General features: G+C 49.1%; 1 pseudogene; it reads right to left on the bottom strand.

The window, feature by feature from the left end:
• Positions 1–25,222: 25,222 nt before the first annotated feature.
• On the bottom strand, positions 25,223–50,919 carry LOC142069202 (E3 ubiquitin-protein ligase TRIM39-like; annotated as a pseudogene).
• Between the last annotated feature and the right edge of the window lie 21,170 nt (positions 50,920–72,089).

Raw genomic sequence — 72,089 nt, 5'->3', positions numbered from 1 at the left:
GGTGAATCCATGCTGACTGTTTCTGATCACTTTCCTCTCCTCTAAGTGCTTCAGAATTGATTCCTTGAGGACCTGCTCCATGATTTTTCAGGGACTGAGGTGAGGCATGATTTTTCCAGGGACTGAGGTGAATTCCCACCCTCTCCCTTCCCTTCCCAGATGTGATGCCCCTTCCATGGAGACTAGGAGAGGGATACTTGGGCCAGGCCCCACAGTCACTCTGGACACCTGACCCCATCTTCCAGCAGCCATTGGGCTGGGATCCCTCGCTTAACTGGAATTGGTAACTGCAGGTTAAGTATCCCTGGGGCTGACAAGTCTTTCCTTCCCTAAATCCCCTGAGCTGTTTGTGACTTTCTGTACCTCAGGGGTACACCCGAAACCCTCATGTTCTTCCTTATAATATGATTGTGTGGTATCCAATGGAAAGTTTGTCATGTTGGGTGTCTTTGGAAGGCTCATGATGCACTGAGCATTGTTGTTATAGTAATGTTATAGGTTGTAATTCATGTATATAGTTATGAGGCTGAAAATGTGTCCTTGTGGCTTAAAAAAAGCCCAGGCAAAACTCTCCAGGAACAGAAGCAGTTCACACCTCACTGGGGCATGTATGGGACAAACTCAGCCCAGCCTCACAGGAACAAAGGACACTGGCCTAGACAGCAACAAAGGATCTGTTGGACTCTTGTATGAGTCACCCCCATTCCCTTGATCAGTCAGGGACTACGATGCGGTAATGCTCACCTGACCCTGAATGATGGGGAATCGGCAAAACCAAGAGGGAAGAAATAACATGATAAAAGAGAGAGACGTTTGCCATGCTCTTCCCCTCTCTTCCACCTCCATCTACAGACATCACCACCAAGCTACTGAAACACTGATTGAAGGGGAGAGCCTGGCTGAAGGGCAACCAGCCAGCCTGTGGTGAGAAGCATCTAAGTTTGTAAGGGCACTGAAAACATTAAGATCAGCTTAGAATGTGTTTTGCTTTTATTTCATTTGACCAAATCTGACTTATGCTTTGATTTATAATCACTTAAAATCTCTCTTGTTAGTTAATAAAACTGTTTGTTTGTTCTACTTTTTTTAGCTAATGCCTTTGAATCGACTCAGGCAACTATTGAGGGCAGGCCAGAGAAAGGGGGTGTTAAAATTGGTAGGAAGGGAGGATCACATTTTGCCCCTGGGAAGAGAGAAAGGGGCTGGGAGCCTAAATGTTCTTTTACCCTAAAACATCCCTCTACTGGTAACTCCTATCCCAAACCTCCCAGCAAAACAGAGGAACCTAGAAGGTGCTACAACTGTAATTCCACAGAGCACGTGAAGGACAGATATCCAAAACTGAGGGAAAGTAAGCCCCTACCAGCCCATGTTAGTGTGGTTGTCCTCGATACAGACGCCCCAGAGGGAAACCAGGCAGGAACTCCCACAACTTACCTAGCAAGTTTTGTGGGGACAGGCCCCAGTGAACCAGATATGGAGCACATTAAAGCTCTCAAAATTAATGGCAAGGAATACTTGGGATGGAAGGGTAGAGGGGCCCAGATCTCTCTGATTAAGCGGAGTGTGGTCCCAAAGGCTAGTATATTACCTGGCCAAATGGCAGAAATGGTGGGGGTGGGTGAAACCGTACCACTAGCTAAAATACATGTGTTATGGGGAGGTTTGGAAAGTGATCTGGTTGTGGGGGTAATGGAAGGCATCCTGGCTGACATGTTAGTGGGTAATGATTTCTTCCACAAGGCTAAGACCATTAGTGTGGTGACCCATAGCAAGAAGGAATATTGTCATGGGTCCCCGGAGGGAGGGGTTGAAGCCCCAGAAATGGCTGAGGGGAATGGGGAAAGTCTCCTTGATTCCCCTGCAGCAGAAAGCAGCATTCTGCTTTCAGATGGGGAGGGGCTGGGACATGTTCCCCCATGCCTAAGGAGGACAGCATGCCCACAGGGCCAAGGGCGGGGGAAATGTTGTCTGTTACTGAGGATGCTGTCATCCTAGGATGTTGCTAGCTGCCAGGATTTTACAGCTGAGCAAAATATTGATCCCACTCTAGAAAGCATAAGGAAGTATGTTCTAGAGGTTTCAGAGTAGCAGCTGTGTTAGTCTGTGTTCGCAAAAATGCATCCGATGAAGTGAGCTGTAGCTCACGAAAGCTTATGCTCAAATAAATGTGTTAGTCTCTAAGGTGCCGCAAGTACTCCTTTTCTTTTTATGTTCTAGAGGGAATCCGAGGGAGGGAGAATGGGGAGAAGTTTTTAAAGAGGGTGGGAAGTTATAGAGAGAGGCTCCTGTGGGGAAAAAACAAAAGCCCTGGGCAGCCCTTTAAACAGTTGTCATGGGGACTTAATGCAGCTAGCTCATGATGGTCCTTTTGCTCTTCACTTGGGGGTACAAAGAACCTATGGCAGGCTGAAGAAGAATTTCTACTGGCCAGGAATACAAAACGATATAAAAGATTATTGCAGGTCTTGTGTATTGTGCCAGGCAAGGCCTGTAGGACCCCAGAAAGTTCCTCTATGTCCCTGGCCTGTGATACAGGAGGCATTTCTAAGGGTAGCAATGGACATCCTGGGCCCTATGCAGCATCCCAGCCAGAGAGGGAACAAGTATATCTTAGTGGTAATGAATTTTGCTACCAGGTATCCTGAGGTAGTTGCTGTATCTAATATTGAAGCCAAGGCTGTGGCGAGGGCCCTTCTCACTATATTCAGCAGAGTGGGTTTCCCTAAATTTTTTAAAATCTGATCGAGGGTCAAATTTCATGTCACAAATTTTCAACAAACTGGAAGTTGTGTGTGACAAAACAACTTAAAACTGCCCTATATCACCCACAGGCCAATGGTTTAGTGGAAAGTTTCAATGGGTCTCTAAAATCCATGCTAGGGATGTACACTAAGAAGAAGGGCCAAAATTGCGATGAGTTATTACTATTTCTTATATGCTTACAGGGAGTTGCCCCAAGAATCCACAGGTTTTTCCCTATTTGATCTTTTGTATGGAGGAAAAGTGAGGGGACTCCTCAATTTCGTTAAAGATTCGTGGGAGGGAAACACTGAGGTAAAAGAAGAACCGGTAACTGAATAGGTTCAGAGGTTTAGAAAAAAGTTAAAAGACATGATGGAAATTCTTCAAACCAATCTCCCAGACAGCCAATCCAGGTAAAAGGTGTGGTATGATAAAAATAGTCCTAAGTGCATTTTTGACATAGGGGATTTAGTAATGGTATTAAGCCCTGCAAAAAAGTATAAAGTGCAAAACTCTTGGGAGGGACCCTTTGAGGTAACAGTAGTAGCAAATGAGGCCACATATCAAGTTAAAAAGCCCCTTGATGATGCTGTCCCCCAGCTTGTGCATGTGAACAGGCTGAAAGCCTATCACAATCGAGAGGCTATAGTAAATATGATCTGTTGTATGGAAGGGGAAACTGAGGCACATCCACTCATTGATTTGATGGCTGAATGCCAAGATGAATGCCAACTATGGAAAGTGTTGAGATCTGCAACAAATTGACACCAGCTGAAAGTGGGGAGGTGTTATCAGTGCTGCAAGGATATAGTGAGGTGTTTTCCAAAAAGCCAGCAAAAACACACATGCTAACCCACAAAATCCTTACAGTAGGAACACAACCATCCCCTTCCAGGCCTTACAGGGCCATTGGCAAGGTAAAAGAACAAATTCGTACAGAGATACACAATATGTTGGACCTGGGAGTGATTAAGAAGTCTGATAGCTCTTGGGCATCCCCTGTGGTTTTGGTCCCTAAAAAGGACAACACTGTAAGATTTTGTGTTGACTATAGAAAGCTTAATGCTGTTACAGTACCAGATGCGTACCTGTCATAAATATAAAGGGAAGGGTAAACCCCTTTGAAATCCCTCCTGGCCAGGGGAAAGCTCCTCTCACCTGTAAAGGGTTAAGAAGCTAAAGGTAACCTCGCTGGCACCTGACCAAAATGACCAATGAGGAGACAAGATACTTTCAAAAGCTGGGAGGAGGGAGAGAAACAAAGGGTCTGTGTGTCTGTCTTATACTGGTTTCTGCTGGGGATAGACCAGGAATGGAGTCTTAGAACTTTTAGTAAGTAATCTAGCTAGGTATGTGTTAGATTAGGATTTCTTTAAATGGCTGAGAAAAGAATTGTGCTGAATAGAATAACTATTTCTGTCTGTGTATCTTTTTTGTAACTTAAGGTTTTGCCTAGAGGAGTTCTCTATGTTTTTGAATCTAATTACCCTGTAAGATATCTACCATCCTGATTTTACAGGGGGGATTTCTTTATTTCTATTTACTTCTATTTTTTTATTAAAAGTCTTCTTGTAAGAAAACTGAATGCTTTTTCATTGTTCTCAGATCCAAGGGTTTGGGTCTGTGGTCACCTATGCAAATTGGTGAGGCTTTTTATCCAACATTTCCCAGGAAAGGGGGGGTGCAAGTGTTGGGAGGATTGTTCATTGTTCTTAAGATCCAAGGGTCTGGGTCTGTAGTCACCTAGGCAAATTGGTGAGGCTTTTTACCAAACCTTGTCCAGGAAGTGGGGTGCAAGGTTTTGGGATGTATTTTGGGGGGAAAGACGCATCCAAACAGCTCTTCCCCAGTAACCAGTATTAGTTTGGTGGTGGTAGCGGCCAATCCAAGGACGACGGGTGGAATATTTTGTACCTTGGGGAAGTTTTGACCTAAGCTGGTAAAGATAAGCTTAGGAGGATTTTCATGCAGGTCCCCACATCTGTACCCTAGAGTTCAGAGTGGGGGAGGAACCTTGACAGTACCCTATGCCTCGGATTGATGACATGCTAGATATACTGAGCAAAGCCAAATACCTCAGCACCTTTGATCTAACTCAGGGTTACTGGCAAATCCCTCTGCATTAGGATGCACAGAAAAAAATCCACTTTTATCACTGATAGACCTCTATGAATTCACAATATTACCTTTTGTTTTGGTCAATGCTGGTGTGACCTTCCAGAGGCTGGTCAACAAAGTGTTAAATGGTTTACTAAATTTTGCAAGGGCATATATAGATGACATAGCGGTGTTCAGTGACTTATGGGATGATCATAAAAAACACCTGGGAATTGTGCTGTACACACTCAAGGAGGCTGGTCTAACCGCAAAACCCTCTAAGTTCAAAATAGGAACAGCCAGAGTCCCTTACTTGGGAAATTGGGTTGGAGGGGGACAGATATCCCCTGATCCCCTTAAAGTGGAAGCCATTGTAAATTGGCCTGTGCCCCAAAGTAAAAGACAGGTCCAATCATTCAGCTGTCTGGCAAACTACCACAGAAGGTTTGTGAGTGGGTTCAGCAACATTGTATCCCCGATCACAAACTTGTGTAAAAAGCACCAACCCAATAAGGTGGTTTTGTCAGAAACATGCCAAAAAGGTTTTGATAAATAAAGATAATCTTGTCCGGAAAACCTGTACTAGCTAGTCCTGACTTTGAAAAAAATGTATGAGCGATTTACAGATGCCTCTGACATCGGTGTGGGTGCTGTACTGATGCAGACAGGGGAAGGTAACAAAAAACACCCAATTGCCTCCTTGAGTACAAAGCTGTCACCGATGGAACAAAATTACTCTGTCATTGAAAAAGAATGTTATGCTGTGGTGTGGGCAGTTCAACAGTTAAGGCCCTATCTCTTTAATAGGAAGTTTAGGATCCTGACAGACCATTCGCTGTTGATATGGTTAAACAGAACAAAAGGCACAAAATCCAAATTTCTGTGCTGGAGCCTGATCCTGCAGGAGTTTGACATGGAAATTATACACCTAAAGGGAAGGGAAAACCTGGTAGCAGATGCCCTGTCCAAGGGGGAGGAGTGACATTCTGTACCTTGGGGGGACACCCTGCACCCCCACGTCCATCCTTTTAATATGATTGTGTGGTATCCAATGCAAAGTTTGTCATGTTGGGTGTCTTCGTAAGGCTCACAATGCACTGAGCATTGTTGTTATAGTACACCTCTACCCCGATATAACGCGACCCGATATAACACGAATTCGGATATAACGTGGCAAAGCAGTGCTCCGGGGGGGGGGGGGGGGGGCTGTGTGCGCCGGTGGATGAAAGCAAGTTCGATATAACGTGGTTTCACCTATAATGCGGTAAGATTTTTTTGGCTCCCGAGGACAGCGTTATAGCGGGGTAGAGGTGTAATTGTTGTAATAGTAATATTATAGGTTGTAATTCTATGTATATAGATATGAGGCTGAAAACATGTCCTCATGGCTTAAAACAAGCCCAGGCAAAACTCTCCAGGAACAGAGGGGCAGTTCACACCTCATCAGGGCATATATGGGACAAACCCAGCCCAGCCTCACAGGAACAAAGGACACTGGCCTAGGCAACAACAAAGGATCTGTTGGACTCTTGAGTGAGTCACCCCACTTCCCTTGGTCAGTTTGGGACTATGATGAGGTAATGCTCACCTGACCCCGAAGCAGGGGTGGGGCAACGCCAAGAGGGAAGAAAGAACATGATAAAAGGGAGAGATGTTTGCCATGCTCTTCCTCTCTCTTCCACCTCCAACTACAGACATCACCACCAAGCTACCAATGCACTGATCGAAGGGGAGAGCCTGGCTGAAGGGCAACCAGCCAGCCTGTGGTGAGAAGCATCTTAGTTTGTAAGGGCACTGAAAGCATTAAGATCAGCTTAGAATGCATTTTCCTTTTATTTAATTTGACCAAATCTGACTTATGGCTTGATTTATAATCATTTAAAATTTATCTTTGTAGTTAATAAATTTGTTTGTTTATTCTATCTGAAGCAGTGTGTTTGGTTTGAAGTGTGTCAGAGATACACCTTGGGATAACAAGCCTGGTACATATAAATTTCTTTGTTAAATTGATGAACTCATATAAGTTTGCAGCATCCAGTGGGCATAACTGGACACTGCAAGACATAGGCTCCTAGGGTTGTGTCTGGGACTCGAGATATTGGCTAGTGTCATTCAGTTGCATAATCCAAACATTTTACATGCTAGAGGCTGTGCGTGAACAGCCCAGAAGTGGGGGTTTTCATAGCAGAGCAAGGTAAGGCTGGCTCCCAGAGTCAAGGATTGGAGTGACCTAGCAGATCACCAGTCCCGATATCACCAGAGGGGAACGTCACAGTGGTGTGTTCCAGGGGATCAAGTGTGAAGGGACTAGGAGGGATGGGTTATGGGGAGGAAACTGAGGGATTCAATGCTTGGGTCTGGTGGACGTTGGAAGTAAAGCGTGCTGTGTGCTGGCGAAATCAAATGTTAGGGATCGTGAGAGAAGAGAGGAAAGTACAGGGAAAAGAGGTGCTGCCCATTATCCCACTCACGCCCTCCGCCCCTTTTCCCTGCCAACTCTGCATTCAGAAAGCACCACTGAGAGGGACTGATTTCCACAGGGTCTTTTTTCATGGGCCTAAAGGCCTCAGATTACACCTCTGCCTCCACAGCATTAGCCTCTGTGGGCCTGCCTGTGGTGGGAAAAGTGGTTGGGATTAGCTAGCAAATCTCCTCTGACCCTCCCCCACTTTTCCTAGTTTAGACTGACCCCCACCATCTTATATAGTCTGATCCCTGCTGTTAGCAGAGTTATTGTCAGAGTCACTGAGTTGCCCCTTTGGGGAGAGATTGTCTCATTCCGACATAGTCTCACATTGCTCCAAGTTATTCCAAAAACATTTTTTTTTTGTACACTGACTCCCTTAGAGACCAGAATTAAATTGATTCTAAAAAGTGCTGGAGCCAGGATAGGAAAATGTGGAGTTTGGGTTCTGTGTTATTTGGGGATGACGGGGTGAATTGGAGGGATTCCCTCCTCCCCACTTCACTGTCACATTCTACCCTGACACAGCAGCCTCTCTCTGAGCCTTGCAGAGTTTACCCTCTCCCCCATTCTATCCTCCATCTCCCAGCACGCCACTTCCAACAATGTTCTTTACTTTCCATGCTTTGGAATCACACTTTGATTTCTTTGATCCTGACTCAGACTCCTGATGGCTAGAGATGAAAGTGTCCCAGACCTGGAGGGGGAATTCAAACAAACCCCAAAGCTCTAGCTGACCTTTCTGAGCTAAAATCCTTGCATTTATCTACTGGTAAAGTTGCTTCTGGGCTTTGTAGCTGTTCAGATTTGGGCTGTCACTTTTTGAGGGGGTGGGGCCCTGCCTCTTGGGAAGCCCTTACTCAGATAACTTTAAATTTGAACCATGAACACCACCCCAGACCTGCAGAAGGCACAGCAGTTTTCAAGGCAACCACAGCAGCATTTGGATTACATAGCACTTAAAAGATCAGTTGTTAAACATAAGCTCATCTCAGCCTTATCTGTAGTGGCACTGTCACCCAGCAAATCATAACCTCTCCATAGACACCTTACTTGACATACTTTGCACAAGGTTTGTTGCAATTATATAACAGTGGTATCAAGAATGATCCACATGCTCATATTTTAATCAGATAATGTCACACCCCCAATGCAAAATTGATACAGGTTGGGGTGTCCCAGACATTGCTGAATGCATCCTAGGAACCTCCCATTCTTGGTTCTGTATTACTACAGTTTCTAATTCAATATTAGAAGTATCAGTGAATAACAGAAATGGTTTATCAAAATCATGTTTGACTAAAACAGGCTTTTTCTTTGTAAGGTTCATTGTGGAAGTAACAAAACTATTGAAACCCTTCACAAACCCAGGGTAAAACTTGGTTAGACCAATAGTGGATTGGATCTGCTCTTGCAGCATGATTCCTACATGTCTCATGTGATCTTTCCAAGAGATAATGAAAAAAGCTAATTTATTCATACAAGCTCTGGCAAATGTTTGGAGTCCAATTAACATCAAATCTATGTAGATATTAATGTTCTCAATAGTGTAGGTATTTTTGGCATTTAGCCATGAAAGCAATATGGTGGTGTGCCTCAGTTTCCCTTTTCGTACAACACATTAGGTATGTAATGTATATTCTCCAGTTTACAGTTTCAAGATTGGTTACAGACACTAGCTGTGAAATATCAGGATCACAAGGCCTTTTAGCATACAGTGTGTTGTCATGTAATGGAACAGCATAACCATAAAAGCTTTTAGCACACACTGAGTTCTTATGCATCACTCCCAACATGTTCAGCGTTTTTTCCAAAAGGTCATGCACATGGTATATTTTTACAGTTTTTGGTATTAGCAACATATTAGTCACAAGAGTTAACATTAGCATTACTATCAACATCAAATCTATCACAAGTGTACATGTACAAGCATTTTTGTCATACCCTGCCTTTGGCTTAATACCGTTGAGGTTTTGGCATTTTAGAGTTAACCTGTGGCTTCCATTTGCAGGATAAAGTTTTTCCCTTCCTCCCTGTCCTAGAGGATCAAAATCTGAGCTCTCTTGTGTAACAGAATCCATTGGCTGGCTAGGTGTATCCTCTCTGCTAATAGCTATGGACAAGTCTTTCTCCCCCCTGTCAGTCAGATAATTTGCATCAACACAGACACTAGCCTGTTTACCAGTTTTCAGATTCTTAACCATTACCAATTTGAAGGCTGGACACTGTTTTAAAGAGATACCATTCATTTTCACTAACATGTTAGACTCAAGGTTCTTTTGTCCTTCCATTACCAACCTCTGCTTCCACATGGAATCAGAAGTTAAGTCACTAAGAGACTACAAAATATATCCAAAGTGTCAAGGGGTGAGAGTTTGCCTGCCATCCCATGTATTCTTGAGAAATTAACTGCACGCTGTCGTGCTCTGCAGACTCAGCTACCCAGTCTTCCTTCTGAATCTGAGACACAGACTGTTCACTTAAAGAGTCAACATGGAGACATTCCTGTCCCAACAACATGGTCTCCCGAACAAGCTGGTCAAGCACAGCCACTTGGTTGTGATAGGGCTGCTCAAATTCCCTGGCAATTTTCATTCCATCTGACACCTTCTCTAAGTTATTCATATTGATTCTTTCTAAAGTGAAGTCAGTGGATCCACTTTCAACAGAAAAATTCGGGCAGTTAGGAACTGAAACAAATCTCTCAATAGATAAACTGTTGCCTTCTGCAGAAAGAAATTCATCCTGATTTACCTCAATTAATTCACTTCCACACCTCTCAGCTACAGCAAACTGCTTGCAAAAACAACCATGAGGATTCTGCTCCTTAGGAGCTTCTTTAAGCAACAATTCACCTTTATCCTGCTCCACAGAAGCATTACTCTGCTGAGCCACCACCAACTCCTTCTGAGTTTCAATTACACCCAGAATCATCTCTGGCCCATTAGGAAGATTTTTACACAACCCCCTTTCAGGCAAGCTGCTAAACTCATAGGTGCCAAGTTTCTAATCTGCCAAGAGGTGCCCTCCCCCAGCTCTGCCGAGGCCCCACCCCCACGCCACCCCTTCCCCCAAGGTCCCACCTCACCCTGCTTCTTCCCCGCTTCTTTCCGCCCCCACTCTGCCCCTGTCCCACCCTGTTCGACCCCCTTCCCCAAGCACGCTGCACCCTCGCTCTTCCCCTTTCCCCCCAGCAACTCCAGACGCTGCAAAACAGCTGATCCATGGCAGTCGGTAGGCACTGGGAGGGAGGGGAGGTGATGAACAGTGGGACCCGCTGGTGGGCAAGAGGCGCTGGGGGGAGGGAGAGGCATTGATAAGGGGGCTGCTCAGTGCCCACAGTTTTTTCCTGTGAGTGCTCCAGCCCCGGAGTATCCACGGAGTTGGTACGTATGGCTAGACTCCGTACTTAAAAGGTTAGAGGCATTCTCCTCCCCTTTGCCACCCTTCTTGTTGGCAATATACAGGTTACCAGGCTCAAAACACACAAGCTTAGGTATCATTCCCTCCTTGTTACAAGTTTCCACACTGACAGAGGGTAACACAGTCAAACCATCTTCTTGCTGTCCTTGTGCCTTGGCCATGATATCAACCTGGTTGAGTTGTCATACCTTTACCCGGTAACACACCAGCAACAGGCAAAATAGAAATACTAGAATTGCCTGGTCCCTGGGACTTTGTTATGACAATAACTGGAGGCAACCTAGTTACAATGTCATTCTCCCTAGCATACACAAAACATTTCCTTCCTGGGCTTTAGTTAACTCCAGAACTAACTCTGAGGCAACTTATAAATTTTCAACCATCATAGTCTGACACGCTTCTGTCTGCTTCAAAGACAAAGAGCTAGAGACACCCTCTTTTGCAGTAGACACATTGCTATTCTTAACAGACAAACAATTGGAGATATTCTTTCCTTTGTCCCAGCACCAATGGCTGATTTCAGACATATACTTGGAAAGTGGGATAGCTTCCTTAACAGGCAAATTGCCACTCCCAACAGATAACTGCTATTCTCCACAGATAGTGGCTCATTATACTGAGCTACTTTAAACAAATCCTTTCTATCTTGTTCAGGCTTACTTTCACTAGCTTTACTTGCCAACAATCCATCAACCACAAAAAAATCTACCGTTTTCTTCCTCAATTAGGGCTTTATCCCGACCATCAAATTTAATCTGCTCTAGAGAAACATTTTCCTGATCAATGAGTTCTCTCTGTGCTTCATCTAATTCCAGATTCACTTCTGAGATACTAGACAGAGATTCAGAAACTTCATTCACACAGACTGCTTTTCTGCTCAGATACAGCTATTTTCCACCTTCCCAAGGTTTGAGACAACCTCTCCCTGGTCATAGCATGATTGGTTAAACACAGACAACTTTTTAGAGTCATACAGCCCCGCTTCACAAATCTCCCTGTTAGTTACACATAACACAGAAGAGTCACATTCATTCTCACTTTGGGTCTGGGTTATGACATCAACCTGATTAAACATATCTGTCATGTCATAATCAAATATATCAACATTGTTATGAACTGGACATCCAAGATGATACAGTTTCTGCTGTTCTTCCATTGCTTTTTTGATTTGGAGCTTAAGTCTGGCAACTTCTGTCTTAGCTTGCAGCAGTTCCATTTGTCTTTGGTGAGCTTGTTTGTCTCTCTCCTCAGCTTGCTTGGCTGTCTTTTCAGCTTCTTTTTCCAGCTGGGCCAAGACTTAGAATCATAGAAGATTAGGGTTGGAAGAGACCTCAGGAGGTCATCCAGTCCAACCCCCTGCTCAAAGCAGGGCCAACCCCAACTAAATCATCCCAGACAGGGATTTGTCAAGCCAGCTGTGATGTTCCCCTCTGGTGTTATCTGGACCAGTGATCTGCTAGGTCACTCCAATCCTTGACTCTGGAAGTCAGCCTTACTCTGCTCCGCTGTGAGAACTCCCACTCCTGGGCTGTTCACGCACAGCCTCTAGCATGTAAAATGTTTGGATTATGCAGCCGAATGACAATAGCCAATATCTCCAGTTCCAGATACAACCCTAGGAACTTCCATCTTGCTGTGTCCATTTATGCCCTCTGGATGCTATGAGCTTATATGAGTTCATCAATTTAACAAAGAAATTTATATGTACCTGGCTTGTTATCCCAAGGAAAGTCTCTTACATGCTTCAAACCAAATGCACTGCTTCAGATAGAATAAACAAATAGATTTATTAACTATTGTAGCGATGCGCTATTCACCTGCGGTGCCTCCTGCTGGTTATCTTGGGAATTAGCTCTTCTTCCAGTTCCAGAGCTCCCTCTGCCGGCCAGTGTCTCACCTTTCGCTGGCCCCATGTCCCTCCCAGACCCCCATGCCCCTTTGCCTAGGGGTTCTGCCCCAGCAGTACCCCTACAGCTGTCTGGGTCTCCCCTCCCCGGGGAACCCCCAACCCTCTATCCCCACCTCACCTCAGTCTACGGCCACTGCCAGTCATCAGCTAGCCCCCATTCCCCATGGCAGACTGCAGTGTAAATGCCACTTATAATAGGCAAGAGGGGTTGGGACCTGTTGCCCTTGCCTAACCCCCAGACTGCACCTCTGCAGCCCCAGTGCCTTCTCTTGGCCCTTCTCAAGGCCTGCAGCCTGGCTGGAGCTCCCCAGCCCCTCTAGCCTTTTTCCAGCCCTGATCCACTCAGGCACCCTATTGCTCTCAGGCATCCAAGCCCTTCTCTCTCACAAGCTAAAGAGAGATGAACTTAGCTCCTGCCTAGCAGCCCCTTTATAGGGCCAGCTGAGGCCTGATTAGGGCATGGCCCCACCTGTGGCTACTTCCCCCAATCAGCCTATTTTTACTAGTTCCCTGCCACAGCCCACTCAGAGCTGTTTTAAGCCCTTCAGGGCAGAAGCGGGATTACTGCCCAGCTACAACTACAACTACAAAGATAGATTTTAAGTGAAGAGAAGGAGGCGGGAGGTGGTCGGGGACTCTCTCCTCCGGGGGACTGAGTCATCTGTCTGCCGCCCTGACCGGGAAAACCGAGAAGTCTGCTGCTCGCCAGGGCTAAGATTCACGATGCGACGGAGAGACTGCCGAGACTCATCAAGCCCTCGGATCGCTACCCCTTCCTGCTTCTCCATGTGGGCACCAATGACACTGCCAAGAATGACCTTGAGCAGATCACTGCGGACTACGTGGCTCTGGGAAGAAGGATAAAGGAGTTTGAGGCGCAAGTGGTGTTCTCGTCCATCCTTCCCGTGGAAGGAAAAGGCCTGGGTAGGGACCGTCGAATCGTGGAAGTCAACGAATGACTACGCAGGTGGTGTCGGAGAGAAGGCTTTGGATTCTTTGACCATGGGATGGTGTTCCAAGAAGGAGGAGTGCCGGGCAGAGACGGGCTCCACCTTACGAAGAGAGGGAAGAGCATCTTCGCGAGCAGGCTGGCTAACCTAGTGAGGAGGGCTTTAAACTAGGTTCACCGGGGGAAGGAGACCAAAGCCCTGAGGTAAGTGGGAAAGCGGGATACCGGGAGGAAGCATAGGCAGGAATGTCTGTGAGGGGAGGGCTCCTTCCTCATACTGAGAATGAGGGGCGATCAGCAGGTTATCTCAAGTGCTTATATACGAATGCACAAAGCCTTGGAAACAAGCAGGGAGAACTGGAGGTCCTGGTGATGTCAAAGAATTATGACGTGATTGGAATTACAGAGACTTGGTGGGATAACTCACATGACTGGAGTACTGTCATGGATGGTTATAAACTGTTCAGGAAGGACAGGCAGGGCAGAAAAGGTGGGGGAGTAGCACTGTATATAAGGGAGCAGTATGACTGCTCAGAGCTCCGGTACGAAACTGCAGAAAAACCTGAGTGTCTCTGGATTAAGTTTAGAAGTGTGAGCAACAGCAGTGATGTAGTGGTGGGAGTCTGCTATAGACCACCGGACCAGGGGGATGAGGTGGATGAGGCTTTCTTCCGGCAGCTCGCAGAAGCTACTAGATCGCACGCCCTGGTTCTCATGGGTGACTTTAATTTTCCTGATATCTGCTGGGAGAGCAATACAGCGGTGCATAGACAATCCAGGAAGTTTTTGGAAAGCGTAGGGGACAATTTCCTGGTGCAAGTGCTAGAGGAGCCAACTAGGGGGGGAGCTTTTCTTGACCTGCTGCTCACAAACCGGGAAGAATTAGTGGGGGAAGCAAAAGTGGATGGGAATCTGGGAGGCAGTGACCATGAGAATCCCACAGTATTCTTGTCAGCAAGTTAAGGAAGTATGGGCTGGATGAATGCACTACAAGGTGGGTAGAAAGCTGGCTAGATTGTCGGGCTCAACGGGTAGTGATCAATGGCTCCATGTCTAGTTGGCAGCCGGTATCAAGTGGTGTGCCCCAAGGGTCGGTCCTGGGGCCGGTTTTGTTCAATATCTTCATAAATGATCTGGAGGATGGTGTGGATTGCACTCTCAGCAAATTTGCGGATGATACTAAACTGGGAGGAGTGGTAGATACGCTGGAGGGGAGGGATAGGATACAGAGGGACCTAGACAAATTGGAGGATTGGGCCAAAAGAAATCTGATGAGGTTCAATAAGGATAAGTGCAGGGTCCTGCACTTAGGACGGAAGAACCCAATGCACAGCTACAGACTAGGGACCGAATGGCTAGGCAGCAGTTCTGCGGAAAAGGACCTAGGGGTGACAGTGGACGAGAAGCTGGATATGAGTCAGCAGTGTGCCCTTGTTGCCAAGAAGGCCAATGGCATTTTGGGATGTATAAGTAGGGGCATAGCGAGCAGATCGAGGGACGTGATCGTTCCCCTCTATTCGACATTGGTGAGGCCTCATCTGGAGTACTGTGTCCAGTTTTGGGCCCCACACTTCAAGAAGGATGTGGATAAATTGGAGAGAGTCCAGCGAAGGGCAACAAAAATGATTAGGGGTCTGGAACATATGAGTTATGAGGAGAGGCTGAGGGAGCTGGGATTGTTTAGCCTGCAGAAGAGAAGAATGAGGGGGGATTTGATAGCTGTTTTCAACTACCTGAAAGGGGGTTCCAAAGAGGATGGCTCTAGACTGTTCTCAATGGTATCAGATGACAGAACGAGGAGTAATGGTCTCAAGTTACAGTGGGGGAGGTTTAGATTGGATATTAGGAAAAACTTTTTCACTATGAGGGTGGTGAAACACTGGAATGCGTTACCTAGGGAGGTGGTAGAATCTCCTTCCTTAGAGGTTTTTAAGGTCAGGCTTGACAAAGCCCTGGCTGGGATGATTTAACTGGGAATTGGTCCTGCTTTGAGCAGGGGGTTGGACTAGATGACCTTCTGGGGTCCCTTCCAACCCTTATATTCTATGATTCTATGATTCTATGAGTTGGTTGAGTTCAGGATCCTGACACAGGGAAGAAAGGTAAGCAGCAGGATACGGACCCTGGACTTCAGGAAAGCAGACTTTGACTCCCTCAGGGAATGGATGGGTAGGATCCCCTGGGGGACTAACATGAAGGGGAAAGGAGTCCAGGAGAGCTGGCTGTATTTCAAGGAATCCCTGTTGAGGTTACAGGGACAAACCATCCCGATGTGTCGAAAGAAGAGTAAATATGGCAGGTGACCAGCTTGGCTTAACGGTGAAATCCTAGCGGGTCTTAAGCATAAAAAAGAAGCTTACAAGAAGTGGAAGGTTGGACATATGACCAGGGAAGAGTATAAAAATATTGCTCGGGCATGTAGGAATGAAATCAGGAGGGCCAAATTGCACCTGGAGCTGCAGCTAGCCAGAGATGTCAAGAGTAACAAGAAGGGTTTTTTCAGGTATGTTGGCAACAAGAAGAAAGCCAAGGAAAGTGTGGGCCCCTTAATGAATGAGGGAGGCAACCTAGTGACAGAGGATGTGGAAAAAGCTAATGTACTCAATGCTTTTTTTGCCTCTGTCTTCACGAACAAGGTCAGCTCCCAGACTGCTGCGCTGGGCATCACAACATGGGGAATAGATGGCCAGCCCTCTGTGGAGAAAGAGGTGGTTAGGGACTATTTAGAAAAGCTGGACGTGCACAAGTCCATGGGGCCAGACGAATTGCATCCAAGAATGCTAAAGGAATTGGCGGCTGTGATTGCAGAGCAATTGGCCATTATCTTTGAAAACTCGTGGCGAATGGGGGAAGTCCCAGATGACTGGAAAAAGGCTAATGTAGTGCCAATCTTTAAAAAAGGGAAGAAGGAGGATCCTGGTAACTACAGGCCAGTCAGCCTCACCTCAGTCCCCGGAAAAATCATGGAGCAGGTCCTCAAAGAATCAATCCTGAAGCACTTGCATGAGAGGAAAGTGATCAGGAACAGTCAGCATGGATTCATCAAGGGAAGGTCATGCCTGACTAATCTAATCGCCTTCTATGATGAGATCACTGGTTCTGTGGATGAAGGGAAAGCAGTGGATGTATTGTTTCTTGACTTTAGCAAAGCTTTTGACACGGTCTCCCACAGTATTCTTGTCAGCAAGTTAAAGAAGTATGGGCTGGATGAATGCACTATAAGGTGGGTAGAAAGTTGGCTAGATTGTCAGGCTCAACGGGTAGTGATCAATGGCTCCATGTCTAGTTGGCAGCCGGTGTCAAGTGGAGTGCCCCAGGGGTCAGTCCTGGGGCCGGTTTTGTTCAATATCTTCATAAATGATCTGGAGGATGGTGTGGATTGCACTCTCAGCAAATTTGCGGATGATACTAAACTGGGAGGAGTGGTAGATACGCTGGAGGGCAGGGATAGGATACAGAGGGACCTAGACAAATTGGAGGATTGGGCCAAAAGAAATCTAATGAGGTTCAATAAGGATAAGTGCAGGGTCCTACACTTAGGACGGAAGAACCCAATGCACAGCTACAGACTAGGGACCGAATGGCTAGGCAGCAGTTCTGCGGAAAAGGACCTAGGGGTGACAGTGGACAAGAAGCTGGATATGAGTCAGCAGTGTGCCCTTGTTGCCAAGAAGGCCAATGGCATTTTGGGATGTATAAGTAGGGGCATAGCCAGCAGATCGAGGGACGTGATCGTTCCCCTCTATTTGACATTGGTGAGGCCTCATCTGGAGTACTGTGTCCAGTTTTGGGCCCCACACTTCAAGAAGGATGTGGATAAATTGGAGAGAGTCCAGCGAAGGGCAACAAAAATGATTAGGGGTCTGGAACACATGACTTATGAGGAGAGGCTGAGGGAACTGGGATTGTTTAGTCTGCAGAAGAGAAGAATGAGGGGGGATTTGATAGCTGCTTTCAACTACCTGAGAGGTGGTTCCAGAGAGGATGGTTCTAGACTATTCTCAGTGGTAGAAGAGGACAGGACAAGGAGTAATGGTCTCAAGTTGCAGTGGGGGAGGTTTAGGTTGGATATTAGGAAAAACTTTTTCACTAGGAGGGTGGTGAAACACTGGAATGCGTTGCCTAGGGAGGTGGTAGAATCTCCTTCCTTAGAAGTTTTTTAGGTCAGGCTTGACAAAGCCCTGGCTGGGATGATTTAATTGGGGATTGGTTCTGCTTTGAGCAGGGGGTTGGACTAGATGACCTCCTCAGGTCCCTTCCAACCCTGATATTCTATGATTCTATGATTATACATCAAAGCATAACAAGTCAGATTTGGTCAGATGAAATAAAAGCAAAACACATTCTAAGATGATCTTAACACTTTCAATGCCCTTACAAACTTAGATGCTTCTCACCACAGGCTAGTTGGTTGCCCTTTAGCCAGGCTTTCCCCTTTGATCAGTGCTTCAGTAGCTTGGTGGTGATGTCTGTAGATGGAGGTGGAAGAGAGAGGAAGAGCATGGCAAATGTCTCTCCCTTTTATCATGTCCTTTCTTCCCTTTTGGCTTCCCCCTGCTCGATTCATTGCATTGCAATCCCAAACTGACCAAAGGAAGCGGGGTGACTCACTCGAAAGAGCAACAGATCCTTTGTTGTTGCCAAGGCCAGTGTCCTTTGTTCCTGTGAGTCTGGGCTGGGTTTGTCTCATACATGCCCTGATGAAGTGTCAACTGCCTCTCTGCTTCTGGAGAGTTTTTGCCTGGGCTTGCTTTAAGTCATGAGGACACATTTTCAGCCTCATAACTACATATATGATATTACAATTTATAACATTACTATAACAATGATTACTATAATATTACTATAACAACAATGCTCAGTACATCATGAGCCTTCCGAAGACACCCGACATGACAAACTTTGCATTAGATACCACACAATCATATTATAGGGATGAACATGGGGGTTCCCCCGAGGTACAGAATGTCACACCGGCCTTAAAAACGTCTAAGGATGGAGATTCCACCACCTCCCTAGGTAACCCATTCCAGTGCTTCACCACCCTCCTAGTGAAATAGTTTTTCCTAATATCGAACCTACACCTCCCCCACTGCAACTTGAGACCATTGTGCCTTGTTCTGTCATCTGCCACCACTGAGAACAGCCTAGTTCCATCCTCTTTGGAACCCCACTTCAGGTATTGAAGGCTGCTATCAAATCCCCCCTCATTCTTCTCTTCTGCAGACTAAATAAGGCCAGTTCCCTCAGCCTCTCCTCATAAGTCATGTGCACCAGCCTCCCACTGAGTGCAGCTCATCTCCTCCCTGTACTGTGCTGCCCAGTGCAGCAGTCTGAGACCTGACCTTGTCTGTGAAGACTGAGGCAAAAAAAAAGCAGTGAATACTTCAGCTTTTTCTACATCATCTGTCACTAGGTTGCCTCCCCCATTCAGTAAGGGGCCCACACTTTCCCTGACCTTCTTCTTGTTGCTAACATACCTATAGAAACCCTTATTGTTACCGTTCACATTGCTTGCTAGCTGTAACTCCAATTGTGCTTTGGCCTTCCTGATTATACCCCTGCATGCTCAAGCAATATTTCTATACTCCTGGCCCTCCCTAGTCATCTGTCCAAGTTTCCACTTCTTGTAATCTTCCTTTTTGTGGTTAAACTCACAGAAGATTTCTCTGTTAAGGCAAGCTAGTCGCCTGCCATATTTGCTATTCTTTCTGCACATCAGGATGGTTTATTCCTGTGCCCTCAATAGGAGTTCTTTAAAGTACAGCCAGCTCCCCGGATTCCTTTACCCCTCATATTAGCCTCCCAGGGGATACTGCCCATCAGTTCTCTGTGGGAGTCAAAGTCTGCTTTTTTGAAGTCCAGGGTCCGTATTCTGCTGCCCTCCTTTCTTCCTTTTGTCAAGATCCTGAACATAACAATCTCATGGTCATTTCTTCCCTGTTTGTGAGCAGCAGGTCAAGAGGGGCATGACCCCCAGTTAGTTTCTTCAGCACTTGCACCAGGAAGTTGTCCCCAGCACTCTCCAAAAATGTCGTGGATTGTCTGTGCACTGCTGTATTTCTTTCCCAGCAGATGTCAGGGTGATTGAAGTCCCCCATTAGAACTAGGGCCTGTGACCTGGAAACTTCCGTTAGTTGTCTGAAGAAAGCCTCGCCCACCTCATCCCCCTGGTCTGGTGGTCTATAGCAGATGCCCACTACGTCATCACCTTTGTTGCTCTCGCCTCTAAACTTAACCCAAAGACTCTCATCAGGCTTTTCTACAGTTTCATACTGGAGTTCTCAGCAATCATACCATTCTCTTACAGCCAGTGCAACTCCTCCACCTTTTCTCCCCGACCTGTCCTTCCTGAACAGTTTATACCCATTCATGACAATGCTTCAGGCATGTGAGTTACCCTACCAAATCTCTGTTATTCCAATCACATCATAATTTCTTGACTCTGCCAGGAATTCCAATTCTTCCTGCTTGTTTCCCAGGCATGTACAGTCACCTAAGATAACTAGCCAATTGCCCTAATTTCTCAGTATGAATCAAGAGGCCTCCCCTGTTGCACCCTCCTCCTTGTGTTTCCTCCCGGTATTCCACTTCCCCGCTTACCTCTGGGATTGGGTCACTGTCCCCTGGCAAACCTAGTTTAAAGCCCTCCTCACTAGGTTAGGAAGTCTGCCTGCGAAGATGCTCTTCCCTCTCTTCGTTAAGTGGATCCCATCTCTTTTTAGCAATCCTTTTTCCCGGAACAACATCCTATGGTCAAAGAATCCAAAGCCCTCTCTCTGACACCAGCTGCGTAACCACACATTTACCACCACAATTTGATGGTCCCTACCTGGGCATTTTCCTTCAACAGGGAGGATGGATGAGAACATGACTTGCACCTCAAATTCCTTTATCCTTCTTCCCAGAGGCATGTAGTCTGCATTGACCCACTCAGGGTCATTCTTGGCAGTATTATTGGTGCCCATGTGGAGAAGTAGGAAGGGGTTGCAGTCTGAGGGCTTGATCAGCCTCAGAAGACACTCTGTCACATCCTGAATTCTAGCTCCAGGCAAGCAGCACACTTCTTGAGTCTCCCAGCCTGGACGGCAGATGTATGATCTGTCCCACTTAGGAGGGAATCCCCGACCACCAGCACCAGTGTCCTCCTCTTGGGAGTGGTGGTTGTGGAAACCCCATTCCTAGGACAATGCATCCCATGCTTTCCAGTCGATGGGGTCTCCTTCTGATGCCTTCCCTCAGATAACTCTTCCAAACCATTCCCTGCCATAGTACTTGTGCACAGAGCCTGAAAATGGTTTCTTACCTCTATCTGCATTGTGAGTACATGGGTTCTCCTCTTTATTCTTCTGGAGGTCACATGCTGCCAATTTTCTTCCCTGTTCTGCACTGCCCTCTTTGATTCTTCAGCATGCTGTGTCTGCAGTACCAAACGCTGACTTCTATCCAGAAAGTCTTCATTTTCTTTGATGCAACTTTTTTTCCCACCCACTGCTAAAGGATCCCCCCCCAGCCTAAGAGGGGGGTCCACAGGACCTGGAAAACCAAATAATTATGGGGGACAACTAATGAACAACAGGGAAAGGAGTGCGGTCAAACGGTCAAATGAAGGGAACCGGATGGGGACACCGAGCAGAGAACCCCGGACAGCGCCCACTGCTCCTCAAAGGCGTCAAGGGAGTCAGTGGATGCCGCCCAGAGGATCACTGCCCGGAGGCGTGAACAGACAGAGGATCGGAAATAGGCCCCACAGTCACAGGAGACTCCATCGGCCAACCTTCTCACCCTGGTTTTATAAATGGCCACTTTAGCCAGGGCTTCTTTGATGCAATGCAGGGTTGATAATTGGATCTCTAGTCCTTTACTCTTCTCTTCCAATATGAAGACCAGCTTGCAGTTTGTATGGACGAAGTCGCTTCTATCCTCTGGGGGAAAGACAAACATGACACATCCTGTGCAGGTCACAACAGCTGATTATTCACTATCCATAATATCTTCCTTCTAAGAACCTCTTCAGAAGTTTTACTTATTGCTCACAGAAGCCTGAAAGGCAAAAACAGTCTGTGGGATCTCCCCCAGGTGAACTCTCAGGCAAACTCCCTCTGTTTGCCTGTCCTCTGTTCACCTCATACAAAGATCTGCCAGTCTTTGTTCATGTTCAAGACACAGCGTCTCTCTCGGGGCTGGCAGTTTGATTGCTTCTGCTGATGCCTTGCAGTGCCCATGGTCACTGATCTTTAACTTTTAAAACTCTCAATATGAAATTTCAAATGTTAATAGTGTGGGGTTCTGATCCAAAGCTTAATTGACCTGGTTATGTGGATTCTAGCAAGACTATGCCACTGTCACTGTGACTCTGTGGGTCACAACTGATCATACCAAATTCAGGACTAGCTTCTGGGGAAAAGGACAGACAGAAAATTGGTGGTTATTCTTTCACAAGATATACCAAACCAGCAACAAAAATAAATTTCTGATTCACTACACTGGCTGACAAGAAGTCAGAAAAGCAGTCTCCTTAGTTACTCCCCCGTCCTGGATTCAACACCCAGACACTAGATTTAATAAGTGGTAATTTAAAACCAATTTAATCAAACAAAAGGGTTCTTCTGATCCCAAAAGACCAGCTACATATCCAGGTCAATATAAAACTCAGATCTTACCCAATAATCATGCTGTTGCCAATCCTTTAGTAGCTAATATCTAAAGATTTATTATAAAAAGAAAGAAAGACAGGTGAAAGTTAAAAGTGGTTAAAACAATCAAATACATACAATAAATGCAAAGTTCTTGGATCAGGTTTGTAGCAGTGATGGAATAAACTGCTGGCTTGTTAAGTCTCTGGTTACCTCCAAATCATTGGAAGGTCCTTAGTCCTTTGGTTAAAATGCTACCATTAGTACAAGTCCATGGTCCAGAAGTCTGAGCAGGAAAGAGGCAAAATGGAGGTGTTTCCAGGGCCTTTTATAGCTTCTGCCAAGTGAAGGGAACCCATTGTTCTCACTGTGAAAAATTACAGGTAACAAGATGGTGTTTGGAGTCACATGGGCAAGTCACATGTCCATGCATGCTTTGCTTAGTCATAGTAGAAGCCATTACCCATACTTTAGTTAGAATATTCACAGAAAAGTCCATTAAGTGTAGATAGGCATCTTCAGTGGTCCATCGGGAGCTAGGTGTTCTGCTTTGATGGGCTATTTAACTTGAATAGTCCCTTCAAGGTGTGCAGGCTAATTAGCTTGTGGGTGTTACCACATGAGCAAACATTTAAAATACAGGTACACAGTTAATATTCATAACTTTAGATACAAAAATGATACATGTATACTAAATAGCAGGATCATATTCAGCAAATCATAACTTTTCTATTGACACCTTACTTGACATACTTTCTACAAGATTTATTGCTATTATGTAACAGTGATAACAACAATCATCAACATGGTCATATTTAAATCAGATAACATTATACCACCCAGTGCTGGGGTCAGAGGCGCTGCAGACATGCCACCCGCCCCGCACTGTGAGGTTGGGGTCGGGGGCTCTGAGACTGCACCTTCCACCCTGCTCTCCGGGGCTGGGATTGGGGGGTGGGGGATGGCTCAGGACACGGGTGGGGGGCGGGGTGTGTGTGCTCTGGGCTTCACCGGCAGGGAAGGAGGTGGAGGGGTGGGACATTGGGTGGAAAGAGAGGAGACAGGGCTAGCCTCCCCCAATAGAGGGTTCACCTGCCACCCATGTCTGCACTGTTTTGTGTCTTTCTCTCTTCCCCTCTCTGTGCTTCTGGCTCTTCTGCCCTTTACTCCCCCTTTGCCCTGCTTAGGACTCACCAGTCACTAATATTTCTGTGGCTCCCACCATGTGCAGAGCACGACACAGACCAACCAGGAGACACAGATACATCTCTAGATACTCAAGAGCTAAACAGACCCTTTGCGCACCTGCAGGGTTATTGTGTTTACTCACTAATATCCCCCTAGCCCCTCAGCACAGGGCATGTCACAGACAGACGCAGACACGGCTCCTGCTCAGGGAGCTCACAGACCGGGGGCACTAAACCATGTTTAAGTGTTCCCTGGCACAGAGGGAGGGTTCGGGGCTCCCTGGGAAGAGGGTTTTGAGGAGGGGCATGAAGGAGAAGAGGAGGGTGGAGGTTATGGGACCAGGTTCCAGGTAGATGAGAAGGGTGTGGCAGGGGAAACGTGGCTGGGGTGAAGTGAACACGTGGGGAAAGGAAGAGAAAAGGTACCTGAGCTCCTTCCCATGAGTGGGTCCCACCCACCCAGCCTGGGCCCATCGCTCACACAGGCCTGGGGCTGGGTTCTCACTCCCCTTCCCCTGGCCCAGCTACCGAATCTCTTCCCCAGCTCTTCCCACCCCAACCTCCATCACATTGGAGCCAGGTTCCAGGCAAAGACAAAGGACATGGGGGTGGGAGGAGCCTTGTGGCCATGGTGGAACAAACACACAGGCAGAGACTTCCCCAGGGCAGGAAATGCTGGGACGTTCCCCTCGCTCACTGGCCCCATCACATTCACTGGACTCCCGGGCTTGGCTTTTCTCTGGGAGTCACATAACCAATAAATGGCCCTGAGCAGTCCTGGGAATCCCCCGAGCCCCCACCCCCTGCTGCACAGACACAGCCCCCCACAGCTGGACGGGTAATGCTGGGTGGGGCCCTGTCAGGAGTAGATACAGGTGTCTGTCTCTCTGGTCACTGTGTGTAACAGGGAGTGAATTCAGTTCAACGGGCCTCAAGCACACGCTGATGGACTGTAAGTAATTGGGGGCTGAGTTGCCAAGTGCTCCCTAGAGTGATGCTGTCCAATCAGGGGCACAACTTCATCCCCTAAATCAGCCAACCCCCTCCCAATGTCCCATGTATGGACATGTCCTCCCAGCTCAGCAGTATTCTGGGCTATGGCTGAATCAGGTCAGTGCCTTTCCAAGACACGTGGAACCCCTCAGCTCATGGCTCTCTGTATTCAGACGGGGGCCGGGTGGGAGCATTTCTCTGACTGTTCTTCACACTCGTCTTATAAACAATTGTACTGGGAACATTTGCAGTGTGAAAGGCATGTTCCTCACTTCTTAAAGTCCAGCACCCTGTACCCCTCTGTCCCTGCACCCCTAAAGCCAAGCAGCCTGCACTCCCCTCTGCATCTTCACCCCCCACAGCCTGACAGCCTCCACCCACTCTGCCCCTGCACCCCCATCTGCCCTTCCAGTCTGCTCCCCCACCCCTTCTCTGCCCCTCTCTTCTTCTCCAGCTCACAGGCCTGGTGCTGGGGAATGAGAAGGGAAGCTGCTGGGGGAACGCAGGTGCGCCCTTTAGATCATCCCCAATGGGAACAGTTTGTGCAAGATTATAATTTAGCCAGGCTCCCTCGGAAGGGTTAGTATGATGAGGACAGGAATTTGGAGAGGTGCCGGGATGCAGGGTGGAGAACACAGGGTAGCTGGGCACAGCAGCTCACCACAGATGCTCACTGGTTTATATTATTAAAAGTTTTATTCCTGCCTCATTCACCAATTTGTGTTTTAAAGAACCCCAAGATCATTACATACCTCATGGGAACAGCCCTGGGGGCTGGTCAGCACCGGGAGGGGACAGTCTCTGCCCTGGGTGTCACTGTCAGGGACAGAGATTCCCTACGGCCTGAGCTGGGACCGGGCAGATTATTAGGGAAGCAGCATTTCTACCCCCAGCATTGAGACCAGGACAGAAATAAGGGTGGAGTGTCCCGGAGAAGGTGCCAGTGAAAGTGAAGAGATGGGACCTGTCAGTCACATTGTAAAATGAGACCTCACCCACCTCATAGTCGAGGAAAATCCCCTCTCGGCTGGGCCTGATGCTCACGGGGAGGGAAGTTCGGGGGGAGGTGAGGACCTTGTATTCCCCATCCCACAGCCACATGGCCCAGTATCCATTCTCAGTTGTGAGTATGACACACCCCTTCCTGCTCACAGATTCTCTACAAACCCCCAGCATCCAGTCAGTCATGTCTCCCACCTCCACCTCCCAATAACATCTCCCGCCCGTGAACCCCTCAGCACCCAGAACACAGTGACAACAATCAAATCTCTCAGGATTGTCTGGTAGATCCTGTCGTGTGTCTCTGTGTCTCACATGTTTCCGATCCTCAGACAGGAGAAGGTTGGGATGAGCTGTGTCTGGATCCAGAGTCACGTCCACTGGGGAGAGAGTCACAGAGTCAGTACTGGGGGCAGGGGTTGGTCACTGGCAACAAAGGGAAATCAACCTGTGTCCCCATTAATCGCTGTGCCTGCGGGTTGTTGCCATTAAGGGGCATCAGGACTCTGTTTGCCCATGAGAGTACTTGAGGGGAATGAGAGAAGGGACAGGGGTGGGGGTGGGAAGTTGTCAATGGAGGTGTGGGAGGGGAGGGGTCAGCGAGATGGGGAGGGGACAGGCTGGTGCTGGGAGAAGAAAGGGCCAAGGGGAGGGGCAGAGGGGACAAAGGGGGGGCAGGCACAAGGGCATTGGGGGGCAAGAGAAGGAGCGGGCACCAGGAGGACAGAGGAGGGGGGTGAAGGGAAGGGCAGGTTCCAGGGGACTGTGGGGAGTAAGGTGGGCACCAGGGAGGACAGTCCCTAGAGTCACAGGGAAGCAAGGGAAGGGGTGAGAAGAGACGTGTGAAGGAATGCAGGGGCTCTAACAGGCAGGGGAAATGAGGAGAGGGGTGGGCTCTAGGGGGACAGAGGGAAGTCAAGGAGAGAGACAAGTGCCAGTGGGTGGGGAATGAGGAGTGAAGTAGGTGCTAGGAGCATGAGGGGGAAGAGAATGAGCAAGCACCAGGGAGGCAGAGTGAGGCAGGAGCCCAGGGCATAGGGGGTGGCTAGGGCATGGTTTGTCACTGGAGGGCAAAGCAGGGTGAGGAGAGGGGCAGGTGTCAAGAGGGGCAGGTGTCAAGGGGACAGAGTGGGGTGATGGGAGGAATTGGTGCCAGGTGGCTAAGGGAGAAGAGTAGGGGCAGACACTAGGGATGGGGCTGGTGCCTAGGGGGAGAGAGGGGAGGGGTGGGCACCAGGGGCCAAAGGGGAGCAAGAGAAGTGGCAGGCAGTGGGACACAGAGGGCGGGAGAGGGAAGGGGGTTGCACCAGGAGACACAAGGGGTGAACAGAGGGGCATGTGCCAGGGGACTAGAGGGGCACAAGGGAAGGGGCATAGATGACCAGGGGACAAAGGGGGTAAGGCATGCATCAGAGGGGCATGGGGGAGAGTGGGCAGGGGTGGGCACCAAGAGGGAGATGTGGGAGGGAAGGGGGAGATCCCAGGGGGCAACAAGGGAGCGAGAGAATTGGCAGCCATTAAGAGAAGGATGGTAGTGGTGGATACCACAGGCACATAGTGGGGGCTGGCAAGGGAAGGAGTAGGCACTCCCTCCTAGAGCCCGCAACCTAACCTCTCTGCCCCAGGTCAGAATGCCCTCCCATACCCAAACTCCCTCCCAGAGCCCACATCCTGAGCCCCCACCAACACCCCAACACCCTGCCCCAGCCATAAGCACCCTCCTGCACCCAAACTCCCTCCCGGAACCTGCACCCCAAACCCCCTCCCATGATCCAAACCCCTGCCCCAGGCTCAGCTCAGAGTCCCCTCTCACACTCCCAACCCTATGGTGCCACTGTTTGCTATCACTTATAATAACTTAAAATCTTTCTTTCTGTAGTTTATAAACCTGCTTTATGTTTTCTCTTAACCAGTGCATTTTGAGTGAAGCGTTGGGAACAGGTCGGTGTCATCCCCACACACACTGGCCGGGCAGCCCTGCCCCAGAGGGCGCAGCTGGGACTCTCTGTTAGGATATAGATATTCAAGCCTGTCTGTAAAGGCCTATACTCTAAGAATTTAGGTGTATTCTTATCACTTGGTTAGTGATAGAGGTATAAAAGAAAGAATCAAAACCACTGTCTGCCAGTGTAAGGGCCTTCTCTTACTGTGACAGTTTGTGGCCCTGTGCTTAGGCTCAGGCCTTTGGCTAAGCAGCAGAGGCAGCCATAAGCTGGGAAGCGAACAGTCACATCCTTACATTCCAAACTAGTCACATTGAAATAAGGTGCTATTGGGCTGTTAGGCACTATCAGGACAGGATTGTATTCCTATCACCTCCAGAGAAAGGGAAGTGCCTAGAAAATGTAAAAGGAAACTTAGTTTGATAGCATCCTGTCTGGCAAGAACTCACTTATCAATAGCTGGGATGTGAAATCCTCACTTCTGTATTGTTTTGTCATTATAGTTCCCACTTTGCTGTTGTTTGTCTGTATAATCTCTGTCTGGTTCTGTGATTGTTCCGGTCTGCTGTATAATTAATTTTGCTGGGTGTAAACTAATTGAGGTGGTGGGATATAATTGGTTACATAATCATGTTACAATATGTTAGGATTGGTTAGTTAAATTTCAGGAAAATGATTGGTTAAGGTATAGCTAAGCAGAACTCAAGTTTTACTATATAATCTGTACTCAATGAGGAAGTGACTGGGTGTGGGTGGGGGTGGGCATGTGGGTGTGTGAGATGGGAACAGGGAATGGGGGTAAGAAAATTGGAATCATGTTTTGCTAAAGGGGGAGTTGGGAACAGGGAATGGGGGTAAGAAAATTGGAATCATGTTTTGCGAAAGGGGGAAATGGGAACAGGGAATGGGAGTAAGGAAGTTGGAATCATGTTTGGCTAAGGGCAGGAATGGGAACAGGGACACAGGTGTAAGGCTTTGTGGTGTCAGAGCTGGGAAGGAGGATACTAAGGAAGGAAACTGGAATCATGCTTGCTGGAAGTTCACCCCAATAAACATCGAATTGTTTGCACCTTTGGACTTCGGGTATTGTTGCTCTCTGTTCATGCGAGAAGGACCAGGGAAGTAAGTGGGTGAATGAATAAGCCCCCTAACACTCTCCATGCCGGCTGACTCCATAGGCACCACCTTCCAACCAGGAAAAGCCCACAGCCAGCTCCTCCCATCACCCGGCCCAGCCCCTCCCCCAGGACACAGTCGGGGTGTCTGGGCTGAGCTCACTTGGCAGGGGGCAGGGCAGTGGAGGGATGGGCAGTAGGGGATGCTTGGAGGTTTAAGTGGTTACTGGGGGGAACAGGGACTGTTGCTAATGAGGCAGTGGGGAGGGGAGGGGAGAGGGCATTTCCCAACTTGCTGTCCCCTCCATCTGGGATAAGCTGCACTGGGTGCCAGTCCCAGTTCACAGCTTCACAGAGCATCTGCACTAGGGGTTTGCATTGGGGCATCTACCTGGCTGAGACACCACTGTGCCAGGGGCTGTAACCCCTCCCATCACTGGGGTTATGGATCAGTAATTATAGGGGCATTGGAGCAGGGGAGCTGGACTCTGAGACTCCCAGGCAGGTCCCAATCCACTGGACTGGAGAACCATTTTCACTCTGACACTCTGGCCCAGTGCCTAAGGCAGTATTTACACACATGGGGACCTCTTCAGCAGGAGAGATTGAGGAAGCCACACATCAGACACCCCAGAGCCCAGTGGTTCGAGCCCTCACCTGAGGGGGGAGACCCACATTCCAATTCCTTTCCCACATCACATGGGGGGATTGAACCGGGGGCTCGCAGATGAGGGCCCAGCCACGGGGCTACAGGCTAGAAGGGAAGCATTGGCACCTTTTTCTGTTCATTTAAACTATTCAGCAAACTCCACATGGATTTGGGAATAGTTTCAAACAACTGGAAATATAATTTTTCAGCCACTAAACTCTGGAGACCATTTGGGTTTGTCTACAAAGCCCCTGGCAACGAGTCTCTGAGCCAGGTCAACATATTGAGTGGCTCCTGCTACAGCACTAAAAATAGCCATGTAGATGTTTGGGTTCAGGCTGGATCTCTGAAGCCCAGGAAGCAGGGAGGTCATTCAAATCCCAGGCTACTGCCTGAGACACAGCACCTACACAGCTGTTTTTAATGAAGAAGTGCAAACCCCACGAGCCCATGTCTGTCACCCCGGCTCTGAGACTCGCTGCCATGGGCATGTTTAAACATGATACTTTTCCCAAAGCCAAACACTCAATTTTCTCTGTGGACCCAGCCAGAATGGCCTGAAAAGTCCAGAGCTTTCTTCCCAGGATGGAGAGCACTAAAGAGACATTGCAGGAGGGAAGTAGTTTAATGTCACAGGCAGAGGGGGGATGATCAGGGTTAACATGGCAAGCGTTGTCACAGGGGGGGCCCTGAGTAAACGCTAGCCTCATATGCTGATAATGCTTTTGTAGGTAGTGGAAAGAATGTAGGGAAGAGTTAAAGGTAAAAATGCAGACTGAAAGGTTCCTTTGCAGGGTGCAAAAGCTGGGAAGGGGGAGGAAAGAGGAAAAGAACGGGTTAACTTGATGTTCCAGCAAAACCCGAAGATAAGAAGCTGAATCCAGCCCAAGGCCAGCTGTTACCTGCTAAGACAGAAGGGGGGAAGTTCAACCCCCCTGACCATCTGTGAGAAAGGAGAGTTGTTGAAAGAAATGCAGGGGCCACGAAAAGGAGCAAGATGGCGAAGACCAGCAAGGAACAAACAGAACTGTCTCACAGCCTTGAAACCGGTGTGTTTTGGGAAAGCTGAAGAAGCCACAGAAGGCCAGTTTGGACTGCTACACAGAGTATCAGGAACAAAAATCTCTGAAAGAGACGCCCCCAAGAGACCCCAGGACTTAAAACCCTCCCAGGAGCTAAGGCAAATCGGAGATCAACAGCAGACCCTGGGCGACCCGTGCACGGGATAAGAACTCCCATCCACCCCTCCCACTCTTCTGCTTACGTTACACTCAGGCTTGGGTGTGAGTATGAAAGTGGGCTAGGGTTTGGGGCACTAATGCTTTCTTCCTTCCTCTGAGTGATGTGGGGAACCCCCCCCCCCGCCCCGCCCAGCACTTTCTGCTGTTATTTTATTATTTTATCAGTGAAGCTTTAAAACTCTATGTGCTCCGTCATCTTCCTCCCAACGATCCTGTGGCCTCAGCCTGATCACCTGATGCCTCAGGCAGATTGGTAACAGAAATCTGTCACAGCACCTCCCAGCCTTAGCCCTGGAGTCACAACCAGACTCCATAATAACAACCGCCCTTGCCCTCCCCTGGAATCTAGACACACCGGCTTTGTCACCAGAGTGTGTGAGTCCCCTCCATGGAGATCTCTGGCCCATGGCACTGACACGGTGCCCAGTTACTCTTCAGGGCTCGTGTGCTCCTCAAACAGCTGCTCCAGGCTGGGGCTGCACAGACACTCCCCATGTAGTTTACAGGCTCCGCAAGCCCTGACAGAAAGAGGTTTTTCTAGGACCCTGAGCTCTGACAGCATTTCTGCTCCTGGCCCTGCCATGGTGACAGGCTGCACCTGCTGTGAGAGCCTGGTCTGCCCCTCACAGAGCATGCGGGGACATTGTCTGTGTCCATGTCTCCTTCAATCCATTCCTGGGATGGGGAACAGCAGCCGCTGGGCTCCTCCCTTCACCCCCCAGGGCAGAGAAGCGAGAGCCTTCAGCCTCCTGGGCAGTGGGGCCTCCCAGAACTGATTCCTGGGCCAACATGAAAGTGTCTCCACCCGAAGAGCTCTGCACATCTGGCAAATACCCAGATGTGCCCCTGAGATGAGGGGTCAGGGCTGGTACTCACCCCTTCCCACCCTAGGAGGAGAGGGGGCCTTGGAGCTGCCCATGCTGCTCTCAGCCTGGGTGAAGCCAGCTTGACAGGTGATAGAGCCAGTGCCCTGAGCTGTCAGAGCCGTCACTGACAGGGCAGGAGCAGTGTGGGATAGCACTGGGGACTCTGTGCACTTCTGGGGCTGTTATGCCAGCAACCCCAGTGCAGACTGGCTCGGTGCAGGGCCTTACAGCAATCAGCATTGCTCTAATCCAGTCTGAGCCACACAGTGGCTGTGACATCACTGTGCTGCTGGGAGCTTGTGTGTGTGGGCGTGAGGGGTGGGACAGGCTGGATTTCCCTGCTGCAGACAAACAGGGTGACGTGGCCAGAGTACCTGCAGAGCCTGCTCCACTTGTGAGCACCCCAGGGACTGGCCATATGAGAAATGTGCACTGAATTAATTTAATCACTTTGAAAACCAATGTAATGATCCTGGAGCAAACCCTGCTGTGACTCTCTGAACTCTATGTGGACAGGGATGATCTGGTTTAACTGTATGTGCGTCAGGAACTGTCCTGAACTGAGTGAAGCTCAGTCACTCCCAGAGCAAAATCTGAGTGTCATGGGGTCTGGCTCTTTGACAGGTGCCTGTGAGGGAGAACAAGCCAACCCAGACCCACTTGCGAGTAACTAAATCCCTGTTTGACTGGTTGGCAGCTCTCCTAGAGCTCTGCTGAAGGGGTTCCTCTTGAGAGGAAGCTGCTGGTGAAAGGGGTTCCCAGGAGAGCTCACCAGACCAAGGGGCCTGGGTGCTTCTGGACAGAGGGGCTCCCCTAAGGGAGAGGAGCTTCCAGGGATCACAACGACAGCCACAGTAGCAGCAGCAGGACAGAAGCCTTGGGAGTTGCTCCTGGCTAGAGACAGTGGCTGCAGGCAGGAGTGATGGAAGCACCCTAAAAGTGGGGTGCCACAGATGCCTGAAATGCAGGCCTGCCTCTACTGCACACCGCCCCCTGAGGCACCACCCCCACACCACCCCTTCTCCCAAGACCCCACTCTCTGCTCCCTCCTCTCTGCTCCCTCCCCTCATCTCTCAACCTTACAGGTGGTAAAAAGTGGGGGGATCACCCCTTGGCCCCCCCATTCCAGTACCCCTGGCTGCAAATGAGGCTGCAGGGTATAAAGATACAGTCTGACCTGACCCCAGTTCTGGGAAGAAGGGTTGAGGGCTCCTGATTCCATGAGGGAGTTGGAACCAAGCCCAGCTCCGAGAAGGAGGTCTGAGGACTCCTGACTTGAGGAGAGTGAGGAGTTTGAATGAGAGCCAGGGACTGGAGCAGAGAGAAGGAAAAGTTTTTATTTGGGGGTTTACTTGGACTCAGAGTGGACCCCAGCAGGAGACTTTTGTCTCAGACCTTTTAGACTACATTGAGTAATTTGAGTGCTAAAAAGAGTTATCTTAGGCAGGGACACCCTTATAGGGACACCCTGAACCAGCTGATGGGGGTGCTGAAAGGCACTATCTTATAAGAACATGGTATCAGGAGTGAAATCCAAGATCCCATCCCACCAAGGAGGGATGGCAGAGCAGCCTGGTGCAGACCCCTTCCATGATGGTGGTGGAACATTCATTCTCTGAAGCTGGTGTTTGGAGGCCCAGCAACAACCACGGAAGTTCCAACTCCTAGTTTTGGAAGTGCCCCGAAAGACAGTGATGCATCAAGGAGATCCAGTGACTTGAAAGAGTCGGCCACCACAGACAATGACAGAGAAGAAGGCATAGGACTGGTCTAATGCTGTGACCATGGGCAAGATGGGAATACAAGATGGGGCTACCCCCCAAGAACAAGGACGGTGAGACTAGCCAGGTTTCTAGAACACTCAGAGAACAGGGAAGTTCCAGGTTATTAAAGATACTATTCCGTGGGGATGTCAGGCCCAGGCTACAGTTGAAGCAGAGGACTGTGGGAATCCCATTTTGGGCCAGGAAGAGTGACCCTCCAGTATTAATTTCTTTCAAGTGTGGGGAAAGGGGGCACATAAAAAGATGCTGCTCTACGAGAATGTTAGATTTTGGACAGAGGGATGTCACTATGGGGCAGTAAGAGTTTCTAGTAGTGGGCAAAATGGACAGCTAAGAAAGCAAGCCCTGGGGTATAAGCTTCAGGGGGTGAGGCCAGCCGTAGATTTCACACATCCCTCTGCTTACTGGGGATGCCTTAATCTCGCACTCAGAGTCAAAACATCGGAATTTATGGAGCTTGAGTAGGTTCCTCCAGCAGGCTGAAAGGACTCCATTAGAAAACCGTCCAACCAGCAGCTTGAGTGCACACCAGGATCTCTGAGACACAGGAGCCGCGAGAAAAGCTACATGTGATTTAAGCATTCTGGTTGTCCTGAGAGATGTGTGCAACACGAGTTCTGACAGCGCTACGGAACAGGTCTGTAATTTGCAGGCCCAGGTGTGTTTTTTTTACTGGAGCTGGTCAAGCAACAGGAGCAAGTCCAGTGATCGGAAGACAGGCAGAAGGAGCTACTCACGGATCAGGAGAGAAGCCACCTGGCTGTGACTAAGGATAGCAAACAAGTCAAGGCATTCAGAAAGGAGTTTGGTAGAAGAAATTCTACTTTAGCTTCCAAGAAGCTCAGCAATTGAAGATAAGGCTGAGGCCTTGCAGGAGCTAGAGGAGATGCACTCCCCAAGGGACTGGATCTCAGCCCAAGCCATCCAGCAGAGCAGGAGTTGGCCTGTCTCAGCACTGGAAGGCAACCGGCAAACAGCAGTGTTTGTTGCAGAAGGAGCTGGCTAAGCCCCAGAACCAGCTTATGATCAAGTGTGGAATGAAGCCCAACTCTGAAATGAATATGAAGTAGGAGAGTGCAGAGGCTGTGGTGACAGCCTTGTGGAAAGAGCTGAAATTATGCCAGAGAGAGGAGAGGTGGCTTCTCCAGAAAATGGATCAGCTGGGCAGTGAAGTATACCAGTCAGCTGGAGACAAAAACAATGCTGTGGTGGGTGTAGAGGTACTGGACTGTTGGATGGAAGATGAGCTGTCTGAGGTGGAGATTCCTCCTGCTGAAGGGAAAAGCCACCATGTCAATGACAGAAAAACAGGAGGAAGCCGAAATAAGAAGGGAAGAGACAGGGGACCTCTCCCCTTGAGAGGCCTGAACAAGCAACACAAAGCCCCAACCACAGCTGGGCTAAAAAGAAATCCATCCTAAAGGAAATGCTGTCCCCCCTCCCCCCAGGAGAGGAGCAGAAAGGTGATTCTCCAGCTGATAAAATTGCACACAGTCATGTGGGTAGAAGAAGATCTGAAATGGGCTCCCAGAGCTCCTTTGCTGTAGGCTACAGGAAAAAAATATGTGTCCAGCAGTAATTAGAGACACTAACAAGGAGCTAGTCTGAATGGAAGATGACCTTGACTCCAAAAGGTGCATGTGTGAGTGTATCCTGTGGGCTGCTGTTGGAGAGACCGTGAGGCTGCCTGATACTGGCTACCAATTGTAATGGAATGCTGAATTGTATTATATTGTTCAGCTGCTAAGTGGCCCTGTGTGTAACTTTTATCAGCTATACCTTGTAGTGCATTAAAGGAGCTTATACTGAAGACATCTGAATCAGAAGGAAGTTCTGTAGCCAGCCCATATTTGGTACAGAAGCATGACATGGTGTCAGAAATAAATTAGTACAAGAGGACAGCAGAAACAGAAGGAACAAAGCAACAGGGGTGTTAGAGAGATCGAAAAAAGCAACAAAGGTTGAAGGATCTCATCAACATGCCACTTTTCAATGCCCCAGAGAACTTGAGCTTTGACAAATCTTCACAGTGGACAGAGTAGAAGTGTATTTTTCAAGATTTCTCATTGCAAACGAGCTCCACAAGGGAACTGGAGATATACAGGTATCTTCTTTAATTTATACTATGGGGAAGTAGGCAAAGCATATCTTTAAATACTTTAACTTTATCACGTCACAAAGAGAAATATGCTTTAAGAAAGAGCTTGTTTCAAGAACCAGGGGGAAATGTTGAATGTTTTATTAGAGTTCTGCATGCATTGGTTGAAAACTGTAATTTTGAAACTGCAAAACATGAAAATGTCACAGACAAGCTGGTTATTGGGTTAACAGATAAAAAACTTTCACAACAGCTACAATTGAAGAGAGATTTAACTCTAGCCACAGCTATATAGAAAGCAAAACTGTCTGAACAGCAGAACAAAGGAAGGAGCAACTTGAAAAACCTGAAACTAGCTGAGAAGGTGTAAACAAATACTTGAGTGCTAAAAGTCATTATTATAAAACCCCTGAGGCAAGGAGAGAGAACTTTCAGTTAAGGGGGACCTAACAGCCTAGCAGCAGGGCAGAACAGAGCAGAGAGACCTCCTGCTCCTCCTCCAGCTCAGAGAGCTCGGCTGGCCTTGGCTTCAGGGCTGCTGCCATGCCAGGCTGCCAGTCACAATGTGGTCCTCTCCATTTGTCCCCATGCACAACACTAATCAATTCTCCCCAGCCACATGTAAAGGAAACCCATCCCAGTAGCTCTCACTTACCAGTGAATCTCTCCAGCATTTCCTTCATGTCAAGGTGGACTTTATACATGTTCTTCAGAACAGGAGAAACAGCTCCTGGTTGCTGGAGTGTCACATTCTCACTCCTGTGAAGAAAACGTCTCATCATCACTGGGCTGCTCTGCACCCACATCGCTCAAGTGAATAGAAGGAGAAATGGAAATGGGAACAGACCTGATCAATGCGCTTTTCATATTCTGAGAGGAAACAGAGAAACAAGGAGCTGGGTTAACACCACGTGCAAAAATACTGAGTGACTTTCCATTCTCTATCAGATTTAATGCACAACTTTTAGCACATCAGGGCCAGCCCCTTCTGTGCAGGACATTCAATAGTGATCACTGATTTCAGGTGCCCCATCTCCCTGGCTCTGACTCTCAGAGGAGCTGAGTGTCATGTGACAATGGCACAGACTGGGAGAATGCAATGCTCTGAACAAGGAGCGTTGTTAGAATAAAGACAGCAGGGTCATCCTTAACACTCCTCTGTCCAGCTTCCTGCTACAGATCTAAGGAGACAGTGCACATAGGGTGACCAGGTGACCCGATTTTATAGGGACAGTCCCGATTTTTGGGTCTTTTTCTTACATAGGCTCCTATTACCCCCCACCCCGTCCCGATTTTTCACATTTGTTGTCTGGTCACCCTAAGTGCACAGATCCTCACTCTGAGCAGCTGCAGCTCCCATTGCTTCAGCTGGCGTGTGGGTGCTCAGCACTTCCCAATACTGTATCAGGCCCCAGATGTCTCAGGCTGGCACTCAGAGATGGAGGCTCCCAGCATCAATGGTCAGTGATGAGAGTCTCGGCCCTTTCATTTCATTAATTTGAGAGTCCACTTTGGCTCATGGTTCCCCCTCTGGGCCCTCCCTCATCACCCCATGAGTCAGAGTCCCTACTCATCACCACATGGGGCCAGGTTTCAGCAGTCAAAGCAGGAACCATGTCAGCCTCTTGCTCCTTCTGTTCCACCCATTAGACAGGCAAAGGCCCTGCTGTGTCTGCATTTCCCTGTAACAGAGACTGCATGTGTCGGTGCTGACAGGGCCTCATACCTGGGCTTCTGTTTGTGTCAGGAAACTGTCAGACCAGGCACTGGAAATAGGATTTGTCACTAATTCCTGGGATCTAGTCACTGACCAGAGTGTTTAATGCTGCAGGGAGGGATGGAGAGGTTGTTAACAGTCTCACCTTCAACAGCTCAATGGCTGGTCTCAGAAACTGGTGCAGTTTCTTAAATTCACGTGTGATTGACGGTCTCCAATTCTCCACGTCGTCCTTTAGTAAAAAATGGAGAAGGAACAAACCCCAGAAGCCAGAGATAGGCACACACTGTGCTGAATCTGCCTCATGGATCAGGGAACAGGGCTGCTAGTCATGGGCTGCAGGGATCACAAACCACATGAATTTTTTGAGTAATGCATTATGGGAAGGAACTGAAAAATGTCCTTCTGAGCCTGAGAAAACAACCCGGTTACACCGCAACCACTGCCCCGTATCACCACCCCCCATTCCTCCCGTGCTCTGTGGGGGCTCTGAGGGGCAGGATGAGAGGACTGTGTCCCTCTCCTGAAGATCATGGCGCTCTCGACAGATTGGAGGCAGGCAAGGGCAGCCTCTTGGTGACCACCTGACCACTGAACCTGGGGTGGGAGCATCTGCCCACTCCCTTAAACCAGTGACCTCCCAGCAGACCCTTATGGTAAGGGGCAGCTTGTACCTGGGAATTCAGTGGGGAGCCAGACCAGTGGAGGGGAGTAACTTGCACACAGAGGTCAGTGGTACAAGGCTGGGGTGATAGGGGCCAGCACATGGAGGCAGTGGTATGTGTGGGGGGATGGGTTCAGCAATTGGAGACAGTGGTACATGGACGGGCTAGGGACCAGTACATGGAGTGGGTGGCACATGGAGGCAGTCGTGCATGGGTAATGGGAGGCAGAAAATGGGGCAGCCCTTTACACATCTAAGGAGCAGGAGCTCTATCTGCTACACAGGCTGAGGGACCAGGCTGTCAATCAGTAAATGTTGTAGCTTTGATTGGCTGCCCTTCACTATTAGGCAGACAATCAGATGGGATTTTCCCACAAACTAAAGATGTTCCCTGCCCACCTGTTAGAAGATCTGCAAACCCACAGAGCTGGCAGCTACAGGTGCATGGCTGAGTGCATGAGGAGTGTGTGCAGGGCTGATGGGAGAGAGAAGGTGCCATAATTGTACTTTGGCCCCAGCTCAGGCCCAGCTCAGCCCCAAACTGTTGATAATTAGAATGAAATGGGGGTGAAAAAGAAGGGGTGTGGCCCCTGCAAATATGATATACCTGGACCCCAAATTTTTTTAGACAGGCCTGATTATGTGTGTGCGTGTGTGTTTACAAAACAGTTGGTGTGTGGATGCAGGATGAATTGGCTGGAGACGGGACACTAGATGGGGAGGGTTCTGAGTTACTACAGAGAATTCTTTCCCAGGTATCTTCCTGGTGGGTCTTGCCCACATGCTCTGGGTTTAACTGATCATCATATTTGGGGGCAGGAAGGAAGTTTCCCCCAGGTTAGATTGGCAGAGACTGTGGGAGTTTTTCACTTTCTTATGCAGCATGAGCATGGGTCACTTGTAGATTTAAACTAGTATAAATGGTAAATTCTCTGAACTTGAAGTCTTTAAATCATGATTTGAGGCCTTCAGTAACTCCATCAGTGGTTAGGGGTCTATTACAGGAGTGGGTGGGTTAGGTTCTGTGGCCTGCAAGATGCAGGAGGTCAGACTAGATGATCACGATTGTCCCTTCTGACTTCAGTAAGCGTATCTGAGTAACAATATAGCTCACACTTTTAAATCTCACCAGTGTCCCTTAAGTGACTTACCACAAGATGTCAGAACATGTCAGTATTAGAGCTGAGTTGGTCTAATATTTACTTTATTTTCTTTCTTGATATAGGAATCAGATACAATGGTCCTGTCAGATTATTTCTAAGTTATTATCTGCAAAATAACCCCTAGAATTTTCAGTTGCCTAAGTAGCCTCTGGAATAATGGTTAAAGTTGCCATTCCCTCCTCCCCCCGTCTGAAAGGACACCCTGTAGGCAGGCATGAAATTTGCCCCCATCCCCTCCCCATGTGGTTCCATTGGTCTGACTGGAGCAGCCCCCCCCCCCCCCCCCCCCACATAGAAGTCGAACTACACCTATGAAAAGAAGAAAGGGTGGGGACAGGTGTTTCTGTGTGGGATCTGCCTCTGGGTCCTAAGATCTATTTATTACTTCTTCTCTGCACTGTTTAAAGATAGAGATCATTATACTCAGTTGAAAATCTTTTGTTTTGTTAAGTGATACCTAGAAATGAAATCCCTGATATTAAATCAGATCTAAGTGTTAAGACTTAGACTGGCTATGGAGCAGTGTTTCAGTGAAAGATACTACCCAGCCTGCATTAGCAGTGTGGTTCCACTGACTGCTGACATCACTGAGAGCTGGGTTAAGAAGTGGGATTTCCAGATGTAGTATTTCAAAGGTTGCAGTAGAGAAGCAGGGGCCAACAGCAGTGGTACAGTGGCCAATGATGCGGAGTGAACAACAACAACTGTGAAGCAGTTGCCACAGTGGCATCAGCGACTGAGGCATTGGTTAATGGACTTCTTCCTCCCTGCAGGGTGGGAGGTGAACACATGTGACCACACCTCTGAAGTCTGGATCTTCACTGACCAAAAACAGCAGCTGTGAGTGGGGTGCAGTGGAGGGAGGGCAGTGACATGTTAAAGGAACATTTGTTTGTCAGACTTTCACACCACAAGGTGAGAAACTGAGGCAAAGGACACTGCCCAATGCACTCTGGGATGAGTGTTTTGCTCTTTGTCACATGCTTTTGCATTGTAGTTGTGGTGTTTTTCCAAATTAATGTTGGATTCCTTTCCTCTTTTTATTAAAAGTTTTCTTTGCCATACCCAGACTCAGTGCTTGTGAGAGGGGAAGGGTTGCCTCCAAGGAGCACGGGGGGTGGTGTTTAATTTTCCCAGATTACTGGGAGTGGGGTGTCAATCCAGGTCTGTTTTGTATTCTTAAGAGGAACCTCTAGATATTGAACCTGATCCTTGTTGCTGCCGACTCCAATTGGCTTCACCTGGGTGCAATGGGGCAATGGGATCACATGCAAACATTGCACCCACTGCTATAAATGTGACCCATCTCCCTCCTGCCTCCAGAGAGCCCTGGGGTGAGTCTGTGCCACTGCCCACAGACCAGGAACTGCCCTTCTGCCCAGGACTGCTGCACTGGGATCCCCACCAGAAATGTTTCCTGTTCCTGGCACCATGGCACCACCCCCAGGCAAGCAGTCAGAACTGCAGCCTGCAGCTCTACAGCCCTGCATTCATAGAATCACATCATAGAACATCAGGGTGGGAAGGGACCTCAGGAGGTCATCTAGTCCAACCCCCTGCTCAAAACAGGACCAATCCCCAATTAAATCATCCCAGCCAGGGCTTTGTCAAGCCCCTTCCCTGATTCCTGGGAATGCGGCAGGGGGAAAGGCTCTGGGAAGGATAAACCCAGACACCCACCTGCCACTCATAGAATCATAGAATCATAGAATATAAGGGTTGGAAGGGACCCCAGAAGGTCATCTAGTCCAACCCCCTGCTCAAAGCAGGACCAATTCCCAGTTAAATCATCCCAGCCAGGGCTTTGTCAAGCCTGACCTTAAAAACCTCTAAGGAAGGAGATTCTACCACCTCCCTAGGTAACGCATTCCAGTGTTTCACCACCCTCATAGTGAAAAAGTTTTTCCTAATATCCAATCTAAACCTCCCCCACTGTAACTTGAGACCATTACTCCTCGTTCTGTCATCTGATACCATTGAGAACAGTCTAGAGCCATCCTCTTTGGAACCCCCTTTCAGGTAGTTGAAAACAGCTATCAAATCCCCCCTCATTCTTCTCTTCTGCAGGCTAAACAATCCCAGCTCCCTCAGCCTCTCCTCATAACTCATATGTTCCAGACCCCTAATCATTTTTGTTGCCCTTCGCTGGACTCTCTCCAAATTATCCACATCCTTCTTGAAGTGTGGGGCCCAAAACTGGACACAGTACTCCAGATGAGGCCTCACCAATGTCGAATAGAGGGGAACGATCACGTCCCTCGATCTGCTCGCTATGCCCCTACTTATACATCCCAAAATTCCATTGGCCTTCTTGGCAACAAGGGCACACTGCTGACTCATATCCAGCTTCTCGTCCACTGTCACCCCTAGGTCCTTTTCCGCAGAACTGCTGCCTAGCCATTCGGTCCCTAGTCTGTAGCTGTGCATTGGGTTCTTCCGTCCTAAGTGCAGGACCCTGCACTTATCCTTATTGAACCTCATCAGATTTCTTTTGGCCCAATCCTCCAATTTGTCTAGGTCCTTCTGTATCCTATCCCTCCCCTCCAGTGTATCTACCACTCCTCCCAGTTTAGTATCATCCGCAAATTTGCTGAGAGTGCAATCCACACCATCCTCCAGATCATTTATGAAGATAAGATCATTTATGAAGATGATATACTGTACTGTTTAAACACTCTGTGGTTTTCTTCTCCTCTTTGGACGCCAATGCCAGGCACTCCTCTAACTGCTTCCTCAGAGGACCCAGGGCTCCCTGGAGTTTCACCTGCAGGGGCACCCTGTGTGATAAACAGCCATTAATCTGCATATCCAATGAGTGGAGACTGTAGAAGGCAGGGCTGGATGAAGCAGAAGTCCTTTAGGCCCATGGCTAGGCCATAGCGACTGGAGTCATGCGATTACATCAGGTTCTTGGTTTCCATTAAAAACAGGATGTTTCAAATCCTCAACATTATAAAGAAAATATTGAAAACATGCCCCGAGTGTGACAGATACAGTGATACCTGCCTGAGTCTGCAGAGAGCCTGAACCAAGCACCCTGAGAGGGGACTGCCCCATTCATCTCTGTGCGGAATTGATGCAACGCCTCACTGATCTGGGCACCCTGCCAATCCCCACCCCGAGCAGGAGGCTCTGTGTCTGGCAAGAGAGAAGCAGCTCAGATGTCCTGCCCCCCTTCCCATCAGAGATACCCTGGCTGATGGAGTGGGGGGAACTCTGACCCTTTTCCTCTCTCTCTCTTTCAGGGGGGAAGGGATCTCTCCCGTTGGTCCTGTGGGGAGAAGGGATCCTCTGACCCTTGTCTTCCCAGTGGGAGGGAGCCTCCAGACATTCAACCTGTCTGCCCAAAGAGGTTTGCAGGCCCCAACCCCCAGCAGACAGCCCTGGGTGGGTGCCCCCTTCCACAGTCACTGCCAATGGGGCAGGGTCACAGCAGGGCCCAGTGCCAGGGTGTGGAGCCTGGGCCCTGGGTGGTCTCAGTCCTGCCCTGTGTGAAACGCACATTTCACTAACAAAGCCCTGGGTGGAGGCAGCAGGGTCAGCACTGCAGGGCCTGGGCCATCATGTGGCTGAGACGCTGATCCTGGGAGAGACTCTTCTCCACTCAGCTGCCACACTCAGAGCTGTCTCAGGAATGCAGGAGTTAAGCTGAAGTTTCTGGACACTGAGCCCAGCCCCTGCCAAGAAGCCTCTCACACTCACCAGGGCAGGAAAGGACTCGAGAGGGGGTGGATCTGTGTGTTTGTGGAGCAGCACCAAGGAGACATCTGGGGCCCAGGATCTGGCCCCTTCTCTGTGCTCCTTCCCCTGCCTCATTTCTCAGTTGTCCCTTGTTTGGGGGATGTCACTCATCTCAAGGCAGCTCCCCACGTCCCACACTGAACCCCCTCCCTTGCCTGCTCCCAAAAGCTCCACGTCCCTTCCTTTGGGCCCCTCCTCAAAGAGCCCTTTTCACAGAGCCCCACAGCACACACACTCCACCTGTGCTGGATAAAGCTGCAGTGGGTTGAGCCTGGGCATCCACAGGAAACTCCTGTGAAATGGAGAATCCAAGGTGCCTCCTTCCTGATACTGCAAAGGGGCAAATAAACCCCAACCTCACAGTCTGAGCCAACCTCTTGGGCCTCACCTGCACACTGAAGTGGGAAGGGCAGAAGCCACTCCGGTGCCCTATGGTAGCTGTGGTCACCTCGCACTGGACGCCCTGCCTGGCAGAGAGACAGAGGTGGCCGACTACACTCTTCTCTGCACAGCTGGCAGTTGGACCCTTCACTATCCAACCTGGTAGTGCCTGGATCCATGGATCCACCTCCCTTAAGCCATGTGAGTGTTTCAGTGAAGGAAGATTATATTTCCACTCAGACCCCACCAGCTGGCTCTGGGGAGAAATATAATGGGGCCTTTATGGGGTTCCTTCCACAAGAGCAGCAGTGATTTCTACCTTGTAATCCAGGGCAGCCTCCTGTATGGGGAGCACTGCATGAGCTCGGTGAGCCCAGGACTCTCTGCAAACCACACAGATGGCTTCTCAGTCCTCCTCACAGAAGAGATGGAGCTTCTCCTGGTGTCTCTCACACAGATTTTTCTTCTGCTCTTTCCATGGCTGTAACCTCAGTTTTTTGATGTTCTCTACAATATCAGCCAGCTGTGTGTTGGGCCGGAGTTTCTGTTTCTGGAAGGTTTCAGAGGAACAGCCGTGTTAGTCTGTATTCGCAAAAAGAAAAGGAGTACTTGTGGCACCTTAGAGACTAACCAATTTATTTGAGCATGAGCTTTCGTGAGCCACAGCTCACTTCATCAGATGTGTACCGTGGAAACTGCAGCAGACTTTATATACACACAGAGAATATGAAACAATACCTCCTCCCACCCCACTGTCCTGCTGGTAATAGCTTATCTAAAGTGATCAGCAGGTGGGCCATTTCCAGCACAAATCCAGGTTTTCTCACCCTCCACCCCCCCACACAAATTCACTCTCCTGCTGGTGCTAGCCCACCTGCTGATCACTTTAGATAAGCTATTACCAGCAGGACAGTGGGGTGGGAGGAGGTATTGTTTCATATTCTCTGTGTGTATATAAAGTCTGCTGCAGTTTCCACGGTACACATCTGATGAAGTGAGCTGTGGCTCACGAAAGCTCATGCTCAAATAAATTGGTTAGTCTCTAAGGTGCCACAAGTACTCCTTTTCTTTTTGTTTCTGGAAGGGAGCTCGCCACTGGGGACAGGGGAACTTTGTGTCTGATTCAGGCTCCCTGTGCTCACTGTACTGGGTGATGCAGACTCGGCAGAAGTTGTGTCCACAGTCTATGGTCACCAGCTCTGTCAGATACTCCAGGCAGATGGAGCAAGTGGCTTCTTCTAATGCGTTCCTTAGCCCTGGTCTACACTAGGACTTTAGGTTGAATTTAGCAGCGTTAAATCAATTTAAACCTGCACCCGTCCACACAATGAAGCCCTTTATTTCGACTTAAAGGGCTCTTAAAATCGATTTCCTTACTCCACCCCTGACAAGTGGATTAGCGCTTAAATCGACATTGCCGGCTCGAATTTGGGGTACTGTGGACACAATTCGATGGTATTGGCCTCCGGGAGCTATCCCAGAGTGCTCCATTATGACCGCTCTGGACAGCACTCTCAACTCAGATGCACTGGCCAGGTAGACAGGAAAAGAACCGCGAACTTTTGAATCTCATTTCCTGTTTGGCCAGTGTGGCAAGCTGCAGGTGACCATGCAGAGCTCATCAGCACAGGTGACCATGATGGAGTCCCAGAATCGCAAAAGAGCTCCAGCATGGACCGAACGGGAGGTACGGGATCTGATCGCTGTTTGGGGAGAGGAATCCATGCTATCAGAACTCCGTTCCAGTTTTCGAAATGCCAAAACCTTTGTCAAAATCTCCCAGGGCATGAAGGACAGAGGCCATAACAGGGACCCGAAGCAGTGCCGCGTGAAACTGAAGGAGCTGAGGCAAGCCTACCAGAAAACCAGAGAGGCGAACAGCCGCTCTGGGTCAGAGCCCCAAACATGCCGCTTCTATGATGAGCTGCATGCCATTTTAGGGGGTTCAGCCACCACTACCCCAGCCGTGTTGTTTGACTCCTTCAATGGAGATGGAGGCAATACGGAAGTAGGTTTTGGGGACGAAGAAGATGATGATGAGGAGGTTGTAGATAGCTCACAGCAAGCAAGCGGAGAAACCGGTTTTCCCGACAGCCAGGAACTGTTTCTCACCCTAGACCTGGAGCCAGTACCCCCCGAACCCACCCAAGGCTGCCTCCTGGACTCAGCAGGCGGAGAAGGGACCTCTGGTGAGTGTACCTTTTAAAATGCTATACATGGTTTAAAAGCAAGCATGTGAAAGGATTACTTTGCCCTGGCATTTGTGGTTCTGCCTTTGCAAAAGGTTTCTGGGGAGGGCAGCCTTATTTCATCCTTCATGGTAGGACACTTTACCACTCCAGGCCAGCAACACGTACTGGGGAATCACTGTAGAACAAAGCATTGCAGTGTATGTTTGCTGGCATTCAACCAAAATCCGTTCACGCTGTGGGAGGAGGCAAAATGCGACCTTGTAACGAAAGCACATGTGCTATGTATGTAATGTTAACAGCAAGGTTTACCCTGAAAGAGTGTAGCGACTGTTTTATAAAATGTGTCTTTTTAAATACCGCTGTCCCTTTTTTTTTCTCCACCAGCTGCATGTGTTTCAATGATCACAGGATCTTCTCCTTCCCAGAGGCTAGTGAAGCTTAGAAAGAAAAAAAAACGCACTCGCGATGAAATGTTCTCCGAGCTCATGCTGTCCTCCCACACTGACAGAGCACAGACGAATGCGTGGAGGCAAATAATGTCAGAGTGCAGGAAAGCACAAAATGACCGGGAGGAGAGGTGGAGGGCTGAAGAGAGTAAGTGGCGGGCTGAAGACAGGGCTGAAGCTCAAAGGTGGCGGCAGCGTGATGAGAGGAGGCAGGATTCAATGCTGAGGCTGCTGCAGGACCAAACCAGTACGCTCCAGTGTATGGTTGAGCTGCAGCAAAGGCAGCTGGAGCACAGACTGCCACTGCAGCCCCTCTGTAACCAACCGCCCTCCTCCCCAAGTTCCATAGCCTCCACACCCAGACGCCCAAGAACGCGGTGGGGGGGCCTCCGGCCAACCAGCCACTCCACCACAGAGGATTGCCCAAAAAAAAGAAGGCTGTCATTCAATAAATTTTAAAGTTGTAAACTTTTAAAGTGCTGTGCTTAAAGTGCTGTGTGGCATTTTCCTTCCCTCCTCCACCACCCCTCCTGGGATACCTTGGTAGTCATCCCCCTGTTTGTGTGATGAATGAATAACGAATGCATGAATGTGAAGCAACAATGACTTTATTGGCTCTGCAAGCAATGATTAAAGGGAGGAGGGGAGGGTGGTTAGCTTACAGGGAAGTAGAGTGAACCAAGGGGCGGGGGGGTTCATCAAGGAGAAACAAACAGAACTTTCACACCGTAGCCTGGACAGTCATGAAACTGTTTTTCAAAGCTTCTCTGATGCGTACCGCGCCCTCCTGTGCTCTTCTAACCGCCCTGGTGTCTGGCTGCGCGTAACCAGCAGCCAGGCGATTTGCCTCAACCTCCCACCCCGCCATAAACGTCTCCCCCTTACTCTCACAGATATTGTGGAGCACACAGCAAGCAGTAATAACAGTGGGAATATTGGTTTCGCTGAGGTCTAAGCGAGTCAGTAAACTGCGCCAGCGCGCCTTTAAACGTCCAAATGCACATTCTACCACCATTCTGCACTTGCTCAGCCTGTAGTTGAACAGCTCCTGACCACTGTCCAGGCTGCCTGTGTATGGCTTCATGAGCCATGGCATTAAGGGGTAGGCTGGGTCCCCAAGGATACATATAGGCATTTCAACATCCCCAACAGTTATTTTCTGGTCTGGGAATAAAGTCCCTTCCTGCAGCTTTTGAAACAGACCAGAGTTCCTGAAGATGCGAGCATCATGCACCTTTCCCGGCCATCCCACGTTGATGTTGGTGAAACGTCCCTTGTGATCCACCAGAGCTTGCAGCACTATCGAAAAGTACCCCTTGCGGTTTATGTACTCGGCGGCTTGGTGCTCCGGTGCCAAGATAGGGATATGGGTTCCGTCTATAGCCCCACCACAGTTAGGGAATCCCATTGCAGCAAAGCCATCCACTATGACCTGCACATTTCCCAGGGTCACTACCCTTGATATCAGCAGATCTTTGATTGCGTGGGCTACTTGCATCACAGCAGCCCCCACAGTAGATTTGCCCACTCCAAATTGATTCCCAACTGACCGGTAGCTGTCTGGCGTTGCAAGCTTCCACAGGGCTATCGCCACTCGCTTCTCAACTGTGAGGGCTGCTCTCATCTTGGTATTCATGCGCTTCAGGGCAGGGGAAAGCAAGTCACAAAGTTCCATGAAAGTGCCCTTACGCATGCGAAAGTTTCGTAGCCACTGGGAATCGTCCCAGACCTGCAACACTATGCGGTCCCACCAGTCTGTGCTTGTTTCCCGAGCCCAGAATCGGCGTTCCACAGCATGAACCTGCCCCATTAGCACCATGATGCATGCATTGGCAGGGCCCATGCTTTCAGAGAAATCTGTGTCCATGTCCTGATCACTCACGGGACCGCGCTGACGTCGCCTCCTCGCCCGGTATCGCGTTGCCATGTTCTGGTGCTGCATATACTGCTGAATAATGCGTGTGGTGGTTAATATGCTCCTAATTGCCAAAGTGAGCTGAGCGGGCTCCATGCTTGCCGTGGTATGGCGTCCGCACAGAAAAAAGGCGCGGAACGATTGTCTGCCGTTGCTCTGACGGAGGGAGGGGCGACTGACGACACGGCTTACAGGGTTGGCTTCAGGGAGCTAAAATCAACAAAGGGGGTGCCTGTACATCAAGGAGTATTTCAGGCAGGACTGCACGGAGGGTTCCAATAAGAAATGGTGCACCTAAGTTATCGTTGTTATTGGAACAAGGAGGTTAGCCTGGCCTCTGATTGATACATGGCTAGATTTACCTCGCTGCACCTTCTCTGTGAGTGACTGCAGTGTGACCTAGAGGAATGAGTCCCCTAGACAGGGGAGGAGTGTAGCCAGACAGCCAGCCCCCCCCCCCCCCCCCCAGACCAGCATTGCTGGAAACACAGGAGGAAGCAGGAACAGGGCACTTAACATATATTCCAGCACAGCCTTTGAAGCACAGGTGTGCTGCTACAATGTGCCTCTGGGAACAGATACGAAGATTAAGCTCACAGCAGGCAGAGGCCCTGTGACAGACATGGCTCTTAGCCCCTACTAAGTAGCGTGATGCACACACACCAACATCCTAGGTGGGAAAATATTTACCCTGATAAAAGAAATGTCCAGTAGTCGAAACTTATTGTTTCTCTCCCTTGCAAGTGTAAACTACTCTTGCAAAAGCTGGCGTCACCCCGACAGACCAGCCTCAATTTGGCATAAGAAAGGAGAAAGAGAATAAAGGAGTACAGAGGTATAAGTAGGGGACCTACAGCACCATGATTTTTGAGTGCTTTTCACTATCTATCTGCTGGTCAGATAAGTGACAGCCTCCCAAGGCTTCTGCAGCTAAGAGGGTCCCTACGCCTTGTCCCTTATTCGTCTTTCCGCGGAATTGAGTGACCGATCCTGGCTTGGCACCGCTGGAATCGAGAGATGCAAGGAGGGTAAGAAGCACCCACACCTGATCTCCTATCTTTAGTGTACACATATTTTGAAATAGAGCTCTATACTTTGTTTTCTTTCTTTGGGATTGTGGCTTCAGTTTTGTAACTTGTTTGTGTGTGTGTAACATCTCTACATTTAAATAAGTAGGCACTAGCAATTTTGTAACCACATGATTAGAATCTAGCTTAATAAATTTTGGTAACCATTTATGCATAAGCCTGACTTGTTTTCTCTGGTTTACTGTAAAGCAGCCATCACAATTAAAGAACCTCAGCCGTTTTGGCTCTAAAGCCTGGCCATTAGGTGAGAGTACTAAGAGCCTAGCGTTGAGTTGTGCCGCCTCCACGGGGCAAACTCTTGGGGCACCTGTCAGTCAATCCTGGCTGCCCGCTGCGAAGGAGCTCTGAGCTCTAGCAGTTAAAGTCACGGGTGTGGAGAGGCTCTTAGTGCTGCCATTGGGGCACCTGTCAGTCAGTATTGACTGCCCGCTGCGAAGGAGCTCTGAGCTCTAGCAGTTAAAGTCACGGGTGGTTAGGACCTTGGGGCATCCGTCAGCCTAGCCCGGGCTGCCCGCCGCGAAGGGACAGTGCGTCCTAGCGGTTAAAGTCACGGATGGTATAAACGGGCATAGCTGGCACCTCACCAAACATCCTTGGCCGTCGGCTAACAAGGAGGCAAATGAGTACAAAACAAATCTGGTCTATTTCTTGTTTTGACCCACTCCATCTATCTTTTACATCTTTGGCTGGCAGCAGACGGTGCAGAAGGACTGCATGCCATCCACATCTCATGGCTGCTCGGCAGAAGATGGTACAGTACGACTGCTAGCCATCCCCATCTCTTGCCTGCCTGGCAGAAGATGGTGCAATACGACTGCTAGCAATCCTCATCTCTTGCCTGCCTGGCAGAAGATGGTACAGTGCGACTGCTAGCAGTCCGTATCGCCTGCCCGCTCACCATAAGACGGTTCAATAGGACTGACTGCAGTACTAAAGAGAATGACCTGGTCAAGTCACTCCAAATTTAGTCCCTGCGCCCATGTCTGCCCAGGCACTCCCAGCCGACGCGGCCAGGAGCACCTCGGACACGATGAGGACGACTACCAATCGTATTGCACCGTCTGCTGCCAGAAGGCAAGGGGTTGCTGCTACTGTGCAGCAAAGCCGTACCGCATCTGCCAGCACCCAGGAGACATAGGGTGACGGTTACCTGAGCGGGCTCCATGCTTGCTGTGGTATGGCGTCTGCACAGGTAACTCAGGAAAAAAGGCACGAAATGATTGTCTGCCCTTGCTTTCATGGAGGGAGGGAGGGAACGGGGGCCTGACGACACGTACCCAGAACCACCCGCGACAATGTTTTAGCCCCATCAGAGTGCTCCATTGTGACTGCTCTGGACAGCACTCTCAGATGCCCGATTGTTTGCCATTGCTCTGACGCTGGGAGGGGCGCTTACAGGGTTGGCTTCAGGGAGCTAAAATCAACAAAGGGGGTGGCTTTACATCAAGGAGTATTTCAGGCAGGACTTCACGGAGGGTTCCAATAAGAAATGGTGCACCTAAGTTATTGTCCTTATTGGAGCAAGAAGGTTAGCCTGGCCTCTGATTGATACATGGCTAGATTTACCTCGCTGCACCTTCTCTGTAAGTGACTGCAGTGTGATCTAGAAGAATGAGTCCCCTAGACAGGGGAGGGGGGGAAGCAAATGAGTACAAAACAAATCTGGTCTATTTCTTGTTTTGATCCACTCCATCTATCTTTTACATCTTTGGCTGGCAGCAGACGGTGCAGAAGGACTGCATGCCATCCACATCTCATGGCTGCTCGGCAGAAGATGGTACAGTACGACTGCAAGCAGTCCTTATCGCCTGCCCGCTCACCATAAGACGGTTCAATAGGACTGACTGCAGGACTAAAGAGAATGACCTGGTCAAGTCACTCCAAATTTAGTCCCTGTGCCCATGTCTGCCCAGGCGTTCCTGATCGACCTCACAGAGGCGACCAGGAGCACCTCAGACATGACGATGACGGCTACCAGTCGTACTGTACCGTCTGCTGCCACAAGGCAAGGGGTTGCTGCTACTGTGTAGCAATGCCGTACCGCGTCTGCCAGCACCCAGGAGACATAGGGTGACGGTTACCTGAGCGGGCTCCATGCTTGCCATGGTATGGCGTCTGCACAGGTAACTCAGGAAAAAAGGCGCGAAATGATTGTCTGCCCTTGCTTTCACGGGGGGAGGGAGGGAACGGGGGGCTGACGATATGTACCCAGAACCACCCGCGACAATGTTTTAGCCCCATCAGGCATTGGGATCTCAACCCAGAATTCCAATGGGCAGCGGAGACTGCGGGAACTGTGGGATAGCTACCCACAATGCAATGCTCCGGAAGTCGATGCTTGCCTCGGTACTGTGGAAGCGCTCCGCCGAGTTAATGCACTTAATGCACTTAGAGCATTTTCTGTGGGGACACACACACTCGAATTTATAAAACCGATTTCTAAAAAACCGACTTCTATAAATTCGACCTTATTCCGTAGTGTAGACATACCCTCAGGGGAGCTACTGAGGCCATGGCTGTCTGTGTCTTGTTGACAGACTATCCCCTTGCTGTCTGGATCAGCTCTTCACATGCCCAGAATGAGATAAGAGGAGGGGGATGGGGGAAGGGAGGATGTAACAGAGAAGGGAAAAGTGAAATGGGGTGAGATGGAGGGAAGAGAACAGGTGAGAAAATATTATTGACCTTCCGTAGGTTACTGGAATAATATGGACATGGATTTCAGAGCACTTGGCTTGTTAAAATCAGCTTTTTATTGAAAGGAGGGCTATAACTGAGGAACTCTTTGACCAAATTACTCTAAGTTGCATCACTAATACCCCTGGCCCTATATGGCACAACAATATTTAAAGTAACCTGAGTCTACAGGGGGATCTTAGAGCACTTTGAAATATCGTCTCTTAAAGAAAAACTGCCACTGCAGCAAATCTTCCAACAGACACTCATTTCCTGAAGCACACAGAGTAATAACATGCACAGCAGAGGCAGTCTTAGAATTTGTCAACAAAAGGACTTAAAGTTACAGTCTCTGGGTAATAGCTCTGGTCTAATGCCTACAGCACGTTGCCTTGAGCTACCCAGTATCTTCTCCAGTGTTGCTTCCCCAAAGGGGCAGTGGGTGCCAGATGTTAGCTGAGCTCAATCTTGAGCTGAGATCAGTTTGGGGAGGATCAGAGCTATAGCCTGAACCCCAGGTTTGTGCAAAAAAATATTATAAGAACTAGAAAACGTTATTGTCACTTTTTCAGGGTGGGGAACTTGGGAACCCCTTGCTCAAGTAACCTTAAATTTGGACTATGAACATTACCCCAGACCTTGACAAGGCACAGCATTATTCAAGACAACCCAAACTGGCATTTGCATTATATAGCAGTTAAAAGACCAGCTGTTAAACAGTAAGCTGGTCTCAGCCTTATCTACGGTGGCTGGCGCTACTTCCCCAGTGAAATAATCTAGAAACAGAAGATTAGATACTGGATGGAGTCAGCCAAATAGTCAGCATGAAGGGCTGGTACAGTAACTCCTCGCTGAATGTTGTAGTCATGTTCCTGAAAAATGTGACTTTAAGCGAAACGAATCCAATTTCCCTATAAGAATTAATGTAAATGGGGGGGTTAGGTTCCAGGGAAATTTTTTTCACCAGACAAAAAACTATATTATATATACACTATATATACACACACACACACACAGTATAAGTTTTAAACAAATGATTTAATACTGTACACAGCAATGATGCTTGTGAAGCTTGGTTGAGGTGATGGAGTCAGAGGGTAGAAGAGGGTGGGATATTTCCCAGGGAATGCCTTACTGCTGAATGATGAACTAGCACTCGGCTGAGCCCTTAAGGGTTAACACGTTGTTGTTAATGTAGCCTCACACTCTACAAGGCAGCATGAATGGAGGGAGAGGAGACAGCATGGCAGACAGAGGCACACACTGTATGTGTGAGAGCGAGAGAGAGAGCGAGAGAGAGCGAGAGAGAGATGCGCATTGTCCCTTTAAGTACGCTGACACCACAGTCTAAGTACCTTTAAAAAGATCAGGAAGTTGAGACAGCAGCTGCAGCCAGCTCTCTCCATCCTGAGCCCTATTGTGTCTCCCCCCTGCTCTATATGGAGAAAGGGTAAGCAGGGGGCAGGAGTAGGGGGGAGGGGGACACTCTGACATTAGTCCCCCTCTTCCCCCTCCCCTGTACAGCAAGCAGGAGGCGGCTCCCAGGAGCAGCTCCAAGGCAGAGGGCAGGAGCAGCACATGGTAGTCGGGGAAGGGACAGCTGAACTGCCGGCAATTAGTAACCTGCTGGGCAGCTGCTGCACAGGAAACTTAGGGGAACGGGGAGCTGATGTGGGGCTGCCGGCCCACCCTCATTCCAACCCCCCCCCCCAGCTCGCTCCAATGGGCTGCTCTTCCTGCAAGCAGTGGACAAAGCAGGCAGCTGCCAAACAATGTTATAAGGGAGCATTGCACAACTTTAAAGGAGCATATTCCCTAATTGATCAGCAATGAAACAACGTTAACTGGGAGACTTTAAGTGAGGAGTTCCTGTATCTTAAAACAGTAGTTCTCAACCTTTTTTTCATTTGCAGACCCCTTTGGAAATCTATTGTCTGTATATAGTGGAATTCTGTTCAGTGAGTTTTCAGTCTAAGTCTTTCATGGACCCCTTAGACATAGTCCACAGGCATCCGTGGACCACAGGTTGAAACCAACAATCTTAAAGTGAAGCAGCATCACAAATCCCAAGAGAGAAGCCAGCTCCAGCCCTCCCTCAGGGAGTCATTGAGAGCATCCTTCCACCCTGGAATTCACCTGCCAAGGGAGCCGGGGGTCCAAGTGCAGATTCTGGAGAAGAGGCCCCCAGCATCTCCTAGAAGGGTCAGTTCATGGCCTGATTTTTCAAAGAAGCTGAGACCTGGCAGTTCAGCTTGGTTTCAATGGAATCTGGGGCCACTCAGCACATCTGAGATGCCAGGACATAAATGGGGGTTGTGAACTGCCCCACATGTGAAGACACTTCAGGCTGAAGCTTTCATGTACACCTTAGAATCATAGAATCATAGAATATAAGGGTTGGAAGGGACCCCAGAAGGTCATCTAGTCCAACCCCCTGCTCGAAGCAGGACCAAATCCCAGTTAAATCATCCCAGCCAGGGCTTTGTCAAGCCTGACCTTAAAAACCTCTAAGGAAGGAGATTCTACCACCTCCCTAGGTAACGCATTCCAGTGTTTCACCACCCTCTTAGTGAAAAAGTTTTTCCTAATATCCAATCTAAACCTCCCCCACTGCAACTTGAGACCATTACTCCTCGTTCTGTCATCTGCTACCATTGAGAACAGTCTAGAGCCATCCTCTTTGGAACCCCCTTTCAGGTAGTTGAAAGCAGCTATCAAATCCCCCCTCATTCTTCTCTTCTGCAGGCTAAACAATCCCAGCTCCCTCAGCCTCTCCTCATAAGTCATGTGTTCCAGACCCCTAATCATTTTTGTTGCCCTTCGCTGGACTCTCTCCAATTTATCCACATCCTTCTTGAAGTGTGGGGCCCAAAACTGGACACAGTACTCCAGATGAGGCCTCACCAATGTCGAATAGAGGGGAACGATCACGTCCCTCGATCTGCTGGCTATGCCCCTACTTATACATCCCAAAATGCCATTGGCCTTCTTGGCAACAAGGGCACACTGCTGACTCATATCCAGCTTCTCGTCCACTGTCACCCCTAGGTCCTTTTCCGCAGAACTGCTGCCTAGCCATTCGGTCCCTTGTACACAGTACGTGGCAGGGCTGCTACCAGCAGGTCAGGCTCCTGTACCAATATGGTTACAGAGCCTCCTTCTTAGGCCTTGTCTGCACTACAGAGTTTTGTCAGCAAAAGGAAGCTTCTGGTAGCAAATTAGTGGAGGTGTACACACTGCAGTGCCATTTTTGGTGACAAAACTCTCATAGACTCATAGACTTTAAGGTCAGAAGGGACCATCATGATCGTCTAGTCTGACCTCCTGCACAACGCAGGCCACAGACTCTCACCCACCCACTCCTGTAATAAACCCCTGGCCTAACTCTTCAGTTTGGAGACAAAATAAGACCACTTCAATGAGTGACATAGGGCTTTTTGTGCAAAAGTTTTATCAACAAAGTGCCAGTGTAGACACTGCACTTGATTTTATCACTTTAATTGGCCTCTGTAAGGTGTCCCACAATGCCCATCCTGATTGCTCTGGTCAGCAATTACAAATGCATTGTCCTGCAGCCAGGTAAACAACCATCCATCCCTCCCCTTTAAAGCGCCAGGAAATTTTGAAATTCCACTTCCTGCTTGCTTGGCGTGGAGAGCTCACATCATGTCTTCCCAGCTGAACATGGCAGCTCCACGCGGTAAACGCTCACCCACTTGGACCACTGCAGAGCTTCTGGATCTGCTCAGTATATGGGGAGAGGAGCCTCTGCAGTCCCAGCTGCGCTCCAGCCATAGGGATTTTGATACTTACAGGCAAATTTCTCAAAGTTTGTGCAAAAAAGGCTATGATCAGCACACGCTGCAGTGCGCAGCAAAGATCAAGGAGCTGAGGCAGGTGTACCAGAAGGCAAGGGAGATAACCCATCACTCCAGTGCTATGCTGAAGACCTGCCATTTCTATAAGGAGTTGAATGCTATCCTCGATTACGACCCCACCTCGACCGCCAAGAACCCTGTGGATATTTTGGCAGGGCTGGAGCCAGCAGAAAGTGAACCTAACCCAGAGGAAAAAGTCATTGATGAAGAGGTGGAGTTAGATGATGAGATGGAGCCCACGGCGGGGTCACCCAGTGATGCATCCAATCAGGAGCTGTTCTCCACTAGCCAGTCTCAGCAGTCACAGTCCGGTGAGCAAGAAGCAAGAGAGGAGACCCCTAGTAAATGGTTTTGCTTTGTAAAGTGCAGAGGTGGGTTGAGGGCATAGAAATGTACAAGGCTGACTGCGTTTCTGTGCGCTGGGCATTTCCCCATGCAGCTAGGTAGTATGGCAGAACAGGGTGTTGATGCACACCAAGATTTCACGGAAATCCTCCAGAGAGATCCCTAGGAAACTTTCCTGGAGGTACTTGGCAATCCTCTGCTGAAGGTTCCTTGGCAGAGTTGCTTTGTTCCTTCCCCCACTGAAAGAAACTTTCCTGCACTATTCTGCAATCACTTGTGCAGGGACCAAAGAAGCAAAATGGTAAGCAGCATAGACACTAGACATGACAGACATAGAGACTGAACATGACAGAAGTACAAAGTGACTTTTTTGTTTCAGTGTTCCACCAAAATGGTTAGCAGTGACTGGATGTCTAACATAGTGAATGCCAGTGAAAATGAGGAAGGATCAGAGGCTAAAATAGGAAAAGAACAAGTTAAACATTACTTAGACAAGTTAGATGTCTTCAAGTCACTAGGGCCTGATGAAATACATCCTAGTATACTCAAGGAGCTGACTGAGGAAAGATCTGAGCCATTAACAATTATCTTCAAAAAGTCATGGAAGATGGGAGACATTCCAGAGGACTGGAAAAGGGCAAATATAGTGCCCATCTATAAAAAGGAAAATAAGGACGACCTGGGGAATTACAGACCAATCAGCTTAACTTCAGTACCTGGAAAGATAATGAAACGAATAATTAAGCAATGAATTTGAAAACACTTAGAAGATAATAAGATGATAAATAACAGTCAGCATGGATTTGTCAAGAATAAATCATGTCAAACCAATCTAATAATTTGTTGACAGGATAACAAACCTTGTGGATACAGAGGAAGCAGTGGATGCGGTATATCTTGACTTTACAAAGGCTTTTAATTCTGTCTTGTATGACCTTCTCATAAACAAAGTAGGGAAATGCAACCCAGATGGAGCTACTACAAGGTGGGTGCATAACTGTCTGGAGAACTGTTCCCAGAGAGTAGTTATCAGTGGTTCACAGTCAAGCTGGAAGGGCCTATCAAGTGAGGTTCCGCAGGGATCAGATCTGGATTTGGTTCTGTTCAATGTCTTCATGAATTATTTAGATAATGGCATAAAGAGTACACTTAGAAAGTTTGCGGATGATACCAAGCTGGGAGGGTTGCAAGTGCTTTCAAGGATAGGATTAAAATTCAAAATGATCTGGACAAACTGGAGAAATGATCTGAAGTAAATATGATAAAATTCAAAAAAGACAAATGCAAAGTGCTCAATTTAGGAAGGAACAATCAGTTGCACACATACAAAATGGGAAATTACTGCCTAGGAAGAAGTACTGCAGAAAGAGATCTGGGGGTCACAGTGGATCACAAGTATCAGGGGGTAGCCGTGTTAGTTTGTATCCACAAAAACAACAGGGAGTCCAGTGGCACTTTAAAGACTGACAGATTTATTTGGGCATAAGCTTTCGTGGGTAAAAAACCCACTTCTTCAGATGCATGTGGATCACAAGCATGAGTCAACTGTGTAACATTGTTGCAAAGAAAGCAAGCATCATTCTGGGATGTATTAGCAGGAGTGTTATAAGCAAGACATGAGAAGTAATTCTACCACTCTGTTCCGTGCTGATTAGGTCTCAACTGGAGTATTGTGTCCAGTTCTGGGTGTCACATTTCCAGGGGTGAAAGTAAAATGTGTCTCTCACCGGTACCGGGGGGGGGGCAGCTTTCTTCCCGGAAGGGGCGGGGCCTCAGGCAGAAGGGGCGGGGTTGGGGGGTCAGCATCCCAGCCAGCCCGCCTGCACCATCCAGGGCTCCAGCGGCAATGTAAAGGACCCGGGGCTCTGGCTGGCCCCAGGGTAGCTGCTCCTTTTGCCTCCCACCCCCTCGGCAGCTGGGGCAGGGATGTTAAAACACTGCTGCGGCAGCGCTTTAAGCAGGGTCCTTTTGCCACGGCAGCGCTTTAACGTCACTGCCCCTTTTGCACACACCCCCGGCGGCGGCCCTGCCAGTAGGGACCCAGCACCCAGGGCCACCGACGGGGGGGTGGGTGCAAAAGGAGCAGTGACCTTAAAGTGCTGCTGCGGCAGGGCTTTAAAGTCAGCAGTAGGGGCTGGTACAGGTGGCCATTTTTTACCGGTACACCATACCTCCCAGTACCACCTCACTTTCACCCCTGCACATTTCAGGAGAGATGCCGACAAACTGGAGAAACTCCAGAGAAAAGCAACAAAACTGATTAAAGGACTAGAAAACATGACCTGTGAGGGAAGATTGAAAAAATTGGGTTTGTTTAGTCTGAAGAACAGAAGACTGAGAGGGGACATGATAACAGATTTCAAGTACATAAAATGTTGTTACAAGGACGAGGGAGGCAAACTGTTCTCATTAACCTCTGAAGATAGGATACAAAGCAATGGGCTTAAATTGCAGCAAGGTGGGGGTTAGGGTGGACATTAGTGTAAGCAGGATCTGAATAAGCTTTTCCCTGTCAGCTAGTGATGAGCTGGGGAGGGGAAAGACTTCAGGACCAGACTGTATTTACATGAACACCAACTCTGCCTACATATCCAGCAGATGAGCTGTGTTGCTAAAGTGATCAACTTTGGTTTGTGTTGGGTTACAAATCACTTCAGTACTGAATGCAGGAGTAATGAAATGTTGTTATCAATGTTAACAACAAGGAGTCCGGTGACACCTGTAACAAAGTTCCTGCTCTACCTTGGTGGGTCTTGCGCTTATTGGCAGATTTGCTCGCCTTGGAGCTTCACAGCAGCCCTCAGCTTGGCTGTTTTTCTGAACCCACAGTCCAGGTCGACTCTTCCTGTGTCTGACCAGGAGTTGGGAGGATTTGGGGGGAACCTGGGCCCGCCCTCTACTCCGGATTCCAGCCCAGGGCCCTGTGGAATGCAGCTGTCTAGAGTGCCTCCTGGAACAGCTGTGCGACAGCTACAACTCCCTGGGCTACTTCCCCATGGCCTCCTCCCAACACCTTCTTTATCCTCACCACAGGACCTTCCTCCTGGTGTCTGATAATGTTTGTACACCTCAGTCCTCCAACAGTCCGCGTTCTCACTCTCAGCTCCTAGTGCCTCTTGCTCCCAGCTCCTCACACGCACAGGTGTCTCCAGAAGGTTCCTGATTGTTCTGGAACTTTCTCTGTTACCTTACTCATGGAAAAGGGACCTACTTAGCCTGGGGCTAATATATCTGCCTTCTATTACTCTCCTATAGCCATCTGGCCCGACCCTGTCACACACCTTAAAGACTAACAGATTTATTTGGGTATAAGCTTTCGTGGGTAAAAAACCCCACTTCTTCAGATGCATGGAGTGAAAATTACAGATACCTGCATAAATATATTGGCACATGAAGAGAAGGGAGTTACCTTACAGGTGGAGAACCAGTGTTGACAAGGCCAATTCAGACAGGGTGGATGTGGTCCACTCCCAATAATTGATGGGGAGGTGTCAATACCAAGAGAGGGAAAATTGCTTTTGTAGTGATCCAGCCATGCCCAGTCCCTATTCAAGCCCAAATTAATGGTGTTAAGTTTGCAAATGAATTGTAGCTCTTCAGTTTCTCTTTGAAGTCTGTTTTTGAAGTTTTTTTGTTGAAGGATGGCTACTTTTAAATCTGTTATTGAATGTCCAGGGAGATTGAAGTGTTATTCTACTGGCTTTTGTATATTACCATTCCTGATGTCTGATTTGTGTCCATTTATTCTTTTACATAGAGACTGTCCGGTTTGGTCAATGTACATGGCAGAGGGGCATTGCTGGCACATGATGGCATATATCACATTAGTAGACGTGCAGGTGAATGAGCCCCTGATGGTGTGGCTGGTGTGGTTGGGTCCTATGATGGTGTCACTAGAGTAGATATGGGGACAGAGTAGGCAATGGGGTTTGTTACATCCACCCTGACTAAATTGGCCTTGTCAACACTAGTTCTCCACCGGACTCCTCGTTTTTTTTGTGGATACAGACTAACACAGCTACCCCTCTGACACTTGTTATCAATGTTGTTATCTTTACTGTATGAGTAAAGGGCAGTAGAAGTTTGCCTAATCTGTCCTGATTGAGGGGGTCACCTTCAACTGAATGAGCTTGCTAAGACAGGGGGCCAAAGACACCTGTAAAAATAAGAGGGGTGGGACAGATGTCCCTGATGGGAAGTATGGGCTCTATCTCAGAGAACCAGGCACAGTTTAACCTGCCCCTCTTCACTGTTCAAAGACAGAGCTAAGTAGGACTCCATTAGGAGTGTTTTGTTTTGTTAAGTGCTCACTACAGCTGAAATCAAGTGTTGGGTGACTTCCCTCCCTTCATTAAAAGTTTCTTTTCTACACTCAGACTTTGTGCTTGCAAGAGGGGAAGTACTGCCTCCTACAGGTGCCCAGGGGTGAGATGGTATTTTCTCAGGTTACTGTGTGGGTGCTGAGCTGGTTCTTTGTTGCATTGTTGAAAAGGAACCCCTAGATATTGAACCCGGCCCTGGTTGCTGCTGATTCCACCTGGCAGAAGGGTTACATTAGGGAAATACTTCCTAACTATCAGGGTGGTTAAGCACTGGAATAAATTGCCTAGGGAGGTTGTGGAATCTCCATCATTAGAGATTTTTAAGAGCAGGTTAGATAAACACCTGTCAGGGATGGACTAGATAATACTCAGTCTGGCCACCTCTCGGGGTCCCTTCCAGTCCTATGATTCTATGAACTTCCTGGGCTGGAGCCTCCTGGCACTTGCTACTGTTTTAGGCCTGAGACCTTTATTTAGAACAGTTGTTCTGTGGGAGATGAGCCCTTTTGTTTGAGGGGCAGAGTGGGAATTTTTCATAATATTTTGGATGAATATTGTGTGTGCCTCAGTTTCCCTACAAGTTGCATGTTTAAACTAGGTGGCAGGAAGGGGCCTCCTTTGAGCAGAGTTTCAGCAGACAATGGTTGTTCTGATGGCCAGACATCTGATGCTTAGCAACTAATGGCCTGGGACAGCATACCCCCTGCTGGAAGACAACTGATTTGACTAGCTGGGGGAACAAAGAAACTAAGGTGGGAAGCCAGGTGAGGATAGTTTGCCCAGGAACCAAGACAAAAGGACGGGGGAGGAGCCAGGATGGGGAACTTGGGGGTGGAGAGCCAGCTCTCGGATTCTCTGGGTCTGACCAAGATGGACTTTGATGTAACTTCTTGATTTCTGTGCTAGAAAAGAATTTCCTATGCTAATAAACCATTTTCTTTTTACAATGCTGGCTGAGAGTCACTGCTGACTGAGGAAGGTGGAGGTGAATTGCTCCCTTTGGGGTGTGTGCAAGTCTTCCCCAGGTGACTTATTCAGGTGGACTCACTATGGGGAGCTCGTGGCATGGAAGAGAGGTGCTGAAGGCTCTGAGGCTGGTTCCGGAGGCATTGTAGCCAAGGAAGCTTACCCTAGCGAGACTGTGTCCTGATAGGTGTCACACTGACAAGGGTCCTGCCAGGGACTGATTCAGAGTGGTTCAAGAGCACCAAGCCTGTGACCCCATGACACCCCCAAGGAAGGGTGGACTCTTCATGAATCCCTTTGTACGAAATATGAAGTGATAACAAATGAGGGACCTGACAAGGGCCCAATCCTGCAAACGCTCCTGTGTGAATCATCCAACAGGTGTTGAGGGGATGCTGTCATGACTAATGGTTACAGCCTAGGGCAGAAGAGGCAGGAGGTGTTCTGCAAAGGGGTTGGTTCAGGGGGTCTCTAGCCCTAAGTGCCTGCATGAGCTGCAGGGACATGGCCCCATCTGGGCTATTTCCTCCCCCTTCTGTTCCTCTTTCCCAGTGTGGAGGGAGCTGGGGTTGGGGGAAGGGGATCATGGGACTGATCAGAATCTGGCCCATAGGCTCAGGCCCAGGGATCCCCTGGACACGACCCAGCCCTCCCTGCAATCCCTGCTGTATGGGCAGGTCCCTGTCAGGGGGCCACTGCTGCTGCTGTTGTCGCCTTTAACAGCACAAAGTTGGGAGGGAGTTGGGACACTGCTACCTCTTCCTGACCCTGAGTTCACAGTTCAGAACCAATCCCACTCCCTGTCCTGAGTCTGCCCCACCCAGAGCATTCATGTAAACTCAGACTTGCTAATGAGAACTCCATCCGAGGGGGGACTATCTCTGGTGGCTGGAACCAGCCCCCTGGGGCAGCCCGGGGCTCTGCCAAACCAGCTCCTGAGTCACAGACTTCTGGTGAGGGGAGAGACCCGGGAGAAAGAGCTGGGGCCAGGCAAGAAAGTGACTCTGTACAAATGGCCCCCATCTCTGCTCCTGGGTGTTTGGGACTCCCAGAGCTGCTGCCCTCACTGACACCCTCAGGCTCTGCTCCCCTGAGCACCCACAGGAGCTGAGCCAGCTCTGAGAGACTGAACGCCCCAGGACCGGGCCAGGTACTGAGTCTCCCAGCCCTTGGGGAGAGGAGAGGGGGTAGGAGAGAGACAGAGAGGAAGAGTCTGAAAGGAGCAGCAGGAACAATCAGTGGGGATGGAGGTTCCAAGGTCCCAGATCTGCCCAGCTCCATGGGCGATGCAATGGGGAATGGAAGGGGAGGTTTCCAGTCCCCCTGTACAGATGTCTCAGGCATGAGAAGGTTCAGGGGGCTCAGTCCTTGAACCCCCGTCTGCACAAACCCATCACCTTGGGAATAAAGAACCTTGTGGTCCCACACAAGCCCTGAGCCCAAGCCATATGCAGCCCCCAGGTATTGACAGGCCCTAGCCCAGGCCCTAGGGTCAGATGAGCCCCACTGTCTCCCCTCCCTGCCCCGGAGCAGAGATCCCACACCTCCGGGATGTGCAGGCAACAGTGGGATCCCACATCAGCCATGTCCCAACTGCCCGGAGAGAAATCACTTTTTATCTTGCGGACAGTCAGAGACATGTGGGATCCTGAATCTGTCTCCCCGGGGCAGAGGCTCTGTCCTGGTTCAGAGCCTGAATGAAGGGATGACAGGGGTGGGGCCAGTCAGTCCTTACCATCTGTCTCTGGGCTGTGTCTCCCCAGGCTCTGGCTGTCCCTGGGAGCTGCCAGGCCTCCTCTGCTTCCCCAAGCTCAGTGTCTCTCTGCGTCATCTCCACCTAAGGTGCCATGCCACCCACCCTTGGCCTTGGGGAGAGAACTGCCCCGCAGCCATAACAGCCCGGCCCTGTCAAGGTGTGTCCCTCCTTCTCCGCCTCTCTTCATAGAAGAGCTACTGTAAACTTGTCAGAGGACACAGTCCATTTGGCAGCTCCCTCATGATCACTTGGCCTGATTCTCCTGCTCTCACCCATGTGAACCAGGAGTAACAGGTTTAGTTTCCCTTGCCTGTTCTGAGAAATGTGCTGCCCTAAGAGCAAGACCTTTTCCCTTCTGCCAACTCGCTGCCTCCATTGGGACAAGGAGCCATATCCCATCCTCATGTCAGCCAGTTCCTGCAGCTTGGCCTCTCCTCAGCTCCAGCCAGTTGTTCCATCTACTCTCAGCGAGGCCGCTGTACAGGGAACAATGGTGCAATGTAAGCAGCTAATCTCTCACTCTCATTTATACACACACACCTGGCTATCCCTGCACACACCTCCTGTGTCTATGTAGCTACATACTCTAGAGCCCATCACCACAGTATCTCGACTGCAAAGTTACAAAGCAACCACCCAGTCTGAGGCTCAGTCTCCCCTTGTCTCATCATGTGCTGAGAAGTGTGAGCACTAATCTCCCCCTCCCTCTGCCTTACCTCCAAGACCTTTATTGTGGGGAGCATGTCCAGAGATGGGCATCTGCCATTGAGAAGGCCATGTCCCCAAGGCAGGGTGTGGGTATGGCAGGATGACAGGGTCTCATCCCCAGTGTCGGGTAGACAATGGGCTGCCACATGCTGCATCATCTGAAGTTTTCTCATGGTATTTACTGGTTAGAACCATCAGAACAGGGGCCTCCTTTCCCATCTCTGATCTGCATTCCCTTCATGCTGCAGGCATCTGCTGGAGTCCCCCAGGCCAGAGGGAAAGTGAGCAGCAGAACCTGGGCCAACGCTCAGGGTCTCTGAGCCGCAGGGCACTGTGCACAGTGTGGATTTTAAGTCTCCAGAGAACTACGGGGTAACAATAAACATAATGCAATAAAATGAATAATATCCAGGGGTGGTTTTTTTTTCCCAACAGTTTGTCCTATTTTCCTTTCTCCACTTGGTAACTCTTCCAAAATTGAGGCAGTTGTGGTGTGCCGAGGACTGTGCTGGAATTGCAGCTATCACGTTAAGAACAGGGGATGGGGATCCCCTGCTCCCGCATGCAGTTCCTGGGCTCTGTTACAATTGCAGTCAGTCAGCAGACAGCCGACCCATGAGGTGAGGTGTTGGCCATGCTGAATTAGATCTGATGGCTAGACAGCCACAAGATGTCAAAAAGACATCTTAGACTCCAGTGTGTCAGGTGTCTCAAATTACAGCAACGTCCTTTTCCCTGCCCTTGATATATTCACTCATGCCTCACTTACATCCATTCCCACTGCTGCTGCAAAGATCATGTCCCAAGCCCATTGCCCTGACCACGTCACCTCCTCTATGAATCTCTTCACTGGCTCCCCAACCTCTATTGTAGCCACATAAGCTACTTGTCTTCAGTTTCAAAGTCCTGCATGCCCTGTCCCCACCCTACATTTCATCTCCCATTCAGTATTGAAACAATACCTGCCTCCAGTCAGTACATGATCCCAGCCTCCGTTGATGGCTTGTTAAATATACAGGGAAGACCCTTCCAGTTCCTGCTTTCTCCTGTGCTACCCCTCACGCCTGGGACAAGCTCCCCATAAACATCTGCAAAACTAACACATTATCCTTCCCCTCCCACACTGCAAGTACACAGAGAGCAAACAGACCCATGACTTCACAGCCAGCAAATTCACCTGGCCGTGCCACCAGCATGCAGAATCTGAGCTCTCATTGAAAAAAGAACTAATGGGTGGGATTCTCCCTCTTGGTCCAGCCCACTGTGGCTGTACAGGGGTCATGTGTGACAGAAACAACCCAGCAAGGTCTCCAATATTGGCTAACTACTTAGGCCAAAGAGGGAGCAGTAACTTATGGTGTGATTTCTTCAGTGGCCCCTGCAGAGGTTCTCCCATTCTGAGCCTCCATTCCCTTCCTGTGGCCCTTGCCTCCCCAAACCCTTCTGCCCCAAACAGAGCTCCCCACAGCCCAGGCCCTCAGCTGTCCCTTCTGCACTCCCAAGAGCCCCCAATCCTTCCCCACCCCACAGCCCCCATCTCTCCCACAGCCCCTGCAACGACCCCATATTCCTACTACCACCCAATAGCCCCTCAGCTGCCCAGCCCCTCTGTACCCCCAGCTCTGCTTCTCCCCTAAGATTACCCGGAGCCATTCCTCTCCTATCTTGGGGGCTGGGCTCAAAACATCTGACTCTGCAGTAGTGATGGTACAGGAGTTTCTCTGAACAATCCAGCCCAGCAAGGACAGGGTTATTAATTAACTTTGCATTTACAGGGGGAGGATTCAATCTGAGGCAGAGCTGCAATGGCCTTGTTAAACCAGTGACAACTGTATTGAACACACAGTTTGCACTGGGGAGAGCAGCTGATAGACCTGCTCTCACTTTAAACAAGAGTGAGCCCTGGAAAGATGGGCTGGGATGACACAAGCTCTAGGATCAAAGGCTGAGTGTATTCACGGGTCCCATCCTGCACTCCTGGTGCTTTCTACACTTCCACTGAGCTCAGTGGATGTTCTGAGCATGCAAGGACTGCAGGAGTAGGGCTTGATCCTGCCCCCACTGGAGTTAAAGGCAAAGATCCCATCAGTTTCAGGGTGCAGGATCCAGCCATTCACACCAAACCATTACTGGGCATTTGAGCAGCATCTGCTGGCGTTTCCAAGGCCGCAGCTCAGGGAGTTTCCCCTTCCTGACAGCTTAGAAGCTAGCTGATGTTAAGTGATTAATCTGAAGGGCCTTTAAGGAGATAGGTTTCATGAGTACCTGGATCCTGTGTTGCTGGGCACTTCAGAAATGCAGGTGGACAGAGAATTCCCCAGACAGAAGCAGGAGTAGAACAAAGATGGTCACTTTACTATTAGTACATTGTTCAATTTTAGGTGAGGTTTTCTAACTTTTCTTCCTTCTCTCATTAAGCATAAAACTTCCCAAGATCCAGAAAGTTAATGTGCCCCTTTCCATCAATCAACCTTTGCCCTGATAAGGGAACATTTTATGGCATTACCATATTATTTATTGCTGTAAAGTCTGAAGGTTACAACAATTCCTCCCTACAGAGACAAGGAGCCTTGCAGCACAAACTGGTGCAAAGAAAAGTTACCAAATACGGGGGTGAATCATGTCCCACTTCCCAGACCTGGTCTCACAGGAAATCTCTGCATCAGGGTCTCTCTGCTCCCACGTGAACAGGGCTCAGAGGTCTCCGTGGCACTGCCGCCGCCCTTCCCCCAGAGTGTGCTCCATGGTCCTGCAGCAGATGGTGAGGGGAATCGGTGGGCCTTCAGGGGTCGCTGTGGGAAGCTGCTGTGCAGAGCTGGGCCCTGCAGTTTGCTCTGATGGTGGATTGAGCTTAGGACACCCAACATCCCTCTCTCAGCTTGATGGAGATTCCTTGGAAAACGCAAAATCGCCTGGTGGTGTATGATATTTTCTGCACCCCCCCTCCCCGTTCATAGTGGGGATTCCCCTTTATGGCGTTCCCCCAGGGGCAGCTGTGACTCCCTGCTAGTGCTGCTCCCTAGGAGGTGTATTTCCAAGGATTGGCCATGGGGACTGCCTGGGGACTGGGGCCTCCACACATGGTCCTGACTTCCTCTGATCACCTAGCACCTGCCAGTTGTGGGGCAAGTCTCCGGCTCAGTCTGTGGGAGAGCAACCCCCCACCCACTGACAGAGCTATGGGAAGGGAGATTCCCCAGAGAGACTTCCTCCAGCTACAACCCCTGCAGCAGGTTTTACCACAACAGGGGGTGATCCCTTCAGTTCTATTCAGGTTGTTATACTGCACCCATCACCATGGTCTCTGGGCCCTTATTATTATTTATTCTTTCATGAATTTTGGAAGAGTTTAATAAGGAAAAAGAAAGAAACCTAACTGGCAAGTAGAATACAAACATTCCCAGCAAAAAATTATATAAAAGATTCTGGGGAAATGCAGGGGAGATATTGAGGTGATGGTTCTCATCCCAATGTGGGCATGCCTGGGACGGTCCCTTTAAGGTCATCAAACAGCTTAAAGAAGTGAACTATGTTGTGGAACCATCCAGACAGGCTCACAGTCACCAAGCATATCATGTCACTATCATGAAGCTTTACTTTGACAGGGAGAAATTGGTGCTGTCGTCTGTGGATAGTGGGAAGAGAAGGAGGAATATCCCCTAATGGATCTCAAGGCTGAGACAGGAGACATCTTTCTTCTGGAATCAAGTTAAGATGTGAGCAAGAGGCAGGACCTGCTCCCAGAATCTGGCAAGAACAGGGCTGATATTGCAAAAACACACATTCCTAAGAGTTTCTAGGCAGAAAGCACTCATGCAAACACATTCGAGAAGGATGGTACCAGAACACCTAGATACCAACACATCCCCCAAAGATAACAGGAACATGCTGACCCATCCTGAAGATAAGGTCAGGATTATAGCATGATGGATAGAGATGTTTTGATCAAAACAACAGGTACAAGGCAATGGATGACACCTAGATATGTCAGAGGGTGACACCCAGAGACATCAGAGAGGAAATATGTAACTTGTTTCTATTGGTGTATAAAAAGATATCTCAGAGAGAGTGTCTTTGGCTGACCTCAGGGATAATGGAAAGTCCTGCCATTAACTGAGCTAGCCCATTGATGTGGGCACATACATGTTAGTGTACCTGTAGCCATTAAACCAGTACTTTGTCCTCACCCATAACTATTTCACATATGGGGACAATGTATACCTTCAAATCAGCTATGGGTACCCGCATGGCCCCACAGTATGCCAACATTTTTATGGCTGACTTAGAACAACACTTTCTTAGCTCTCGTCCTCTAATGCCCCTACTCTACTTGCACTACATTGATGACATCTTCATCATCTGGACCCATGGAAAAGAAGTCCTTGAGGAATTCCACCTGATTTCAACAATTTCCATCCCACCATCAACATAAGCCTGGACCAGTCCACACAAGAGATCCACTTCCTGGACACTACGGTGCTAATAAGTGACAGTCACATAAACACCACCCTCTCCAGAAATCTACTGACCGCTATACTTACCTACATGCCTCCATCTTTCATCCAGACCACACCACACAATCCATTGTCTACAGCCAAGCTCTATGATACAACCACATTTGCTCCAACCCCTCAGACAGAGACAAACACCTACAAGAGCTCTATCAAGCATTCTTACAACTACAATACCCACCTGCTGAAGTGAAAAAACAGATTGACAGAGCCAGAAGAGTACCCAGAAATCACCTACTACAGGACAGGCCCAACAAAGAAAATAACAGAACGCCACTAGCCATCATCTTCAGCCCCCAACTAAAAGCTCTCCAACGCATCATCAAGGATCTACAACCTATCCTGAAGGATGACCCATCACTCTCACAGATCTTGGGAGACAGGCCAAACTGGACAGTCTACGTAAAAGAATAAATGGACACAAATCAGATGTCAAGAATTATAACATTAAAAAACCAGTCAGAGAACACTTCAAACTCTTTGGTCACCCGATTACAGACCTAAAAGTCGCAATATTACAACAAAAAAAACTTCAAAAACAAACTTCAAGGAAAGAATGCTGAATTGGAATTAATTTACAAACTGGACACCATTAAATTAGGCTTGAATAAAGAGTGGGAGTGGATGTGTCATTACACAAAGTAAAGCTATTTCCCCATGTTTATTTTTGTCCCCCACTGTTCCTCAGACATTCTTGTCAACTGCTGGAAATGGCCCATCTTAATTATCACTACAAAAGGTTTTTTTTCTGTCCTGCTGGTAATAGCTCACCTTACCTGATCAATCTTGTTACAGTGTGTATGATAACATCCATTGTTTCATGTTCTCTGTTTGTATATATATATATCTTCTTACTGTATTTTCCACTGCATGCATCCAATAAAGTGGGTTTTAGCCTACGAAAGCTTATGCTCAAATAAATTTGTTAGTCTCTAAGGTGCCACAAGTACTCCTGTTCTTTTTGTGAATACAGACTAACACGCTACTACTCTGAAAGTTAGGAAACATTCAGGAAAAAATAAATCCCTGCAGTAGAAGTTTAATTTCAAAAGTACATGGATGTCAGCACCATCTGGGTAGAGGTCTTCTAAATACAGTGGAAAACTCCCACTGACTTCAGTAGGTACAGTACCCATTGTACTGATTAGTACATCTCTGATTTGAAAATTTGCAGGGCAGCACCCCCAGCCTGTGCAGGGCATCTATACAGATTCTGTCTTCTGTTTTCACTCCCCGAAGGTCACTTGCTTTTATAAGAAATTAAGTAGTGATAATGCTTTGTACTTGCACACAGCATGCTGTTTCCCATCCGCGCTTACAGCCCTGCACTGTAGTGGGCTGTAAGACTATGGGGTCTAGCTGCAGGGCCCTGCCCTGCAGGAAGGGAATTCTTAGCTTTGCTTCACATATGCGGAATCTGAGGTACTGTGGGGTCCAATCCTGCCTTAATTGAAGGCAGTGGGAGTTTTACCATTGGGTTTAAGGGGAGCAGACCCCAGTGCTTAATTTGTGCCAGCGCTTGCCAGGGCTGAGCCCTGGCACCTCTAGGTTTGGCAGCTCTTAGCCCTGGCACCTCTGGGCTTGCCATGTCAGTTATGAATGTAACAAAATTGCTTGAGCCCCGGCACATAATTTCTTGAGCCCCGTCACAAATTAAACACTGGCAGGTCCTATGTAAGTTGATCAAGATCCACATGAGGAGTTTGCCCAGAGTTGGTTCAGACTTAGCTGGCAAACCTTCTGAAGCACATTGAAAATCCAGTGTGATGCTCACGCTACAGTGCTGAGTGCTGGGGCACAAGGTGCTACATGCTAACTGAGAGCTCTGAGGTGATGACTTCAGCTCCCTGGAGAGTTGGGGTGTCTCCCCTTTTATAGATCCTGCTGGGCACTGAACAGGTTCCTCTTCATGTAAACGTCTCCCTGAGGCCCTTCCACAAACCCCAATGCTGAGTATATAGAATCATAACAATATAGGATTGGAAGAAGCCTCAAGAGGTCATCTAGTCCAGTCTCCTGCACTGAGGCAGGGCTAAGTATTATCTCAACCATCCCTGACTGGTGTTTGTCTAAACTCAGGGCTGGCTCTATGGGTGGGTGATGTAGGAGACTGCCCAGGGCACCATGGTTGTGGAGGTGCTGTGGTCAAGAGGCAAGGAGCTGGGTGGGTGTGGGGTATGAGGCTGCAGAAGGGAGCTCAGGGCAAATGGGGGGTAGGCAGTGGGGCCTGGGGGCAATGGGGGGTGAGGATCATGGGAAGGCAATGGGGACCAGAAGGGATGGGGGGAGGGTGGGATGGCAGCGGGGGTCAGGAATGATAGGGGATGGGTGGCAGGGGCCAAGGACAATGGGGGTTGGGGGGGAGCCTGGGGAGGCAGCAGGGACCAGGGGCTCTGTGGGGGAGGTGAGGAGGCAGCCGGTGTCAGGAGCAATGGGTAAAGAGGCAGCTGGGACCAGGGCAGTGGGGGGATGGGTGGGGGACAGAGGGAGGCAGATGGGGGTCAGGGGTGATGGGTGGGTGGGTGGGGTGCCTGGGGAGGCAGCAGGGGCCAGGGGCAATGGCAAGTGGGTGAGAAGGTAGTTGGTGCCAGAAGCGATGGGTGAGGAGGCAGCGGGGGCCAAGGGGGATGGATGGAGGGTTGTGGGGGAGGCCAGAGGAGGCAGCGGTGGCCAGGAGTGATGGGGTGATGGATGGGGGGCCAGTGGAGGCAGTGAGGGCCAGGGAGGATGGGGGGGATGTGGTGCGGGATGGGGCAGGCAGTGGGGGCCAGGGGCACCAAAATACAAATTCACCCAGGATGCAATTTTCACTAAGGCTGGCCCTGTCTAACCTGCTCTTAAAAGCCTCCAGTGATGGAGATTTCACAACCTTCCTAGGCAATTTGTGCCTATGCTTAACTACCCTTATACCTAGGAAGTTTTTCTTAATGTCTAACCTAAATCTCCCTTGCTACAATTTAAGTCCATTACTTCTCGTCCTAACCTCAGTGGTTAAGGAGAACCATTTATCCCCTCTCGTTTAAAATACCCTTTTATGTACTTGAAGACTGTTCTCATGTCACCCCTCAGTCTTCTCTTCTTCAGACTAAACAAACCCAGTTTTTTCAATCTTTCCTCATAGGTCATGTTTTTTAGACCTTTAATACTTTTTGTTGTTCTGCTCTAGACTTTCTCCAATTTGTTCACAACTTTCCCAAAGTGTGGTGCCCAGAATTGGACACAGTACTCCAGCTGAGGCCTTATAAGTGCAGAGTAGAGTGGAAGAATTACTTCTTGTGTCTTGCTTACAAGACTCCTACTGATCCCAGAATGATGTTTGCTTTTTTTGCAACACTATAATGTTGTTGACTCATATTTACTTTGTAATCCAATGTAACCCCTAGATCAAGGGTGGGCAAACTGTGGCCCGCAGGCCATGTCCGCCCCATCAGACCTTTTAATCCAGCCCTCAGGCTCTCGCTGGGAAGCAGGGTCAGGGGTTTGCCCCACTCTGTGCTCAGGTGGCAAGCGGGGTCAGGAGCTTTCTGTGTGGCTCCCAGAAGTAGGGGCATGTCCCCCCTCCGGTTCCTGTGGGTAGGGGCAGCCAGGGCCAGGGGGCTCCGCATGCAGCCCCCACCCCAAGCATCACCCCCCACAGCTCCCTTTGGCCGGGAACCGTAGCCAACGGGAGCTGCAGGAGCGGCAGCTGTGGATGGGACAGCATGCAGAGCCACCTGGTGCTGTGGTTCTGTGTAGGAGCTGGAGCGGGGGCATGCTGTTGCTTCCAGTAAGTGCCATCTGGAGCCTGCACCCCTGATCCCCCCATGCCCCAACCCCCTGCCACAGCCCTAGCCCTGATCCACCCTCAGAACCCCTCAGTCCCAGCCCAGAGCACCCTCCTGCACCTCAAACCCCTCATTCATACCCCAGAGCCTGCACCCCCAGCTCGAGCCCTCAAATCCCCCATGCCCCAGACCCCTGCCCCAGTCCTGATCCCCCTCCCACCCTCCAAACCCCTCAGTCCCAGCCCAGAGCACTCTCCTGCACCCCAAAGCCCTCATTCCCAGCCCCATCCCAGAGCCCGCACCCCTATCCGGAGACCACCCCCTCCCCACCACATCCCAACTCACTGCCCCAGTCTGGAGCCCCCTCCCACACCCTGAACTCCTCATTTCTGGCCCTCACCCCCAACCCCCAATTTTGTGAGCATTCATGGCCTGCCATACAATTTCTATACCCAGATGTGGCCCACAGACCAAAAAGTTTGTCCGCCCTGCCCTAGATCTTTTTCTGCAGTACTCCTTCCTAGGCAGTCATTTCCCATTTTGTATTTGAGCACTTGAATATTTCTTCACAAGCGTAGTACTTTGCATTTGTCCTTACTGAATTTCATCCTGTTTAATTCAGGCCATTTCTCCAGCTTTTCAAGATTTTTTTTTTAATTCTAATCCTGTCCTCCAAAGGGCTTGCAACCCCTCCCAGCTTGGTATCACCCTCAAACTTTATAAGTGTACCTCTATGCCATTATCCAAATCATTGATGA

This window comes from Caretta caretta, chromosome 14 (assembly GCF_965140235.1).
Source record: "Caretta caretta isolate rCarCar2 chromosome 14, rCarCar1.hap1, whole genome shotgun sequence".
Lineage (NCBI taxonomy): Eukaryota > Metazoa > Chordata > Testudines > Cheloniidae > Caretta > Caretta caretta.
This window is presented reverse-complemented; position numbering and strand designations above follow the sequence as displayed.